This window comes from Hyperolius riggenbachi, chromosome 4 (genome assembly GCF_040937935.1).
Source record: "Hyperolius riggenbachi isolate aHypRig1 chromosome 4, aHypRig1.pri, whole genome shotgun sequence".
Classification (NCBI taxonomy): Eukaryota; Metazoa; Chordata; class Amphibia; order Anura; family Hyperoliidae; genus Hyperolius; species Hyperolius riggenbachi.
This window is the reverse complement of record NC_090649.1, coordinates 247,956,430-248,028,518: the sequence shown is the minus strand read 5'-3', so window position 1 is coordinate 248,028,518 and position 72,089 is coordinate 247,956,430. Positions and strand designations below refer to the sequence as shown.

The 72,089-nt window shown below is 45.4% G+C and overlaps 1 protein-coding gene across 1 annotated transcript; it reads right to left on the bottom strand.

Moving 5' to 3' along the window:
- Nucleotides 1–24,012: 24,012 nt before the first annotated feature.
- On the bottom strand, nt 24,013–39,565 carry RIPPLY2 (ripply transcriptional repressor 2). Its single transcript, XM_068279383.1, has 4 exons — nt 39,453–39,565; nt 32,671–32,752; nt 28,484–28,554; nt 24,013–24,563 (listed from the first exon to the last, which is right to left on the bottom strand). Exons 2-4 carry the CDS (start codon nt 32,740–32,742, stop codon nt 24,413–24,415), a joined length of 294 nt encoding a protein of 97 aa, XP_068135484.1. The 5' UTR covers nt 32,743–32,752; nt 39,453–39,565; the 3' UTR covers nt 24,013–24,412.
- Nucleotides 39,566–72,089: the final 32,524 nt, after the last annotated feature.

Genomic DNA, 72,089 nt, shown 5'->3' with positions numbered 1-72,089 from the left:
ATAGCGACACAAGACTGAGCAGGACAGAGCACAAGGGTAGTAAAGGCACAGCAAATCATACAAAGAGAAAGATAAAGAAAATAACAAACGCTAGCTGAACGCGAACACCGCACTCATTCGCAAGTGCACACGTTCGTGCGCGGTCTCCGCGTGTTACGCACAACAGAGACAAGCACGCCTAACTAACCAAAGACAGACAAACACGAAACAGAGAACGCGAGCGCTTGCTTAACGGTTACCTCACCGAGCCTACAGCAAGCGTTTCGAATCAGTCAAGACAAACAAACGTGAAACAGGAACTAGGCAGAAAGGATCCACCGCTCTTCCGTCAGAGCAAGTTTGATCCAAGCAGAAACACAGATCAGAACGATCCACAGCCGCTACCGCTAGCGGTTAGTGCGATTCAGGAAGACAGATCAGAAGGATCCACAGCACTAGAGAAAAGTGGCTAGCGTGATCCAGGTACAGAGTAGCAGAACAGAAGGATCCCCAGCGCTAGCGAAAAGTAGCTAGCGCGATCCCAGGAGACAGAACAGAAGGATCCCCAGCGCTAGCGAAAAGTGGCTAGCGCGATCCCAGAAGACAGAACAGAAGGATCCCCAGCACTAGCGCAAAGAGACTAGTGCGATCCAGAGAAGATAATAACAGAACAGAAGGGCCTACCAGTAGCAACCGCTGCTCTGGTTAGCACCCCACAGACAGACAGAACAGGCAATACAAATAATACAATCCTAACTAGACTAGGGAATCTGCCTAGCGCAGTCCCACGAATAACTCTAAACTAATCTTCAACGAGAAGTAGCATGGCTGACACTCACTAGGAGTGTATACTACATAGCAACGGCTGACACTCCAGCAGTGTCCATCAGGAACAGACCATGGAAGGGAAATGTCCAGCCAAGCATTCTGGGAGCAGAATGCTTTTATAGTGCCAGTCATCAAAAGAAGGCAGGTAAGGGATTTGCATGACTAATGTATGCAAAGCCCTCAGCAACACAAGCTGCACAACTGACAGAAGGTCTCCTTTCCAGAGTCCTGCAGCAAGCAAACCTAAACAATGGTCAAAAGGCTGCCTGCCTGCGCAGGCAGCTGAGCGGATTCTCACAGTACCCCCCCTCCTAGGGTCGAATTCCAGACAACCCTCAAAACTGATATCTCCAAACCACTTTAACAGAAGACTCATGAAGGTCGTGCCAGCCCGACAAGGTCCAATTCCAGAGTCAGTCCACCCGAAACCGACCTCATCGGAAACAGAAGCCACCGAAACATGCCCGTCAGCACTACAAGTCTCAGCGTAACACCCATCAGGACTGTGGATACCAGAGAAGAAGCCATCGACACCCTCCAGACAATACCCACCACCTTCCAAGAAGCGTCCGAAAATACCAAATCTGCCACAAAACCTGTTCGAAGTGTCTCTTTCAAAACAAAAGCCGCTGTTGATCGTATTCAGGGTACCAAGCAAAACTTCTCTCGGAATCTCCCAGAACGCCTTGAAGCTCCGCAGAGATTCTAAGAAGCCAGAACACTCACCAGGCTCACATGGAGAGCTACCAAGCACCCCCATGGAACCTATGACAGTTCCAGATTCAGAATTAGCAGGACACCCATCAAGATCAGGACTTTCAGGGACCACTTCTGGGCATGCAAGCAGGCAGGCTAAATCAGAACATGTCTCCACCGAGGAAGCATCTGAGTACGCTGGTAACCGAGGCACACTTGGGCTTTCTGGGTCACAGAGCACACTGGGGTACACCAGCACAGGAGAAACCTCAGGACATGTCGGGGAACTGCCAACCTCAGAGTCCGGCACGACAAGACCAAAACCAGGACCGGGCAGAAAATCGTCACGAGTAGAGGTCACAGGTACTGGTCTTTCAAAAGAAGACTCGGTCTCAGGCTTAAAAATCTCAATGACTGTAATGATATCTGACAGAAATTCATCATTGACTACACATGACTGAAGCTCCACCAGAGCTGAAAAGGTAACCAGCAAGGCAGCAATGCCTACTGAAGTGGGCAACACCTCAGAAGGACTTGGGGGGCAGGAGACGTCTCCTACAAGTTCTGCACCCTTTAGGAGGAACTCGGAGATCTCCAGGAGGTCAGACAGGACCTCAGGAACATCCTTTTTCAAGTTTCCTAAGAAGGATTCTGAACTATCCATGTTACAGGGCAAAGCTTGAACTTTATTTTGTGAACCGGGCAGATGTCCCAGGGAAGGTTCCACCATAAACTGAGACTGAATTTCATCAGGACAGGGATACACAGAAATATCTAGAGAAACTAACTCTGGCCTTCTGAGTTTCGTTTCACTGCAGGGAAATTCCTCCATAGCAGTCAAACCAGACTGCAATTCCAAAATAGCAGAGAAACAGGTAACAATGGTTGCAATACCTAGACGAGCCTCTAGGGACACTGCAGGAGATTTTATACAAGGAAATATTGACTCATCCAGATTACTGGGTGGAGAGTCAGTACTTACTTCAGAATCAGACTCGCAAATGTCAATGCGAGTGGACATAATGTCTTTATTCATGATACAGGGCAGGCTCAGAGACATCTTCTCTGGACAGAGCAAAGGTGCTTCAGTATCAGGTTCACAAAACCAAAGTGCTGTCTTACTCTTAGACTCGGCTAACGATGTCGAATCCGAGGAGACAGAACGCAAAATTTGCGAATCCACAATCGCTTTAGGTTGCGAAACCAAACACTCCAAAGACAGGGATTCTGAGGTCTCCAGGCTGGATTGCTGGATCTCAGAAACGCCAGCTGACAATGTACCTTTACAAACGTCACCTGAATGACGTACACGTAATTCATTCAGAATCATTTTCCACATACAAATCAGCGGACTCACAAAGTCAAATTCACACCCCTTTTTTTCTCTTAAGGCGGAAGCATAACTTATACATGCTCTCAAGACAGATTCCCTTCTGGCAATGTAGTACTCACAAAACGACTCTGAATCGTTCTCCAATTCATACGACAACGCTTCGAGCTGTTTTTTCTGGAACGGGGGCTCCCATTCACACCTGACTAGGTCTGAGCATTCATACTGAACAATGTTAGGGGAAGTTGTGACAACAACATGAGGAATCATATTAATTGTACTCTTGAAACTGCATAGTTTGGGAATTTTCCCCATAGCAAGATCATAGATGGAGGATCTTAAAGTAGTACTGAGAGAAGAAGATCTGTTTTTACATGACAAGGGATCCCACAAATCATTGACAAAACTGACACACTCACGCCGATCACAATCGACAGGAACATCTGAGAAACAGGCATCAGATCACACAGATTTAACCTCTAAACAAACGGGAGAAACTCCATCAGAATTCACACAGGTGTCCACAGTCGAGGCACACCCATTCATTTCAGGTCGCACAGTGTCCAAACTCACTTGCTTTACCCCAGAAAGACAGGAATAATCATGTGACAATGGTGTCTCTTTATTGGAAATAATTGGTTGGTGTGTGTGCAATTCGTCCAAAATAGTCTGCCACACATAAATCACCAGATCCACATCACACTCATCACATTCATCAGAATCGATCAAAAGGTACATAGAGTCGAGACAATCATTCAGGTCATCCGCGCTCTTTGCGATATAAAAATCGCAAAAGGCTTTCCAATCGAAATCAAACTCTTCCACAGAGCCGGGACAAGGTCCTCCAGCACCCAAGGCTGAGACACCAAAGTGCGCCCCTCCAACCCTGCCACCCCAGCCATCACACACTGATTGCTATTAGACTAAGAGGCGCCACAGGGCCCACAACCTCCCCAACACCTTAATATCTAGTTACAGTATATGGCTTGCAGTCACTGCCATGTATCCTCTTTTCTTATTTCTTTCTGCTTCAAACACAATTAGGAATGACAGCTGAATGAATTCTGCGCCCCCTCCTACTCTGCGCCCTGAGGCTGGAGCCTCTCCAGCCTATGCCTCGGCCCGGCCCTGCTCTTCCAACAAGGCCCCAATCTCCCATGAGACAAATGGCGGTTCAAACAACCCAGTATCTAGGTAATCTCCATATGGGTTGGGGTCAGGAACGAGGACAGACTTTTTAACTGCTTTAATGTGAGCAAAGGGACAGAACCAATGTGTGCCCACCAAATTAGTCGCCACCCAGCGACGGCGAACACACAACGGCGGAAACGAAGTAGGAAACGCAATCGCAAGAATGGCGATTGCCAATAGCGACACAAGACTGAGCAGGACAGAGCACAAGGGTAGCAAAGGCACAGCAAATCATACAAAGAGAAAGATAAAGAAAATAACAAACGCTAGCTGAACACGAATGTGTGCACTGTTGCGAATGAGTGCGGTGTTCGCGTTCAGCTAGCGTTTGTTATTTTTTTTTGGAAGGGAAATGTCCAGCCAAGCATTCTGGGAGCAGAATGCTTTTATAGTGCCAGTCATCAAAAGAAGGCAGGTAAGGGATTTGCATGACTAATGTATGCAAATCCCTCAGCAACACAAGCTGCACAACTGACAGAAGGTCTCCTTTCCAGAGTCCTGCAGCAAGCAAACCTAAACAATGGTCAAAAGGCAGCCTGCCTGCGCAGGCAGCTGAGCGGATTCTCACAATTATATTAAAAAAAATTGATTAGATTGTACTCAATAACATGGGTGGGTTATCGGTTTACAGGCGCCCTCAGTAATCTATTTCGTCTCAAATTTCTAGATATACTATGGGAATAACCCTACACCATGGCAAATTTACACTGAGATTGCTTTCTTACATGAATAAAACTAATCCCCCACCAAAAACCAACATGTTTCAAATCCTTTACATGGAGTTGTCGTCAGGGCTAAATATAAAATGCTTAGGGTGCTAAGTGCATTATAGAAAGAAATACAGCCTTATGAATACATATCAAGAAAAATAACAAACATGAGAGCTGTGCTCTCTAGCAAGATCAGCAGTGCACTGGCTCTTGTAATGGTAATCCGGGCCTGGTACCTGAACAGAACGGCTGGAGGAAGCTCCAGGTAAGTAAATCTGATTTTATTTGCCTCATGTATCCTTTAATAAAGCAATCTTATGCTTGGAGCTAGCCTGAAAGGCAAGGGTAAAGCTGGACTATTACAACGACCACATTCTCATGAATGTAACAAACGTCTTCTGGGATTGATAGTTTGTGAAGTCAGGATTCCTACACTCTCCTACACACAAGATAAACACAGGGTAGTAAGAGGAAATGCAATATGTCTAGTCTTGCTTTAAGTATTTCCACTGTTCATATGCAGATATATAATTAACCACTTAACAACCTCTGCCACGCTTATCTACGCCCCTTTAAAATTCACCTGAGTCACAGGGGCGTAGATAGGCAAAAACCCAGTGGTAGAGAAGTGGTTAATAATAGATATATTTTCTGTCATAATGCTATCAGTGGCATAACTACAAATCATGCCCCTCCCAGCAAAACTTTAATCGGTCCCCCAATTCATAAAAAATGATCTTATCAGAAGGACAGACCCCTATATCAGAGAGAGTGAGAGAAGTGGGATTTGGGGCCCCCTTAAAGCTCTGACCCCCCCCTTTCCCTGGGGTCGCAGGAGCTGCTCCGCTGTAGTTACGCCCCGATCCATACCTGCAAAACTTTCTCCTTCGGAAGAAAGAATGCTTTACCTACTTTGACCAGAAGAGGGCAGTCTTACACACCCACTGAAACAGCATAATACTGAAAAATGTCAATAGTGCACATATCTGTATATCAATCCTGAAAGAGGGACAAAGGGATTTGATTCTCAAAGAGGGACTGTTCTTAAAAAAGTAACCTCTAGATTGTAAGCCTTTGGGCAGGGTCCTCCTCCTTTTGTGTTCTACCTGATCATGCACCTCCATTACTGTGAACCCATGCTATGCATCTGAGTGAACCTAACTTGCCTAATCTCCATGCTCCATCCAGTGACTGACTGAGCATTACCTGGTACTCATACTGTGCTGCATGATCTGGTCTTTCTTGTATTCAGGTATTGTCATTTTGCTGTATGTCACCCCTAAATATTGTATGTATAACTATTTATTGTCCAGCGCTGTGTAATATGTTGGCGCTTACAATAAATAAATAACTTTCAGCATCTCTGGTACCTTTTTACGCAGCGATCTTCTATATTAATAGCTTAATAAAAAAACAATGCTAGCTAGCAACATGCTTAGATTGTACACAGTTATCTTAAATGGATAATTATAAAGTAGTTGTAAAAGAATTTAAAGCTAGTGTTTGAATGTCCTAATGTGACATATTCAATTCTATTTGATTCTTTTGATATAAAATCACATTTGATCAACAATTATCATAATTAATCATTATTGACTTCCTGTTTTGAGCTAGTATTGCATTATCAAATCAAAAGAGACATTGAAATGTAGTGATTAAATGTAATTAATTTAATTTAATGATTAAATGATCACCACTGGAATATATGGGGTCAACATAAGGGTGTGTTCACACTATGTGCTTTGTTAGTGTTATATTATTGCATGTGAGCTCACTGCCCATATAGATTGTATGGACATGTTCACATCTCTGTTGGCAGCACGGTGGCATAGTGGATAGCACTCTTGCAGCGCTAGGATCCCCAGTTCAAATCTGCGCCAGGACACTATCTGCATGGTGTTTGTTCTCCCTGTGTTTGTGTGAGTTTCCAATGGCTACTCTGTTTTATAGGTTATTCGGTCCACTCCAAAAAATGACCTTAGTTTGCAATAGCAACATAAGACAATAACTGACTGAGGTAGGGATTAGATTGTGACCTTCTCTGGAGGGCAGTTAGTGATATGACTCTATGCAAAAGCATGGTGGAAGATGTCAGTCGCTGTATGCAGTGCTTTTCTGGATAATGCTTGCAAATTCTGTTTGTGCACATTGCATTGACATTGACCAGGCTTTGAAATAACATGTGTGTTGTAAAGCACGCAGTGTGTGTTGCAGTACGCATACATTATAACATTCATGTGTCGCAAGCGTTCATGCAGGCTAAGGTCGCATTCACAATGGGACGTTATAATTGCGTGTTATAAAGTCTTATAGCGCAGCTTACCGCACTGCAATGCTAATCCTATCTGCCGTTCACAGTGCGACGTTAAAGTCGCGTTAAAAAAACTGCTTGCAGTGCATTACCTCTTAACGCAGACATGTTGCGACTTTAATGTTGCATTAAACCACAATGTCCCACTGTGAATGCGACTTAACAGTCAGTGCATCAGGAGATATAGGGCCTGATCCACCAACTAGCCACAAGATTGCCATGCAGAAGCAGTGCCCAATGACTTTACCATTACCAGCAAGGAGCACTGCTCGTTAACCCATTAATTCCACGGGTGATGCTCTTCCGCTGTTAGTAATGGTAAAACTGCCATTTGCATGGCAATCTTACCGCTAATTGGTGCATTAGTCCCATAAAAGATTTGGTGGCCACACTTAAAATCAGTGCCTACATAATGACTATATCCTCATTTATTGGAATTTATACGGCCAGCATAAAAGTTGGTGCATTGAAAGACATACTAAATCTGTATGGCGTTGGATGTATAGCAATGCATAATAATACCACATCCATTCTCTAAAAGACAGAAAATGGCAAGAATTAGTTCAGTGAATTCTGTAAAATTCTATTAAACATGTCAGCATTATATAAATAGATAGCAATGATAGTTGCATGATTAATCACAGTAGCAGGAATTGCACTCCTTGCAATCAGTGAGGGAGAGAAGGCTGTATTTTCCCCTTGATGGGTCTCTGTCATGTCAGAGCTGGAGTTGTGCTTCTCCAGCCATTATGGGTGTGGAGGTGACAGAGCTGTCAGTGTACACATGGCCAGGTGTGAATGGGCACACTTCACACTACAGAGAGACACGTGCTGGGCAAATGGCTGCTGGAGAGCTCAGCTCTGCTCATCTGCCCCTTTTGTTCCTTTTGCTGCCACAATGGCAGGACTCTGCTTTTTCTCAGCCTAAGGTCATCTGAATAGAACTCAAGAAAGAAACAAGCCTCATAGTTTAAGAAAAATTCCGTAAGAGGGGGAAAAATAGTGACCCTGAGCTATGCCTATCTTACAGCCATTCTGCTATTGAAATTGTCTGTTCTGGAACCTGATCACCATGTACCCCTTAATTCATCAGTTGCCCAACCTTTATGCTGGGAATACACAATGTGATTTTTCACCAGATTTACTGTCTGATTGATTTTCTGACGATTTTCCAATCGTTTTTTTCTTATCAATTTCCATTTACTTCTATGAGAAATCGATCAGAAAAACGACCAAAAATAAGATCAGACCTGTTGGAAATTATCTATCGAACCATCTATCTGCCAAAATATCTGATGGTGTATTCCCAGCATTAGGGTGTGGTCACACTAGGGCCCATATACAATTAACTTTTTCACCTAAAAGATCATTTTTCATCTCTTTAAAATAATGTTTCAGCATTTTGTAATTGAAAAAGTAGGTGAAAAGGTACTATTAAAATAGTTTTTAGTATTTTCTTGCTTGCTGGTGGTTTGCGTTGCCCTGTGTATCCACATTGTATTTTGCATGTTTAAATCTGTGTGTTATGGATCATGTTAACCTGAGGCTAGGTTTACAGTGGTCAGTTGCATAACACACGTTGTAATGTGTGTGCTGCAATGGAGTCTGGACATAGGCTTTAATACGAAGCCTGCATGCACCTAGTTAAAGCTCTGTGAATTAGCCCTAATGCATTTTTACAGTGCATAAAATGTGCAACTAACATGCGCGTCTAAATGTCTGTGTAGCTATAGCTGCGATGTAGCATGAGCATTATCCAATGCAAATAGTCTAAACTTAGCCTTAAGACAAGAGAAAAAGCATAACATTTATATTGTGCTTTTCTCCTAGCAGATTTAATACGCCAGAGATGCAGCCACTAGGGCACGTTCAGTAGGCAGTAGCAGTGGTAGGGAGTCTTGCCCAAGATCTCCTTACTGAATAGGTGCTGGCTTACTGAACAGGGAGAGCCCAGATTCTGACCCTGGTCTCCTATGTCAGGTGCCCATGCACGCATAGATTTCCATCCAATGTGCCTTACAGGTCGATCAAATTCATCCATACACTGCACACAGATTTTAATCAGTTTGAAAATTAAATGATGTATATTGAAAATCTATTGAACTGCAATATTGCACTGTTTGATACTGTACAACGCTATAGACTGTCAATGTGATGGCATTCCCCTGCTACGTCTGATTGACCAACATTTTCTGTCTGGTTTGATTGTAATTTTAATACTTTTGTTTTTACTGAAAATGTATTTAAATTACAATTGATACAGCATGTTGGGCTATAGATTTCCGGAAGATTCGACCAGAATGATCGAATCTGGTGGGGAACATCACGCGTGTGTGTGTGGGCTGCTATAGAGCCATTCACAAATATATATAAATAAATCTTTATTTACAAAAAAAAATTATTATGCTAAAATCTATGCAGGGTTGCCTATTGTCCATAAATGTATGAACAGTCTAAAAAATTGCCCCTTTTTGTAACAGAAGGATAAGGAGAACGCTAATAGAGGCATTAAAAGAAAAAGGAGGCAGATGGTATTATGGAGGCAAAATTGTGAGATGTTACAATAAAAAAAGTAGGCTCACAACCCTAAATCTGTGTCCAGACCGTACATTGCTGTATCATTTTAATTTTCTCTCCATTCCCTGCCACATGCCCATTCTGTTTTGTCCACTGTTTGCAGTTTCTGTGCTTACTGATCCCATCCCCCATTCTGGTCATCATCACACCTTTTAAAAAAATCTTGTAACTTCAAACAAGAAAACAATGCAAGAAACACAATTTATTTGATTGGTACTTTTGGCAATCCTCAATGAACTTTAATCCTAAAGCCCCCATAGAGATGCTTGATGCACCATATCAGGCAGGGGCAGCTACGGGATTTTTTTAGTGGATGAACATTATTATTCAAGGACCTATTTTAACCACTTGAGGACCACAGTCTTTTCGCCCCTTAAGGACCAGAGCCTTTTTCTCCATTCAGACCACTGCAGCTTTCACGGTTTATTGCTCGGTCAACCTACCACCTAAATGAATTTTACCTCCTTTTCTTGTCACTAATACAGCTTTCTTTTGGTGCTATTTGATTGCTGCTGCAAGTTTTAGTTTTTATTATATTCATCAAAAAATACATGAATTTTGTCAAAAAAATGACTTTTTTAACTTTCTGTGCTGACATTTTTCAAATAAAGTAAAATTTCTGTATACATTTTTGTACAAATTTATTGTGCTACATGTCTTTGATAAAAAAAAAATCCATTCAGTGTATATTTATTGGTTTGGGTAAAAGTTATAGCGTTTACAAACTATGGTGCCAAAAGTGAATTTTTCCATTTTGAAGCATCTTTGACTTTTCTGACCACCTTTCATGTTTCATGAGGTGCTAAAATTACAGGATAGTATAAATACCCCCCAAATGACCCCATTTTGGAAAGAAGACATCCCAAAGTATTCACTGAGAGGCATGGTGAGTTCGTAGAAGATTTTATTTTTTGTCACAAGTTAGCGGAAAATGACACTTTGTGACAAAAAAAAAAAGTTTCGATTTCTTCTAACTTGCGACAAAAAAAAATGAAATCTGCCATGGACTCACTATGCTCCTCTCTGAATACCTTGAAGTGTCTACTTTCCAAAATGGGGTCATTTGTGGGGTGTGTTCACTGTCTTGGCATTTTGGGGGGTGCCTAATTGTAAGCACCCCTGTAAAGCCTAAAGGTGCTCATTGGACTTTGGGCCCCTTAGCGCAGTTAGGCTGCAAAAAAGTGCTACACATGTGGTATTGCCGTACTCAGGAGAAGTAGTATAATGTGTTTTGTGGTGTATTTTTACACATACCCATGCTGGGTGGGAGAAATATCTCTGTAAATGACAATTTTTTATTTTTGTTTACACACAATTGTCCATTTACAGAGATATTTCTCCCACTCAGCATGGGAATGTGTAAAAATACACCCCAAAACACATTATACTACTTCTCCTGAATACGGCGATACCAGCGATACCACATGTGTGGCACTTTTTTGCAGCCTAACTGCGCTAAGGGGCCCAAAGTCCAATGGGTACCTTTAGGATTTCACAGGTCATTTTGCGACATTTGGTTTCAAGACTACCCCTCACGGTTTAGGGCCCCTAAAATGCCAGGGCAGTATAGGAACCCCACAAATGACCCTATTTTAGAAAGAAGACACCCCAAGGTATTCCAGAGTATGGTGAGTTCGTAGAAGATTTTTTTTTTGTCACAAGTTAGCGGAAATTGATTTTAATTGTTTTTTTTCACAAAGTGTAATTTTCTGCTAACTTGTGACAAAAAATAAAATCTTCTATGAACTCACCATACTCCTAACTGAATACCTTTGTGTGTCTTCTTTCTAAAATGGGGTCATTTGTAGGGTTCCTATACTGCCCTGGCATTTTAGGGGCCCTAAACCGTGAGGAGTAGTCTTGAAATCAAATGTCGCAAAATGACCTGTGAAATCCTAAAGGTACTCATTGGACTTTGGGCCCCTTAGCGCACATAGGGTGCAAAAAAGTGCCACACGTGGTACCGCCGTACTCAGGAGAAGTAGTATAATGTGTTTTGTGGTGTATTTTTACAGATACCCATGCTGGGTGGGAGAAATATCTCTGTAAATGACAATTTTTTGATTTTTTTTTACACACAATTGTCCATTTACAGAGAGATTTCTCCCACCCAGCATGGGTATGTGTAAAAATACACCCCAAAACCCATTATACTACTTCTCCTGAGTACGGCGATACCACATGTGTGACACTTTTTTGCAGCCTAGGTGCGCTAAGGCAGAGGTTCTCAACGTGTGGTACACGTACCCCAGGGGGTACTTCTGATGGTTCCAGGGGGTACTCGGGCTTGATATACCGTATTTCGCGCCGTATAAGACGCTCCGGAATATAAGACGCACCCAGGTTTAGAGGGCAAAAACCAGGGGAAAAAAAAATACTAAACCTGGTGCGTCCATATTTCAGGAGCGTCTTGTACATGTCCTTCTGTGTGTCCTCATGTGTGCTCCTGTGCCCCCCATATCCCTATGTGTCCTTCTGTGTGTCCCCCTGTGCCCCCATGTGTCCTCCTGTGCCCCCATGTGTCCTCCTGTGCCCCCATGTGTCCTTCTGTGCCTCCCATGTGTCCTCCTGTGCCCCCCATGTGTTCTCCTGTGTCCTTCTGTGCCCCCCATGTGTCCTCCTGTGCCCCCCATGTGTTCTCCTGTGTGTCCTTCTGTGCCCCCCATGTGTCCTCCTGTGCCCCCCATGTGTCCTCCTGTGCCCCCCATGTGTTCTCCTGTGTGTCCTCCTGTGCCCCATGTGTCCTCCTGTGCCCCCCATGTGTTCTCCTGTGTCCTCATGTGCCCTTATGTGCCCCCCATGGGTTCTCCTGTGTGTCCTCATCTGCCCCCATGTGTCCTGTGCCCCCCATGTGACCTGTGCCCCCATGTGTCCTCCTGTGCCCCCCATGTGTGCGCCTGTGCCCCCCCCATGTGTCCTCCTGTGCCCCCATGTGTTTTTCTGGTGCCTCCTCATGTGTGCTCCGGTGCCCCCATGTGCCCTCATTTGCCCCCCTGCCTTCCTCCCTCCCACCTGCCCGAGTCTCCTGGCCCCCAGATTGAGTGTTAATAGCGGCAACAACTTACCTTTGCCAGGCTCCCGCGCTGATCCTAGATCATTGCGCTGCCCCCCGCTAGCCTCCTCTGCCTCCCCCCTCTGTATCTGGCCCCCCCGGGTGTAGGAATAAGTATCGGCAGCTTACCTCCGCAGTGCGCCCGCGATGACTGCAGACGTCCATCTTCCAGGCACTTCTCGCTCTAGTGGCCGGCTTGAACTGATGACGCGCAGTTCAAAGCCGGCCACTAGAGCGAGAAGTGCCTGGAAGACGGACGTCTGCAGTCATCGCGGGCGCACTGCGGAGGTAAGCTGCCGATACTTATTCCTTCACCCGGGGGGGCCAGATACAGAGGGGGGAGGCAGAGGAAGCTAGCGGGGGGCAGCGCAATGATCTAGGATCAGCGCGGGAGCCTGGCAAAGGTAAGTTGCCGCCACTATTAACACTCAATCTGGGGGCCAGGAGACGCAGGCGGGCACAGAAAGGCAGGCACAGAAAGGCAGGGAATCCCCAACGTGGCGGCGGGTCGGCGGTTCGGATCGGCGGGCGTTATTAAGTTGGGGATTCCCTGCCTTTGCCGTATAAGACGCAGGGACTTTTTCTCCCCATTTTTGGGGGAGAAAAAGTGCGTCTTATACGGCGACAAATACGGTACTTAACCAAGAATAACAAATTTAGAGTTTTAGAAAATAATTAATCTTATTTAACCTCCTTGGTGGTAACCCCGTGTGTGACACGGGGTAAGCCGCCGGAGGGTGCCGCTCAGGCCCTGCTGGGCCGATTTTCATAATTTTTTTTTTGCTGGACGCAGCTAGCACTTTGCTAGCTGCGCCAGCACTCTGATCGCCGCCGGCCCCTGCCCGATCGCTGCTATCTGCTGCGGCGCGGCCCCCCCCCCCCCAGACCCCAGCGCTGCCTGGCCAATCAGTGCCAGGCAGCGCCGAGGGGTGGCCCGGGACTCCCAATGACGTCCCGACGTCAGTGACGTCGGTGACGTCATCCCGCCCCGTCGCCATGGCGACGGGGGAAGCCCTCCAGGAAATCCCGTTCTATGAACGGGATTTCCTGATCGGAGATCGCCGAAGGCGATCGAAGCGGGCGGGGGGATGCCGCTCAGCAGCGGCTATCATGTAGCGAGCCCTCGGCTCGCTACATGATTAAAAAAAAAAATTTAAAAAAAAAAACTGCTGCGCTCCCTCCTGGCGGTATTTTTCATACCGCCAAGGAGGTTAAACAACACTAAATTAGCATTTTAGTTAATTAAAAGCAGTAGTAAATGCTTGGAAATAGTTTCAAACCAATTATCATGTATTATGATTAAATATATATTTGTCAAGGGGTACTTGTGATAATGTTTATTATGCTAGGGGTACTTGGTGAGTTCAGGGTTTTAAAAGGGGTACATACCAATAAGATGTTGAGAAACACTGCGCTAAGGGACCCAACGTCCTATTCACAGGTCATTTTGAGGCATTTGGTTTCTAGACTACTCCTCACGGTTTAGGGCCCCAAAAATGCCAGGGCAGTATAGGAACCCCACAAGTGACCCCATTTTAGAAAGAAGACACCCCAAGGTATTCCGTTAGGTGTATGGTGAGTTCATAGAAGATTTTATTTTTTTGTCACAAGTTAGCGGAAAATGACACGTTGTGAAAAAAACAATAAAAATCAATTTCCGCTAACTTTTGACAAAAAATAAAATCTTCTATGAACTCGTCATACACCTAACAGAATACCTTGGGGTGTCTTTTTTCTAAAATGGGGTCACTTGTAGGGTTCCTATACTGCCCTAGCATTTTTACAGGCCCAAAACCGTGAGTAGTCTGGAAACCAAATGTCTCAAAATGACTGTTTAGGGGTATAAGCATCTGCAAATTTTGATGACAGGTGGTCTATGAGGGGGCGAATTTTGTGGAACCGGTCATAAGCAGGGTGGCGTCTTAGATGACAGGTTGTATTGAGCCTGATCTGATGGATAGGAGTGCTAGGGGGGTGACAGGAGGTGATTGATGGGTGTCCCAGGGGGTGGTTAGAGGGGAAAATAGATGCAATCAATGCACTGGGGAGGTGATCGGAAGGGGGTCTGAGGGGGATCTGAGGGTTTGGCCGAGTGATCAGGAGCCCACACGGGGGAAAATTAGGGCCTGATCTGATGGGTAGGTGTGCTAGGGGGTGACAGGAGGTGATTGATGGGTGTCTCAGGAGTAATTAGAGGGGGGAAATAGATGCAAGCAATGCACTGGCGAGGTGATCAGGGCTGGGGTCTGAGGGCGTTCTGAGGGTGTGGGTGGGTGATTGGGTGCCCTAGGGGCAGATAGGGGTCTAATCTGATGGGTAGCAGTGACAGGGGCTGATTGATGGGTGATTGATGGGTGATCAGTGGGTGATTAGATGGCAGAACAGATGTAAACAATGCACTTTGGAGGTGATCTGAGGGTAGGTCTGGGGCAATCTGATGGTGTGGGAGGGTGATCAGATGCCCGTAAGAGGCAGGTTAGGGTCTGATCTGATAAGTGGCAGTGACAGGTGATGATTGACGGGTGAATGACAGGTGATTACAGGGGAGAATAGATGTACACAGGGGGGAGGTCTGGGGTGGTGGTCTGAGGTTGTTCTGAGAGTGTGGGTGGGTGATTGGGTGCCCTAGGGGCAGATAGGGGTCTAATCTGATGGGTAGCAGTGACAGGTGGTAACAGGGGGTGATTGATGGGTGATTGATGGGTAATTAGTGGGTGTTTAGAGGAGAGAACAGATGTAAACAGTGCACTTGGGAGGTGATCTGACGGCGGGTCTGCAGGCGATCTGATGGTGTGGGTGGGTGATCAGATTGCCTGCAAGGGGCAGGTTAGGGGCTGATTGATGGGTGGCAGTGACAGGGGGTGATTGATGGGTGGCAGTGACAGGGGGTGATTGATAGGTGATTGACAGGTGATCAGTGGGTTATTACAGAGAAGAACAGATGTAAATAATGCACTAGCGATTTGATAAGGGGGGGGGGGTCTGAGGGCAATCTGAGCGTGTGGGCGGGTGATTGGGTGCCCGCAAGGGGCAGATTAGGGTCTAACCTGATGGGTAACAGTGACAGGTGCTGATAGGGTGTGATTGATGGGTAATTAGTGGGTGTTTAGAGGAGAGAACAGATGTAAACAATGCACTTGGGAGGTGATCTGACGTCGGGTCTGTGGGCGATCTGATGGTGTGGGTGGGTGATCAGATTGCCCGCAAGGGGCAGGTTAGGGGCTGATTGATGGGTGGCAGTGACAGGGGGTGATTGACAGGTGATCAGTGGGTTATTACAGGGAAGAACAGATGTAAATAATGCACTGGCGAATTGATAAGGGGGGGTCTGAGGGCAATCTGAGCGTGTGGGTGGGTGATTGGGTGCCCACAAGGGGCAGATTACGGTCTAATTTGATGGGTAACAGTGACAGGTGGTAATAGGGTGTGATTGATGGGTAATTAGTGGGTGTTTAGAGGAGAGAATAGATGTAAACAATGCACTTGGGAGGTGATCTGACGTTGGATCTGCGGGCGATCTTATGGTGTGGGTGGGTGATCAGATTGCCCGCAAGGGGCAGGTTAGGGGCTGATTGATGGGTGGCAGTGACAGGGGGTGATTGATGGGTGATTGACAGGTGATCAGTGGGTTATTACAGGGGGGATAGAGGCAAACAGTACACAGGGGGGGGGGGGGGGGGTCTGGGGTGAATCTGAGGGGTGGGGGGGGGGGGGTGATCAGGGGGCAGTTTAGGGTTAAAAAAAAATAGCGTTGACAGATAGTGGCAGGGAGTGATTGATGGGTGATTAGGGGGGTGATTGGGTGTAAACAGTGGTCTGGGGGGTGGGCAGGGGGGGGGGTCTGAGGGGTACTGTGGGCGATCAGGGGGCAGGGGGGGGGAGATCAGTGTGCTTGGGTGCAGACTAGGGTGGCTGCAGCCTGCCCTGGTGGTCCCTCGGACACTGGGACCACCAGGGCAGGAGGCAGCCTGTATAATAGGCTTTGTATACATTACAAAGCCTATTATGCCTATTACATGCGGCGATCCGGGTGCTAGTAACCCGCCTGCGCTTCCGAACGGCCGGTAGGTTACAGCGCGAGGGGGCGGAGCCTGTCATCGGCGGCTGACCGTGTTACGAATGATGCGATCGCCGCATAACCACACCCGCCGCTGCCACCGCCGATGGGCGTATTGCGGTCGTTTGGGCCCAGCCCTTGCCGCCGCCCATCGGCTTAAAGAGAACCCGAGGTGGGTTTGAAGAATATTATCTGCATACAGAGGCTGGATCTGCCTATACAGCCCAGCCTCTGTTGCTATCCCAAACCTCCCTAAGGTCCCCCTGCACTGTGCAATCCCTCATAAATCACAGCCACGCTGCTGACAAACAGCTTCTCAGAGCTGGCTGTGTTTATCTCTATAGTGTCAGTCTGCTGCTCTCCCCGCCTCCTGCAGAACTCCTGTCCCCGCCTGCATCCCTTCCCTCCCTGCTGATTGGAGGGAAGGGACTGGGGCAGGGACCGGAGCTATGCAGGAGGCGGGGGAGCAGCTGAGACTGACACTACAGATGTAAACGCAGCCTCACAGCACGGCTGTGATTTATGAGGGATTGCAGAGTGCAGGGGGACCTTAGTGGGGTTTGGGAAAGTGGGGTTTGGGATAGCAACAGAGGCTGGGCTGTATAGGCAGATCCAGCCTCTGTATGCAGATAACATTCTTTAAACACACCTCGGGTTCTCTTTAAGGCGGTCGGAAAGTGGTTAAGACACTGTAAGCATACACATAAAAAAGTAATACTTTACCTACCTTATTTTTTCATTAGACTGCCAGGATAGGTAACCATAGAGTGACCCCCCCAGTATAGGTCACAGAGCCCCTCTCCCCTTTTTGGGTACCCAGAGAGTGCCCCCCCTCCCCGGTGTAGGTAGGCAGAGAATGCATCCCATAATAGGTAGCAGCGTATCAGCCTTCAGTAGCAATAGACAAGGCGCCCCCATGCAAATTGCGCAGCAAAGGAGTATACAATTCACCTCTCCAGGATCAGGCAGGCACATGCTACCCATCTTCATTGTCTCCTTAGGCACTCCGTCTCTATGGTGCGAGCGCCATTCATCAATATGTGACAGATGGCGCTCTAACCATAGAGGTGGAGCCCCTTGGAGAAGACGATATAGATGAGCTGTATGTGGCCACAACCTAGGTAGGCGAGTTGCATACCACTCCGCTGCGCTCTGTGGGTATGCCCCCCCCCCCCCCCCTGCTATTGTCTCCAAATGTGGCTCTGGCCTGGGATACACTAGCAGTGCTTTTCTAAGTGCTTGTGATTTGAAAAGCTCTTGCCTTATATAAGGCATTGCGGGATTTTTAAAAAATCACATCACTCAAGTGGGATCACACCCGTAGCATTACATTAGCAAGAGCTTTTCAAATCATAAGAGTTTAGAAAAGTGCTGCTAGTGGGTCCCAGGCCTTAGAGCCCTTTCACACTGAGGTGGTGCGCCAGAAGTGCCCTCTCTAACAGGCTTAAATACCTACGTTACTGCGCGGCTCCTGCGGCGTTCTGCAGCGATATGCGTCGGATCGGAATTCATGTAAGTCTATGGTAACGTGCACACTTTTAAGAAAAGCGCTGCAATTATCTGCGTTGCACATGCGCAGAAGTATTTTTCCAAAATACATTTCCACACACATCATCGTTTGCTGAACAGGAAGTGAATGTCACTTCCTGCTAACCCGGACGGGGAATACCGCATAGTAAAGCGGTATTTCCCGAAGGACTGTTTCTGTTGGTGCAGTGCAGCCACACCGCTAATATGCAGTGTGAAGTCAGCCTTAAGGTGGCCACACACCATACAATTTTTTAAATATCTGTTCAATTTAAGAATTGCAATAAATTTTTCTGACTGATTGTAACATTTCAAAAATATGACCAATGTACCACACACCTATGTTCAATATTTTCCTCAATTATGATAAAAATGATTGGAAACTCAGAGAAAATTGCTAGGGTGTGTCTATTAATAAATTAACAATCCAACACACACCATACAATCTTTAGTAGAGATTGAAGAAAAATATCTGGCATTCCGGATCGATTTAAATCGAAAAAAACGGGAAATCCGATTGAATTTTTCAGTCGAATGAAAAAAAGCTTTCGATTTTTTCGAGAGATACGATCGTTTTTATCGAATTACTGTAAAATCGGATCATTTTATTGTATAGTGTGTGTGGCCACCTTTAGGATTACTGCTTCAAGAACTGAAAAATACCTCGTGCCTCACTCGAGAATAACACTAGGGGGATTTAAAGAGAGTCTGAAGCGAGAATAGATCTCGCTTCAGACCTCATAGCTAGCAGAGGCATGCGTGCCCCTGCTAAAACGCCGCTATAGCGCGGCTTAACGGGGGTCCCTGTCCCCCCAAACCCCCTCCGTGCAGCGGGGGAGCGCTTCCTGGTTGGGGCAGGGCTAACCGCCGCAGCCCTGCCCCATGCGCGTCTGTCAGACGCGTATCTCCGCCTCTCCCCCGCCCTTCTCAGTCTTCCTTCACTGAGAGGGGCGGGGGAGAGGCGGCGAGGCAGGGCTGCAGCTGTTAGCCCTACCTCCAGGAAGAGTTTTCCCTACGACCATTTTACGACCAACTTTTGCGGGGGGTGGGTTGGGGGTGAAGGGACCCCCGTTAAGCCGCGGGATAGCGGCGTTTTAGCAGGGGCACACGTGCCCCTGCTATATATAAGACCTGAAGCGAGATTTAGTCTCGCTTCAGTGTCTCTTTAAGTCCACTTCCAGCCAAAAAATATTTACTTATGTTTTGTATCCTGTGGGAAAAGGTTAAGACAAGCTCTTAGAATTTTTTGCTGTTTGTGTAATAAGCTTGTTTGAAAGCGCTACTTCTCCAAAAATCAATACCAGCAATGTTTTTTTTTTTTTAATGACTCTAGTAGCACACAGGGCTTGGCAGTAAGTAGCATATCAGGAATACCTCAGTAGCCTTTTATTTACAGACCCCCACTGGTAATAGGGAGGAGCACAAGCTTTAACTTCCCCTCACTGGTCTTGGAACACTCAAATAAATGGAGTAAAATAGCACCACACATGGCTAGGGGAGGTCTTCAAAGACACTCCCAGTAAAATGATCCACAAGCTTTTTGGAAACTGGCTCACAAAGGCATTTGACCAGAATTTTGGAGCCTTCAATTAACCAATGTGGGCACACCATATTTCTTCAAATAAGCTCCATTCAACTTGAGTGGGTGGTGGGATGAGCGCTGAGCAGACATGCATACAACTTTGGGACTTGTCTATACACTTTAACTGTGCAGAAAGTGATTGGTCAGAGTAAGACAGGTGATCTGTCATGTGCTATTATGGGACAGAAGCTAACAAAGGCTGAACAACAGCAGGAGGGTGTATGAAGAAGAATGTTTGGCTTTTAAACCTGACCATACACTATACAATATTTTTGAACTATGAAAAACATCTTTTTGTACAAACACAACTGTGCAAAAATTGAGTTTTTTTCACCACCCTGCACTCATCCCATGACAATTACATGATCGTGAATGGAGGTTGTTTGGTCAATCACGGACCGTTTGGCAGTGTGTTGTAAGGTGTATGGCCAGCTTAACAGCAGCATATATTTTTACTACATCTCTGCATAGAGTCTAGTATATGTAGTATATGTATTTCAGAAAAATAAATGTTCGATTCAATAAATACAAGCAGTGAGTGTAGGGTATGCAAGGGTTTTACCTGAGTATAAAGCTGACTCTCCATGGAGTATCGTAGAGGTTGATGACACAAACCTTAGGTACCCATATAATGATGTGACAGCTCCCCAGTGGATGCCACTGAGAGGTGAACAATAAAGCTCAGTTCACATCAGAGATACCCTTGTGTCATTTGGACAGAGACCCTCCTATTACGAGGTCACAGACAGTGAAAAAGAGCCAGCAGGACATCCAGACCTGTGTAATATGACAATTTTGGTAGCATTCCTTAAAAACAATGTATAGCTATGATATTCTGCATTTTAAACTCCACTTAGCACATTAAAAACAGGTCAATAGGCAGGGATAGAACGCAAATACTTATCAGGAAGGTTTCCTTTGATCCATACTAATGCTATCCTACTGTCTGGGTCTTGTATATCCCTGCACACCAGTGATGTCACTAGTAAAGATGGCCCGAACAGTTCGCCGGCGAGCATTCTGCGAACAACGGCTGTTCCAGTGAACATTTGGAGTGTTCGATTTGCCCCCCCCCCCCCTATACATCATCATTGGGCTAAACTTTGGCCCCTTACCTCACAGTCAGCAGACACATGGTAGCCAATCAGCTAGCACCCCTTCCTGGACCCCCCACCCACCTATCAAAAAGCAGTTGCGGTGGCCATGTTGGATCAATTCGCTGCTGGCTGTTAGTGAGAGCAGGGTCAGACTTGCTGCAGATAGGTAGGGAAAGTATTAGACCTGTGTTCTTGTTCCTCACTTGCTGTGAAAGCACTCCAAACAGCCCTTTTGAGGGCTAGCACATCGGTCTCCTTTGTGTGTTTTTTTTTTTTTTTTTGCGTGTGACACTCCACAGCCCACTGACACCCAGTGTATAAACACTACTGCTGTTGCCTCATTAAGTTGCTGGCACAGAACCACTCCAATGCAGTACTATTGTATCTCTCTGTGTGAGACACTCCACAGCCCACTGACAACCAGAGCTGTGCATAATTTGATTTCTGCCCATTAGGGTTTGAAACCCGACTTTGCATCAACTCTGTAATTTTTGGTGAGACTTTTGGCATGGATCCCCCTCTGGCATGCCCCTATTTGGTTCCTGCCTGCTCTGCCCATACAGCTCACAGCGCTGGTAGGTGGGTAGTGACCCTGTCATGCTAATGTAAACCTGGCAGAGACGGCACTGACCAGCCGCCTCTACTGAAATTTTACCTTGTGTAAAACCACCCCGATGCCTCGCCAAAAGATCCAGACTGCCGGATAATCTGCTAGTGTTGGTGTTCCAATCAGGGAGAATGAATTCGGAATTCTCCTGCACACCACACTTCCGCACCCAAAGCACAGCGTGAACCAATAGTGAACTCTCCATGACCCTGTCCACTGCATTGGGTGCTGAAGTGGTGTGCGGGAGAATTCAAGATTCCGTATTTATTCTCACAAATTTGAACACCAAAAATAATCTTGGCCAAATGTATTGTACCCATTCTTACCTCCCCCACCAGCAGCCACTCTACCATGCACAGTGCTGTCGTCCCTCCTCTCCCTCCATAACAACAGAACAGCAGCCTATAAGCTAGCATTACATCTGTACAGTGCCTGGATCCAAACTGTCACCCTGCAGGTGAACAATCATTGTGCCTATGTACGCACCCTGAGCCACCACCTTTACTGCTGTCTACAGCTGCATCAGCGGAGAAGGGAGATCACTGAGGTACAGATCATAGCTGTAAATTAAATGAACACAGTGAAGGAATTAACTTGAAAATCTCTTTTTTTCCCCCCTCCAAGTTCCAAAGTCTGTCTTTTTCCCTTTAATACCAGGTATTTGATGGAATAAGTAAGACAAAGAAATTAACATATTGACATTTAATTATAAATACAACATATAAAAGTAGAAATACAATAAATAAGTATGTACATTTACATTCAAGGCAGAAAGTGCTTGCAGTGGCACAGCTGCACAAAGTGTGATGGATCCTGAAAGGCCTTAGGTGAAGATGTATTGGAATAAGTACACCATGTAGGGCATATAACATGTAAGAAGCGGATGCACCTACACACCTGTAGCACTCACATAGTACAATTACTGGCAGAGAAACACACAGAGTCCAGTGTTATAGTAAGGCCTCTTTTCCACAGGCAGCTGAAAGCAGTAAATTTGTGCTAGCAATCGTCACGGGTGATGGACAAGCGTCCCACCTATGGACTTGCATCTGAGCATGGCGATTGCCATCCTCAGACTTGATATGAGATGGTTTTTGTCCATCAGGTAACACCACATGTCAAATGAGACACGCATGGTATTACCAAACGCTACCATTCAGCTGCATGTGATTGCAGCAAGATGGCGCTTGTGGCTCTCAGTGAGGAGGCTGAACTGCCCAACAAGCAAGCAGTTCACCCACCTGCATAAAAGAGGCCTAACACTCATTGACAGCTCCTGTGTGATATTCACCAATTCCGTGCTTTACATTTCCCGTGTCCCCCAGGGGTGACTTTAGCAATATGGAAAACCAAACACAAAGGATATTGAATTTTACAGATCATTATTCCAGTGAACAGCAGTTCAGACTTGGATGTTTACATGCATTTCGTAGAGCATTCATTTAAATTAGTTGTGCATAGAGATCTCCCCTCCCTCACACAAGCATGCAGAGAAGAGTGAGGGCTCTTTCACGCGTTACACGATGCATTGTGATAACATTACAATGCAATGGTGGTGAAAAGTTAGGAGTGTGATGCATCGCATACAGTACAATAAAAGTGTGCTTTACTGCCACTGTAAATGTGCTTGTTGTCCGGAACACACCCGATGTGAATGTAATATCCTACTTAAAGTGACCCAGAGACGACAGCTTTTAAAGATTTTTACTTACTAGGGGCTTCCTCCAGCCCCATAAGTATGGATGCATCCCTCGCCGTCCTCCCGCAGTCCTCTGTTAAGCCGCGATCCGCTCTCGTCGGGCCCAGTCTGACTCAGTGATGTCAGCCAGGGTCTTCTGCACTTGCACAGAAGTTCCGCGCATGCGCAGAAGGAGCTGATCAGAGGCACTCAGGAGGACAGCGAGGGACGCATCCGTGCTTATGGGGCTGGAGGAGGCCCCATGTAAGTAAAAAATCTTTAAAATCTGTCATTTCTGGTACACTTTAATAGAATCACAGGTGTCTGTTTCCACCTACATCTGGGTGTGCTGCCACCCTTACTGCGCAGGTGCTGAGCCGCGACCCCAACCTAGTGCCCGATAACTAACAAACAGCCTGTTTGTTAGTTATACTCACTATTAGAAATATAATTGCATCTCGTTGGGATGTGATGATATTGTCTGTTGCAATGGAATGCAGTGCACACAGTGTGAAAGGGCCCTGATTGCTCTGTCAGTTGCAGCCAGGCCAATAGCCCACTGCGGCTGTCAGTCTCTAGTAGGTACTACATATGGTCAATGTAATGCTAATAATTCCAGCTTGCATATGCAGGCAGTGGAGTTTGCGGTGGATGACGTGGATATATAGGAACTGAAGCATCTATCATTTTCCTGCATTTATTTTGCAAAAAAAAGCTTTTTTTTTTAAACAAAATGCATAATGCATAATTAATTAACTAATTTAAATGAATTTCCTATTGAATGTGTTAACTTAGTCTTGCATTTTATCATCTTTCTCATAACACATTTTGTTTTCATCCGATAAATCTGATGTCAGCATATTTGATATGAGATAAGGCCAATGCTGCCCCCTTTTAGTCCTCTCATCAAATGGTAACGAAATGGATTGATTACCATGGCTGCTCTCAGTGTCTGCTTCATGGGCACACATCAGTGAGCACCTGGAGATCAGATATAAAAAAAGATGCATGTAATGCTATCCAGAGGACAACATCAGCTGTAGCTGCAATGTCTTCATACACCTCATTTACACACAGTACTCTGCTACTGGCAGATCTTCAGTGAAGCTTGTGGAGACTAGCCTGCATGGAGCAGAACTCTACATCCCGCATTATGGCATGTTTTACAGTCTGTAATACACTGGGTGCATTTAATTGTCAGTGCTCTCTTCATCCTCAGAGCCACTGCTACTGTCAGACTCCTCATATAGGACAATAGTAGCTTGGACAGGAAAGTTCTTCAGCAATTCTTCCGCATCCTGATACAGAAAGTCATAATACTTGGACTTGGGCCAAAATAACCTGAGACGGAAAAGAAAAAGACTATGTTATTCAGCATACTATATGACAGAGCATTTACCGGTATGTGATGAGCAAACCCTGATAACATAAAAGAGTTCCACTTTTATTTGACAACGATTAGTCAGTTATTCCATGTAGTTCAGCCTGTGTCTACCTCTATGACTAGTGGTCTGTGTTCTGTCCAAATCCTTTCTCCTATCCAATTATCACTCACATGAAGTAGTCAGGGAGGAGTCAGGAGGAATTTTTAGCCAGTCATTTCCTCTGAGCGCAGAGCGGACACTGCCCACAGGAGGGAGCAGAGGACAGGGCCGGTGCCGGGAGCAGAGGACAGGGCCGGTGTCAGGAGCAGAGGACAGGGCCACGGTCAGCGCTTCCATAGGCCCAAAAGGGGCAATTGCCCAGGGCCCCCGAGCTGGCTGTCACAGCTCCCCAGGTCTTCCCCTAAGTGTATAGTGGTTCCTGCAGTCCCTGCATATTACTCAGCAGCAGAGCGGCTTTCCTGTCTGGCCGGCGCACGCCTCCATCAGTCTCCGTTCTCCCCACCTGCATTCACTCTGGCTGAATCTTTTCAGTCACATAAGTGACATGCGCCGTATCAGTGATATGAGGCACTGGCAGGGTTAAAGATGGGGAGTGCACAGACTGATGGAGGAGCATGATAGCCGGACAAGTGAGTCGCTCCACTGCCGAATACTCTGCACGGTACCTTGTGGTCCACTATACACTGGGGGAGGTTGGAGTGGGGGGACTTTGGGTGTCCCCTAATGACACTTAAAGAGACTCTGTAACAAAAATTGCATCTTGTTTGTTATCATCCTACAAGTTCAAAAACCTATTATAATGTGCTCTGGCTTACTGCAGCACTTTCTAATATCACCATCTCTGTAATAAATCAGCTTATCTCTCCCCTGTCGGACTTGTCGTCCTGTGTCTGGAAGGCTGCCAAGTTCTTCAGTGTTGTGGTTCTGCTATGCACGCCCCCCTCCTGGCCCCTCTATGCACACTGCCTGTGTGTTATTTAGATTAGGGCAACTTCTCTCTTCTCTTTTACAAACTGGATAAATCGTCCTCTGAGCTGGCTGGGCTTTCACATACTGAGGAATTACAGACAAGGGCAAAGCTGTCTGCACTCTGCAGGAAGAAACGAGCAGCCTGACACTTCAGTGCATGAGAGCTGCAGGGGGAAAGAAACACACAAATGATCTCTTGAGATTCAAAAGGAAGGCTGTATACAGCCTGCTTGTGTATGGATGTATTTTCTATGTGTGGACATACTGTACATCAACCTACTTCCTGTTTTGGTGGCCATTTTGTTCGTTTATAAACAAACTATTTAAAACTGTTTTTAACCACTTTTAATGCGTTGGGGAGCGGCGAAATTGTGACAGAGGGGAATAGGAGATGTCCCCTAACGCACTGGTTAGTTTACTTTTGTGCGATTTTAACAATACAGATTCTCTTTAAGGGAAGGGGGAAGCCCCATGTCGTTGCCCAGGGCCCCATTAAGCCTAGCTCCGGCCCTGGCAGAGGGAGGAGGTGGTGGCTCTGTGACTCACTTTCCAAAAGAGAATTTCTCTGGAACACCTGTATCAAATATGAAAACTGTAAGTAATGATCTACCCTTTGTTTCTCCTTTACCAAGGATGACAAATCTGGGAGGGTGAACCTGAGCTTCCAATGCTCTTCTTCTGGCACATGCTTTAAAGGATAAATGAATTTCTGGACACAAATCTAACTTTCTGGCTCCCTGAGTCTAACCAAAGTGTGACTTGCACAATGGTTCCATAGGAAGATCAGGGGGCAATGGCATATGGTCCCATTCCCTATGTAATGGCCCATACTCACGGGCGGTAAAAGTGGCCTGTCGCCAGCACACGTGAGCGTGTGGGCGACAGGCCGGCGACAGCTCCTCGCCAGGTCCCTCCGCGTACACACGCGGAAGAGGGACCAGCTGTCGCCGACGTTCCTCCTCCCGCCGCCGGAAGCTCGCCGGAAGCTCTGCGTACCTCAATGGAGGTTGCTGTCGCTAGTCCGCGTACTCACGCGGACTAGCGACAGCTGCAGCGGAGTTGCGCGGCGATTGTCGCCAGGCGATTGAACATTTCAATCGCCTGGCGACTTCAGCGACGGGCGACAGTTCGGGGTGCGCGCCCGTTCCGGGCGACAGTTCGGTGTGCGCGCGGCCCATACTCACGGGCGACCTGTCGCCGCAACACGCGCGCCCCGCGTGTTGCGGCGACAATTGTCCCTCGTGAGTATGGGCCATTAGCTGCTCTAGCAAGAAATCTCCCCATGACCTTCTGGTACCACAGCCTGATTACTAATGTGATATGGGAGGAGGAGTTTGCAATGATCTCACATATAAAAATGCTGGGATATAATTCAGAACCTCACCTCTATCAGACAATTGCAATTTTATTTCATTTTTATGTGAAAATGTACACATCTGCAAACATATGGGACACTGCAGCTCCCCAGCAAGGCCATCTGTACAACTATTTCACAATGAAAAAAAAACAAAACTGTGACATGCATTGCAGCAGATAAACATTGAGAACAGCGTTTGCTGGTCACCTCCCTCTGGCTGCACTAAATAACCAATCACAGCTTACCTGAAATCATCTCTTGTGATAACTTTAGGTGACAGTTTACTCCCAATCATTATATAAATAAGATGCGTATCCTTCTGCTGGTCAGCCCGTTCTATCATATGAATAGGGGACAGAAGGACAGACAACTCAGTGGATTGCTGAAGGGGAAACCAGTGATTTTAGGCGAGTGTGTATGTAGCTTTGCTACAGGGCCTAGTAATTGCCATGTCAGCAGAATAGGCATACCTATATATTGCAGCCATAGGGAGGAGAATGGCAGCCTCAGTGCAACTCTGCTCTTACATTTCTTTTACACTATATCAATTACATAGTGCATCCAGAAAAAAAGGATGGAAAGTCACATTGCACGGTTTCTATGCGATGCAACAAATACAGTGCAGCCTACAATTCATAGACTTATGATTGCGCAGCACCCAGAACTATGTGTGTTGCCCAGTAACACACAGCATGAAGTGTGTTACCCTGACGGAATTCATCGCACTGCACAGCAAATGTGGTAGTGTGAAAGGGCCATTGAGATAAAATTGCATTCCAATGTGGATATATATTGTCCATTGTACCACGTTGCAACGGATAAGGGGCTTGACAGGCAGCTTATCTGGCCAATCAAAGCGCCAGGATCATGTCCTACAACGAGGGGGGATGAGTGCGGCGGCCATTATTACCGAGGAGTGAGAGTAAGATACCAGCGCACGCTACACTGCACTACCGCATGTAGCGTGCGCACTGCTCACGCTCCTCACATTAACCTGCTCAGTTGCATTGCAGAATAATTCTGTATGTAAACTCATTGCCCATACAATTATATGGACCTGTTTGCAGTACTATGTCCAGTCTGCTTTGCAGTTCACACTCGTTATAACGTGTGTTATGCAACTGACCACTGTGAATCCAGCTTCAATGTATATCTGCTGCCAAATAGTTTCCTTTGCACAGACAGGGTGAGGCTATGTGCAGAGTAGGAAATGTGTGACCTGCTGGTACACCATGTATTAACAGATTCTCGGGTAAACAGAAATTTGAAGATCCTTGCAGGTACATAATGTACAAGGTGTAGGCTCAATGTAAACACATTGGCACTTGTGGACTTGTTCAATTTAAACAGACAGGCCTTGTAGACATTTTCAGGGGGCATTATACATATACCGTATATTTAAATGATTCCGGGTTCAAATCTATAAAATGACCCAGAGCATGTAAAATATGTATAAAGTACTGTAATACAGTAGTATGTTGTATGTGTCACCTCTTGTTATCTCTTATCTAAAAGCAGTGACATAGATACATGCAGCACATACTACTTACTTAACAGGATGCTGAAAGCTTGGCAGCTTCACTTGGTCACTGCTGGTTACCAGATCTGACCCACATGGACACTGAGGACAAAAGACAAATGATACATCAGACTCACCAAGACATGAAATGTCAAACAAAATATACTCGGCATTAGTAACGTAATCAATTCAATCAGGAAACAATAAGTATACAGGTAGTCCCTGACTTAGCAAAGCCCGACTTACAAATGACCCGCCGATACGAACGGCATGGATTCTCCATTTCCATGGGAACAAGTAAAAAAAAAATTTTTTAAATTGGACTTGTAGTTTTTGAGAAAATCGATTTAAAAAAAATCTAAGAAAAAATGGCTTTTTAACTTGTATAAGCAGGTACAAATGGCAGAGGTGACACAGAGGGGGACGCTGGAGGCACAGGGGGCTCAGAGGAGGTACAGGAGACAGATATCGCACAATATTCTGACTTAAGAGCAGATTTAGGTTAGGAACGAACCTGCAGTCCCTATCTCGTTCGTTAACCGGGGACTACCTGTGTTACAGCTTTGGATATTAGGGTTGGATCCACTTATTCCTGCTCCTGGGATATCCACACACCTGATGACACTGGGAAAAGGAAATGAGGGACAGTAATATAATGACAAAGGGTTTAACTATTCCCCATAATACAAAAATGTTCTTGCTGCCATCTTTTCCCTATTGGTGAGACTCACCTCCTCTCTGTCAAGTCAGGAAGTGCAGGTAATTCCCACATGTAGACAAAGACAGTTGTAAAACCTCAAAAGAGGTTTGAATAAATAGTAGCCAAATAACATAGTAGCCAAAATAACTTTTTTTTTTAATTTAAAACTGTAAGGGAACCTGAAGGCTATGCTCACACCAGGGTGTTGTGGTGCAATACGAAGGGAACCTGAAGACTGCTCACATCACGGCGTTGTGGTGGCTTACGAAGGGAACATGAAGAGAACATGAAGGCTATGCTCACATCAGGGTGTTGCGGTGCATTACGAAGGGAACCTGAAGGCAATGCTCACATCAGGGTGTTGCGGTGCATTACGAAGGTAACCTGAAGGCTATGCTCACATCAGGGCATTGTGGTGCATTATAAAGGGAACATGAAGGCTATGCTCGCATCAGGGTGTTGCGGTGCATTATAAAGGGAACATGAAGGCTATGCTTGCATCAGGGTGTTGCGGTGCATTACGAAGGGAACCTGAAGGCTATGCTCACACCAGGGTGTTGCGGTGCATTACGAAGGTAACCTGAAGGCTATGCTCACATCAGGGCATTGTGGTGCATTATAAAGGGAACATGAAGGCTATGCTCGCATCAGGGTGTTGCGGTGCATTACGAAGGTAACCTGAAGGCTATGCTCACATCAGGGCATTGTGGTGCATTATAAAGGGAACATGAAGGCTATGCTCACATCAGGGTGTTGCGGTGCATTATAAAGGGAACATGAAGGCTATGCTCGCATCAGGGTGTTGCGGTGCATTACGAAGGGAACCTGAAGGCTATGCTCACACCAGGGTGTTGTGGAGCAATACGAAGGGAACCTGAAGACTGCTCATATCACGGCGTTGTGTCGGCCTACGAAGGGAACCTGAAGGATATGCTCACGTCAGGGTGTTGTGGTGCATTATAAAGGGAACATGAAGGCTATGCTCACATCAGGGTGTTGTGATGTAGTGCGTCAGCCAATATACTCACATTTCTAACATGTTTTGTGATGGTACATTAACACTGAAGAGTTAGCATTACCACAATGCTAACTATTCAGTTGGCACAACGGAGGCATGCTGTTCGATAATGGATGTATGTATGTACAGTTGCAGAGATGCATGCTTTTCATTAACTGTATGCGTCGGATTGCATGTGTAATGCACAATGTGATTTTTCCCCTCTGTTGCAATCTTGTTTTTACAGCATACGCAATGAAACGCCCCAGTGTGAACCGAGCCAAAATGAAAGGAATATGCAGGCTGCCATCTTCATTCCCTTATAAACTATGCCTTTAGAAAAAAAAAGTTACTCACCTGGCTCTGGATCCCTTAGAACCTTCCCGTTCCTCTTTGCTTTTCCTAGTTCTACTGCTGGACAAACCGTCCCAGTCTTTGACTTTAATGTTGAGGAGGCCTTCAGGTCTCCTCAGAAGGCCACAGAAGTACTTAGGTCTCTGAGTACTTCCAAAGACAAGCGGCTCTGTACTCACACGTGCGCAGTATGGAGCCGTACGTATTCAGAAGTCCTCCGAGACCCGAGTACTTCCGTAGAGACCCAAAGACACAGTCGGCGGGAGATTGGAACAGAGGTCCATGGAATTAAGGGATCCAGAGCCTTCCCTCCTCTTAGGTGAGTATACGAGCGGCTCCGTGCTACAGCGCATGTGTGGCTACTGTACGGCCATGCTGATGGAAGAAGAGGTGCACGGCCCAGATGTGGTGGAGAGACTGCGCTGAGTAAGGGGGGACATTGGAGCATGGAGGAAAGTGTCAGTAGGATCCTGGGGCTTCCCTCTCTTCAGGTAAATACCTCTTTTTTGAACCATTTGGCGCAGGTTCCCTTTAAAGAGAACCAGAGAAGAAACACATAATAGATGTATACATACCTGGGGCTTCCTCCAGCCCCATCAGCATGGATCGCTCCCACGCCACCGTCCTCCGCCACCTCTATCGCCGGTACCGGGTACCCTCACTTCGGCCAGTCAGAGCCAGTTGGCGCAAGCGCAGTGCGCTCCCTCCGTACTGCGCAGGCGCATGTGTAAAGCAGGTGCAGGCAAGATGGGGGGAGTCCCTACGGATGCGTACAACTGACCGCATCCAGCGAAAGTGATATGACCCTGTACCGCCGATAGAGGCGGCGGAGGACGGCGGCGTGGGAACGATCCAGGCTGGAGGAAGCCCCAGGTATGTATAAATGTAATATGTGTTTTCGTCTTTGGTTCTCTTTAAGTATATTGCACTCATTCTAAACACACAAGTATATCACTTTCACTTTAAAGTTAACCTGAGATTAAGTAATAGGGTATATTTATACTCACCTGGTGCTTCCTCCAGCCCCATGAGGTGTGTCCTCCCCCACCACTCCGTTATCTTCTAATCAGCTCTGGTAATCTGGTCATCCATGCTCTTCTGCGCATGCACACTAGCTACGACTGACCAGATCACCGGGGGTGGTTGGAAGACAAGGGAGCAGTCGGAGAGGGGATAGAGCGCACCTCATGGGGCTGGAGGAAGCCCAGGTAAGTATAAATATACCCTATTTCTTAATTTCAGGTACCCTTTAAATGTCACCTGAAGCGAGAGGGATATGGAAGCTGACATATTTATTTCCTTTTAAACAATACCAGCTCCCTGGCGTCCTGCTGATCTTTCAGGCATCAGTAGTGTCTGAATCACACAACAAACAAGCATGCAGTTAATTCAGTCAGACTTCAGTCAGAAACATCTGATCTGCATGCTTGTTTGGGGTCTATGGCTAAACATATTAGAGGCAGTGAATCAATAGGACACCCTGGCAATTTGCATTGTTTAAAAGGAACTAAATGTGGCAGCCTCTATATCAGGTGGCGTAGTAGTTAGCGCTCTCGCCTTGCAATGCTGGGTCCCAGTTCAAATCCCAGCCAGGGCAACATCTTCAAGGAGTTTGTATGTTCTCACTGTATCTGTGTGGGTTTCCTCCGGGCACTCTGGCTTCCTCCCACATCCCAAAAACATACAGATAAGTTAATTGGCTTCCGTGCTATATAAATTATAATAACAACAATATCCCTCTCAGTTCATGTTTGCTTTAAGCCTATGAAATCATGGTCAACACCACTGGCAGCTTCCTAAAAGTTCAACTGTCAAGTGTCCAGTCCCCCTGTAGTTCAAGACACACTTCCTTCCATAAGACACCCTGGGGGCATGTGCCAATAAGTCTGGCTACTGTGTTTCCTCCTTGCAATATGACCCTGATTCTGTAGGCTTATGAAACATACAGTTACACTGTTGCCTGCTATTATGGCAAAGTGACAAGCTCTAATATATTTTTAAGTTTACTGCCAGAAATTCAGTATTAACTGTAATAAGATGTAGAAAATAATAATGATTGCACCTATAAAACAGTTCAGGTATTGATCCAGCCATAACACAACTTAAATGTACTACAATAAAAAAATAAATAAAATAAAATAAAAAAAAAACACTTCACAGACGTTACCTGCTGTAAAGTGATAGGCAGGTGCTGTGCAGCCATTGATGTCACTGCTGTATTATGCCAAGGTCTCCACATTCTCTCACACCTGGAAAACAGGGGAAATGGGTCTTTAGACTGGCTACAGGTAGTATGTGGTTAGTGGCTAGACAATGCATGTGGACCAGTGGCCCATAAGGGTAGGCACACTCGGAATGGCTAAGCTGCATGGTCATTCCTATACAGACAAAGGGGTTATTGAGCTATTGGTCCTCCTGTTGCCAGGACTACAGTGGGCTCAATACCCCCTTCCCCCCTTGCTTCAACACCAAGGTTGATAGCAGGGCCAGATTACCGACCAGGCAACAAAAGCAGTCACTTGGGGCCCCATGTAGAGTCAAAGGGGCCCCATCAGCACATAAACCAGCCCTCGTCATCCTGTCAGCGGTAGCTGGATGGTATAATGGTTAAAGGGACTCTGAGCACTGCAGTAACTATGGAAAGATGCATATCATTTTAAAGCTCTCTTTCTCCTCTTTCCAATGATATATAAACCGCCACCCTATGCCTTTTAGTTTTCACTATTTTCGCTATCGAAATCATGGCCACGGCTATTTCGAAAAAATTGCGAAAATAGCGAAAACTAAAAGGCGTAGGGTTGCAGTTTATCTATCATTGGAAAGAGGAGAAAGAGAGCTTCAAAATGATATGCATCTTTCCATAGTTAGTGTATTACACAGGATGACTTTTCTCCAAAGTCGGCAGCTCGATTCAGCACAATAGAATGAAATATAAGGAACCCAGGGAGATATAATTACAAACATCATGCTGGTAGGCGTGAGGATGTAATTAATTAGTTGTGGGTATGCTTAAAGGCATTCCCACAGGCACTGCTCAGAGTCCCTTTAAGGGCTCTGACACAAGAGACCAGGGTTTGAATCTCGGCTCTGCCTGTTCAGTAAGCCAGCACCTATTCAGTAGAAGACCTTAGGCAAGTCTCTCTAACACTGCTACTGCCTATAGGGTGCATCCTAGTGGCTGCAGCTCTGGCGCCTTGAGTCCGCCAGGAGAAAAGCGCGATATAAATGTTATTTGTCTTGTCAAATGATGCCGTGCGCTGCTGATTGTCTTCAGAGCCAGGCTCTCCTCCTAGGTCTCCCTCCTGCTACTATGCGCTGCAGCAAGAATGATAGCAGCAGATGGCAAACGCTCACTCACCTATCCATGATCCAAGCGATAGAGATCCCCTCATTTGAAACCCATCTGTCTCTTCTACAGTGCAGCCGCTCGCTCTGAACTTCCTGATTTTCAGATCAGACAGGAAGTAGGAAGTAGTAATAGTAGTAGTAACAGAGCGGCAGCACTCTAGAGGAGACAGTTGGGCTCCGGATGACGGGACCTCTATTGCTTGGATCGCAATAGGTGAATGTGAGTCATCTGGTGCTGTCATTCTCCCCCGCTGCGGCTGCCTTCTCTGCTGGACTATCGTATTCACTGGGATAGAGGCTGCATGGTGGCTGTCTAGTTTGGGAGGAAATCGGTTATTCGGTGGTGGGGGTGGTTATGTAATTCGGTCTGGGGAACGGCTTCCGGTTTGGCAGTGTCCAGAGCTTTCTGCTATTGCTAGGCTGGAGATGCAGGGGGAGAAAGTGCTGCTGCTGCGATATCTGGCGCCCTCTTCACAGGGGTTCCCCAGCCCCTGAGTGCAAATGCCCCAGCCATTCATCTCTCACTCTGCATTTTGCTTCTGCTATTCCCTGCATTGTGCACCCACAGAGGAAAGCGGGCTGTTGCCCATAGCAACCAGTAGCTCGGCTGCCCCGGTGTGTGCAACATATTGCTGTGCAGCTGCATCTTCTAATTTTATTACGACATGATGGGGGGGCCCAAATCAGTTACTTTGCTTAGGGCCTCATTTAGCCTTAATCCGGCTCTGGTTGATAGGCAGATTCGACAAAGACACATGTCTCTTTCTGAGATCCATTGGCTGCTCATACAGTGCAGGCCGATTCCTGATCGATTTCAGCATGAAATATCTTCGTAATTGGTCTTGTTATGCCACCTTGCTGCATCCACTGCTGCCCCTGTAATATACATGTGCCCCCATGCATTAGTATACTTTACCTGTTTGCTGTCGCCTGCTGCGGTGCCCCATGCGCTATAGCGCCCCGTGTGCTATAAGCCAGTAGCCGGCGGCAATGCAAAAGCAGAGGATAGATGGGCACTGCAGCAGGGATAGCAGACAGGTAAAGTATTTTAATGCGTGGGAACAGGGAGCACTTTTACATTTGGGGAGAGAACACCGGGGTTCTGTCGCTCCTCCAAATATTTCACACCGCTACTGCTGCACACCCAATCGACCATTTCGGCCCAACATTTCCCAACATGCACGATCGATACATTGGAGCAATTTCGGGCATGCTTGTGGATGCACCAGTTTGCATCCGATTTGAGAATAATTATGGAAACGGATATTTGATCGGCCGCCAAATTGCTAGATGTATGGACACTTTAAGACTATGGGATTCAGAGACAGCCCTGTTTAGGATTAGGACTGTAGATACAATTGTCTATCTCATCAGTTTATTTTCACTTTAGATCTGCTTTAAAGTTGTGAATCTTGCAGCCGACCGACTCTTATGCCTGGTACACACCATGCAATTTTACGTCAGATCAACGGGTCAAGTCGATAATTTCCAACAGGTCCGATCCAATCGGTTTTCCATTCTAGTTTCTGATCACTTCTGTACAAAATCATTTGGAAAATCGATCAGAAACCTAATTGGACTTGTCAACTGAACTTGATCTGACGGGATCTAATGGGAAATTGCATGGTGTGTACTAGGCATTACAGTGGACATGAGACCTTTTCTGTAGGAGACCTAAATGAGCTCCTACAGAAATGACAGTTCTACTATTGCCAAATAAATAAGTAAATCATAAATTAAGGCGATTATATTAACGAACATAGCATAATAACTTGAACATCAGTGTTTCAGCACCGTTTAAGCCTAATGCACCATGTCATAGTTTGCTGCATTTGGAAATCTGAACACATACACATTACAAATGCAATGCATGCTCACATCGCTTTCCCTATAGGTATTGTTTTTCGTACAGTAAGATGCTGAAACAACGCTGCTCTGATAATATCCTATCAGAATCAGATGATATGTAAAGGCTGTTTCTCGGTTCTGTATTTGGTTGAATAGTGAAGCAATATGACAGTAAAGCAGGCTACATTACATACATATGAATATGACAGACCTGGCAGCGTTAGCCACAGTAGTCTCGGCGCTCCTCCTCCGCTCTCCCGACTGGCGATGAGCTTCCATTGTATCCTGTCCTCCATCCCCTGAATATCTGTGCTATGGGCATTTATCCTACTTGTGTCTGATGCAGCTCCTCCCTCCACAGCGGGGGAGGCACAGAGGTGGCGGACTGTCCTCAGCCTACACATGGCCAGGTGTGAATAGACACACCATGGGGAATCAGGACACGTGCTGGGGCAGATGGTGCCGAGAGAGAGCGCTTCCCGCTGACTGCACCACTGACTGAACTGACAGTGATTCGCCCTATTCTATCAGTATTTCAGTTATACTGCAGGACACTTTCATGGCTCCCAACTGTACCTTTGGCTTTATCAGAGGGAAAGCCCCTATTCGGGAGCCAAATCCCTCTGTCTTCCTCATGTGTCCTTCTTTCAGGACTGATGTGCAGATTTATGTAAATATATGTATTTTTGCTACTGAAAAATGTGTTTAATCAAATTTATACTTTATCCTGATTCTTTAAATTGATTTATTTCTCACTTTCAGATGTTAATATGAAGGCCCCCCCTTCTCCCTTTCATTGCAGAATTAGGTAGCCTCTGGCTTTCCGTTTTAAGTGGCATTGTTTCAGTTCAAGTTGCCATAACCGCTACAAGGACATAACACTTTGGTGGTGAGCAGTTTAAATAAATGAGAGGTTCTGCCAGTGGCGTAGAAAAAGGGGTTGCAGAGGTCCCCCAAGCTACTTTTGTCCATGGGCCCCATTGTAGCTAGAACCATCCCTGTCCTCCAGTATACGTTGCCAGAAGGAGTGTAAAGGAGTATATTGAAAAGCTGATGGTAAAGTTACTGACAGTGAAAAAAGAACAGTAAACAGAATTACTGACTGATGGTGGTTACTTTTCTTTCTACATGTAATATAAGGGACTTCCTAAATTATCCATTCCATAGTCACTGAGGGCGCATTCACAGTCACATAACGCACTGTAATGTTAAGCCCAGGGCCGGCCCTAGACTTTTTGCCGCCTGAGGCAAAATTAGAAAAAATCGCCCCCCCCCCCCCCCAGCCGTGGGGGGGGGGGGGGGCTGAGCTGGAGGGGTAGCTGGCAGAAAGGGGGTATTGGGCCTAGCGGCGGGGTGGGTGGTTGGACCCCCCCTCCCTCGCCTGGGTCCCCCGATCTGCGCTCCTCCTCCAGCGTAAAGTACCAGCCAGCGCAGAGGAGTCACTAGGGTTGGCGTCACCCGGTGCGGAAATACATGGCGTCACACCACCCCCCCTCCCCCCCCCAAAAAAAACCACATCCAATACCAGACCAAATGAGCATGGCTATATTGTGCAGGCGCACGTTTGGCCATGCATAGTAGCACACTATGAAGATTTACACTGGCAGACTTTCTCCTGACATACCCAACAGGTAGATTCCTCTCTGATCATCATCTGATCAGAGATGGATCTATCACTGACACACACTATACATTGCTTTTCAATAAATAGCATGAAGTCTATTAAAGATCCACTGCCACCGCTCCCCCAGGTGTCTCTCCTGCTAATGCTGCACACCCAGGGGCCCTATGCAGAGTATTAGTGCAGCAAAGGACTCTAACTCACCTCTTCAGCCAGCGTGCTCCCTCCTCTGTGCTGCTGTCATCTCCTGATGCCTGTAGTGACCCGCTGAGAGCATTTACACACAACATCAGTTCACGGGTCACTATGGGCACCGGGAGATGACAGCAACGAGAAGGAAGCACCCTGGGAGGAGGGGTGAGTGAAAACGCTTTGCTGCACTAATACTCTGCATACCAAAAATGCTAAAAGTCGATGTGCAGTGTGTGGCAGTAATAGATCCATCTCTGATCAGATGTCGATCAGAGAAGAATCTGTTGGGCACATCGGGAGAATGTCTGCCAGTGTATGGGGCAGGGTTTAGAGACTGTCATAAAGGCAGGAGGAACAGAAAGGTCTAAGTGGTAGTGTGCTGTTTCTTTGCAGCATTATATTACTAGAGGTGCTGCATTGCTCTGTGTTAGGTTTAGCTTCAAACCTGGCCTGCAACACAATTCAGTGCAGGGGAGGACTGGGACCTTTTGGCCTGGGGGGACAACACAAACTAGAGGCCCGTTTCACAGCATCCCCAGCCCAAAGCCATATCTTTCTTGTGTGCAAATCTTCAAATTGTGATGACTAACAGCCACACACACACACACACACACACACACACACACACACACACACACACACACACACTCTGTACCTGATGCCTAACCCCATTTCTCCGCACAATCTACCTGTCTGTGTCTGATGCCTAACCTTAAAGGAGTTATCAGGCTTTTTTTTTTTAATGAAAATAAGTGCTACTTACACCATACAAACTACTTGTCTGACACCTACCCCCCCCCCTCCAACTACCTATTTGACAGTGCCTAACTGCCTGCCTCCCCCCTCCCCTGCCGCCAATCACACCACAAGAAGAAAAAACCGTTCCCCCTCAGGCCAGGGTCAGAATGGAGATGATATCACACACAAAAAAAACTCAGAGGGCACTGGCCTGGGCAGAGAGTTGAATTTGACAGCAGTAGCAGGCAGGCAGCAAAGTGTGAGTAACTCAGTGACAAGAAGGGAGAAGAAGTACAGAAACAAAATTTATAAAAAACACCTTCTCCTCTGGCAACCTGGACCCGACCTCCTCTATCCTCCTGTCTCCTCAGTCCTACACCTCCTTCACAGCAGCAAGCAGCTATAGGTGGCATCTCCGTCTCCCAGCCCCAGAGTGTCCGACTCCTCCAGCCAGGACAGCCAGCCAGCCACTCGTAGCCGCAGCTCCAGGCCACCAGCCCCCTCAGCACAGAAAGCTGAAGAGTGAGACAGCTCACTCCGACGACACCTTAGGCACAGCAGCATAGGGGAGGACTGTGTCCGACTCCTCCAGCCAGCCACTTGTAGCCACAGCTCCAGGCCCCCAGCCCCCCCCAGCACAGAAAGCTGAAGAGTGAGACAGCTCACTCCGATGACACCGCAGGCACAGCAGCAAGTTGCGGGCGGCAATGGCTCCAGGCGGGGGGCGGAGTCAAGCAGGGTCAACCCACCGGGCCGGAGAGGACCTAAGCTATTTGTGTCCTTGTGCCGCTCACATCCACCGCAGGCGCAGCCACGCACAAGGGCACACCACGGCCGGCCGCCTCAGCCCCTTCTTTGATTGGATACTTCAACTTGCCGGGAAATATCGCGCGAGGTTGCGATCCCCATTGCGAACCTGTCACCTGTGGTATGTCTGCGGCCGCTGCGTATAGCAGCGGCCGGCCCTAATTACTTAAGATTCGGGAGGCCCGGGGGGCAATTGCCCCCCGTCCCCCTGGGCCAGTCCTCCCCTGATTCAGTGCACATAGTATAATGGGGGAGAGGGTGGACTGGCTGCCTCTGCAGAGTGTTTCTGGCTGGGGGAGAGAGGCTGTGATTGCAGGGGGTGGACTGGATGTTTCTATTTACTGCTGTGTTCAGAGACCCTGCGTTTCCTATCCCTTCCACTCTGCAGTGCTCACCCGCTCAGATCCAGCTTCAGAAGCTGCTGCGTTCCCCAAACTTCATCAATCAATCGGGACAGGAGCAGAGTTAACACGGAACAGCTTCACTTGTTGCATAGCAATGCAGACGCTACCCATTAGCCCCAGTCACGTGCTCAGGTCAGAGCAGCTCAATACAGCTGTCTGCAGGGGGAAGTAAACACAGATCTGCTGTAAGGTACATGAGCTGGCAACTGCAGAACTAGCTGGGGAGTGCAGATTTTACCTCTCCCAGCAGTAATAAAAGTACAAAGCCATAATTTTCAGGGGAGTGTCAAAACACAGCTCTGCTGCAACAGAACCTGGTGTCACCCCCTCTGATAGTGGAATGGTGGAACCCTGGTGCGGATCGCACCCCACGCACCTGGCTAGCTACGCTAGTGAGCCAGCGTGCATATGTTGAAGAGGCAACGGGCGGTGGAATCACTCACCTTTTCCGCGTTCCATCGTGCGCTCCACTGACGTCACTTCCTGCAAGGCCGTCCACTTACAATACAGTGGGCGGCGTTGCCGGAAGTGACGTCAGTGGAGCACGCGATGGAACGCGGAAGAGGTGAGTGATTCCCCCGCCCGTTGCCTCTTCGTTCGTCATATGCACGCTGGCTGGTACTTTACGCTGGAGGAGGAACGCAGATCGGGGGACCCAGGCGAGGGAGGGGGGGGTCCGACCCCCCTCCCTGCCACTAGACCCAATACCCCCTTTCTGCCCGCTACCCCTCCAGCTCGGCGGGCGGCCCCAGCGTCCATGGAGAGGCGGGTGCCGCCCCCCCAGATTTGCCGCCTGAGGCAAATGTTTCACCCCGCCTCATGAGCGGGCCGGCCCTGGTTAAGCCTATGCCACATTCACAGTGCGACGTTAACGTTGCTTTGTAAATGTTGCGTTATGGTAACTCACTGCTTGCATTGCGTTACCTCTAAATGCAGACATTAAACAGATACAGAGAGGCATACTTTTCATTGACTGTATGCTTCACTTAATCTACTCTACTTTTTTTTGCGTTGCGTTGTAATGCTGCATTGCGACTTTAACGTCACATTACAATGCAACCTCCCACTGTGAATATGCCCTCCATTTGCTCTTATACTACATAGATTTGGTAAAATTGTGTGAAAAAGATTGGATCATTAGTGGCTATCTTAAAGTGTACCTGAGACATATACATACCTCCTCCCCCCCCCCCCCCCCTCAACGCAGATTGCTCCCTCGCTGCCATCCAAAGCCTCCTGGATCGTCCCGTAGAAGCCTCTTTATCTTAGGCCAGTCGGAGCCAGTTGGCGCAGGTGCAGTCCACCCGCACACGCTCTGCTGTCGAGTTTCCCCCTAGTGCTCCCGTGGCTGTCGACAAGAGGGTGACGGGAAGGCGCGCGCACGCAGCCAGTCTGTGCATGCGCAGTACGTCCGACTAGCTAAAGATTACGCAGCCTCTACTGGAGGATACGGAGGGCGGTGGTGAGGGAGCGGTCTGCTTGGAGGGGGCTGGAGGAAGCTCCCTCCTTTCGTCTCAGGTTTACTTTAAGGCCCTTATTCCATTTCCTTTTTCTCTTGAGTTTTCTCCTAGTAGATAATCTTTCATCTTCTGTTTAAAATAACTTTTCAGCACTCTGCAACACTGAAAAAGTAACAAAAAGTAGGTGAAAAAGAGTATTTTCTTGCTTGCTTAAAAGGCATTTTATATAAAAGGTTTCAAACTATTACACATGAGAATACTCTTTTACACTTATCAGTTAGGCTCAGTTAAAAATGAGAGAAAACTGATTTTGTAATCCCCATGTTTTCCTATGGCAGTAATGCCCATGTTTTCTTATGGCACAGTTCCCACTATACACGTTTTAACTGAAATCTTTCTTACAATACACTACTATAGAAAAAACGTGTACCAGCGCATACTAATGCACTCTAATGCATACCAACCCATTCAGTGTAAAAGGGCAGGCCCTTATCCAATTAACTTTTTCTTCTGTGTTTTCTCTCAGGAGATAATATTTAATCTTACAAAATATACATTTTGAGCACAATTGTTATATCTCCTTGGAGAAAACTCAGAAGAAAAAGTTAATAGAATATGGGTCGAAGTCTTATTTCTTTGCTTTATTTAGTAACAGTGACAGAAAACTAACTTACTACAGTAATAGAATAAATGGAAGATGCTTTCTGTGTTACCAAATTCTATATTTGCTATGAAAACTGAAATTCTGCACAGTTAAATTATTCGGTGACTATGATGATTTAGTGATAAGGTGCGTGGAGTACAGATTGGTGGGTAGGGCATTTGCAAGCAAGCTTGAAGAACAGAGGTGTCACTGACTTGATTGATGGACACATTGCTGGACGCCATGATTGACATGGATAACAGGGCTGAATGACTTGATTGATGGTTACATAACTAGATTACATAACTTATGTGGATTTACTTCGAGGAACATAAATAAAACTTTATTGAAAAGCTGGTTGGTATGTGTGTTAATTTTAACTAAATGAAAATTGACACTGCATTGTTTAGGATTTTTTTTTACTTTTGTTGTTTAAAATAATCTTTATTAAGAGCATAAGGAGAAAAAGAAAACACAACAACACAAACTGGTTCAGAGTATGCTCTGATAAATGAGAAGGTGATATAGATAAATTTACATAGCATTCAAATAATTAGATTTGCCAACTAATACATAAAAAATTTAACATTGAATAGAATAGGATAGGAATACCATCCAACTAGAATAACCAACAAAAGAACGAGGGTCATATTAGTTTGGATAGACACAGAATAAATGAAGATAGGGTCTGGTGAGGATCAATGAGATTAGGATTAGGCATATGTAGTAGGCACAAGGGCAAGATGTGGTAAGGAGATTACCGTAAATGTCATAGGGAGGTTCCTCATTGGGGACATTGCAGGCTTCCTCTACACTACAGTCTAGCCATGGTTGCCAAACCATTTTTTTTTTACTTTTAACTCTTTGTTGAAATGGGTAAGGTTGCTCATATGCCCACTGCACCTTTTCTGTGGATAGTGCAGATATCTGGGGCTGTCCAAATTTCACCTCACCTTCTTTTTGGGGAAACAGGGATGGGGAAGGGCCAACTGTCCCTCAACATTGGGACAACAACATTGGGACAAGGGTGCTTTGTGTATGGCCAAATCGGTCTCCCATATTTCAAGTATTGCCATTGCCCCCCTTATAAAAAGTATTGGGCCTGACCCACTACACTGCGGTACAGTTGTTTTATGCAGGGAGCGTCTGGCAATTTTACAGTTACTAATGCCGGGAAAGCAACGCACATTAACCCTTTAGCAAGCACGATAATGGGTTAACATGCAGTTCTCCCCCGGTGTTAATAATGGTAAAATTACTGTGCGCTCCCTGTGCACAGCAACTTTACCACAGTGTAGTGAATCAGGGCCATAATCCTATACTCTTCCCTCCCCTCCATGAAATTGATGCAGGGAAACACATTGGAATGACATCACAGACCCACACACTCACTCACATCTATATTCATCTAGGTGAGTCTCTCCATATGTCTGTATCCATCAGCCGGGGGCTCTCATGGAGATAGATGCAAAAGAGGGAATTGGGGTCCACAATGTAACAGGTCCCAATGTTTTCAAAGGCTCAGTTATAAATCAATCCCCGACTTTCTATATTAACCAGTTAAGGTAAACCTTAGATGTAGAGAAAATATACTGGTATATATACATACCTAGGGCTTTCTGCAGCCCTGTTCAGGCTCATCGATCCCTCGCCATCCTCCTGGACTGCCTTGATTCTCTACTAGGCGGCCTGGTAATTCATCCAGTCAGGGGGAACGGTACATGCACGCCTCGGCCATGCGCGCACCCCCTATTGCTGCGCAGGTGCAAAATGCTCCCAGCGACGGGAGAGCAACAGGAGAGTGCGTGCAGCAGGACTGTGGCTGCGCCGACTAGCTCCAACTGGCTGAATTATTGGGCCGCCTAGTGGAGGATCCAGGCAGCCTGGGAGGACGGCAAGGGACTGATGAGCCTGAACAGGGCTGGAGGAAGCCCCAGGTTTTTCTACATCTCACTTACACTTTAACATTCTTTGACGTAACTCTTGCATCCAAATTTGTCCTCCTAAAGATTTCAGGATGTGAAAGTCACATCCTGCACTGTAAGCTGCTGCTTCATACGCATGCATGATTGCTCCCACACCATCACCACTTGTGCACATGCGCGTGCTGTAATAGCAATCATTCATTGAAAGTTAAAGAAAAAAAAGTTAAAGTGGCAGTGTCAAACTAAAAAATAAAGTGTTTTTTTTTTCATGGTTAAGTTTTAACCCCTACTTAACTAATTAACCCCTTGTATTACCTATACTAGGCCTTAAGATTCTTGGACACCTGTAATGGTTGTCTCCCATAGTGATCCCAGTTCGGGGATCCAACCCTGTATAATTGCATCGCTATGCTTTTGCCTAGCAATATATCTGTACAGCACTGGGGTATCATGATTGCATCCAGTTGCTACAGATGCACAAGCTGGCAATAATGGTACGTTACATGCTCAACTAGTGATGAAATATGGTATCATTTTAGGCTATTTACACACCAGGACGTTGCGTTTGGGGGACGTTATAGGGCACATAACGTGCCCCTAACGCAACGCCTGGTGCTCTCTAATGTGGACGTCAGAGTGAGCCGCGTTGTGCAGCTCACTCTGGCATCCGTGATGCCGTGATGCGTACTCTTGGACGCATGCAGCATCACGTGGTCCCGCCCGGCCAATTGCCGCACAGAGCAGCCGCTCCTGGAAGTAAACACTGCACGTCACACAGTGCAGTGAATATTAATTAGCCATGTGCCTGGCCGCTTTCCACTCCTCCCCAACACTACTGAGCATGTGCAAGCAGTCTGCCGCGCATAACGCACAGCATGCAGCACTCTAAACAGATGTGCTGCGTTACAATGTAACGCAACGTGGGCACTGTGAACAGCCCATTGATTTTTCATTACTGTGCGGTGGGGCTGCGTTACAGGCTGCACTAACGTGCGCCTGTAACGTCTTACTGTGAAAGCAGCCTTAATTGGGACAAGACAAATCATATACTGTATTTTGAGGTGTTTAGAGCTGTGGCACTGCCATGCAAAAATTAGGAAGGGAAAGCGTGAAAAAAAAGTGAAAAAATTAGTATTTTCTCAATTTATGGCTAACTTTCCACTGTAAAATACCTATAAAATTAAACAATTCTTGGAAATAAAATATTGTCCCAAGAAAGCTTGTCTTGAAAAAACAAACAAAAAACAGTATATGTATCGCTGTGACAGCATAAGTAGTAAAACATTTTTATTGCTGTGCTCAATAGTGTACGTTCCGTAATTTTACCAATGACACGCACGTACATGCAAAATTTAAGGACAATTGTGTTTTTAATGTAAGTTGATTAACACAATTAAATAAGCTGAATGAGTTATATTTAATTATTATTTTTACTTATAGTGCCATCTTATTTTGTGGGGCTATATGGGTTGTACAAATACACAGACGAGTAGTACAGAATAAATACAGTTTTGACAAAATGTTTACAATGATGTCAAGGCTGTTTTCAAATTATAATATTATAAGCTACAAAGCCTGTTTAATAACGGGCTGTGAGTGACTCTGCCACCAGTGCACACCTATCGGCACATACCCCGTGCTTGTCCCAACCACTGCCCAAAGCCCGTCCGCGTGCCGCGCAAAAAAAAAAATCCATTGTGTTGTGTTTTCACATATCATGACCCGTTAGTCTTAGAGAGAAATTCTGCAGCATACCCAAATGCCAATAATCTGCTTCTATTGTGGAATCCAGTACATCAGTGAAGGGAAGGCTTATTATGATCCTTTACATGTAACCAGCTTTTTACACTACTACATATGTCCAGCATAAGGTGCCACTTCTGTAGGTCCCATAACTGTCCTATTGGCATTCCCTGTGATGTTGAACAGACAGACAGTCTACAGGATGGGGCCAGCCTTGGTATCAAGTTACTAAAAAGGATCTACGCTATGCACATTTGCAATGAAAAGGCCTTTGAAGGCCTTTGATGGGCCACTAAATGGCTCTTCATATAGGAACACTGAAGTTTTTGACACTTCTTTGAAGATTTCACTTCTGTCAAGATTTCTCAAACCTGGCATTGTTAGCGAAATATTTCACAGATCTACCTAGAAAGGAGACTCCATGGAAGTTCTAGTTAACTCAAGGCAGAAAGCTAAAGACTAAAGCTACGTACACACATGCGAAAACGATCGTTCGTTATGAACGACGAACGAACTTTTAATTGAAGAAAAAACGACCTAAGTAAAGTTAGTTTTAAAACGTGTGTAACGGGGGGCGCATGCGCGGCGCTGACGAGACTACATGTGAGTTCCCGTCGTTCCGCTCCTCGGCGAGTTTCCACCCGCAATAACAGCGATCTTTAGCGCACCCACAACCCTCATATCTTCTGACCTCGCGCCCGAACATGTCAGGAAAGGGAAAGGAGAAAAACGGGCAGAAAATCTCCACCTCCACGCCCGCCACCAAGCTTTCTTCTCAGGCTGCCTCCCGCTCTCCCCAATCCAAGATGGCCGACGGAGCAAGTCAGGCAGCGAGGAGCGGCCCCTCCACCCCAGACAGATCAGAAACACCTCCGGCTTTCAATCCGGATCTGGACATGACACCACAATTACCACCAAACCATGAGGATCTCCTCACACACATTCAACGTGTCTTTAGGCTTGAATTGAAAGAGGCGGTCAAAAGCATTACAGACCAAATCAAGGATCTTGGCTACCGAGTGGACGCTATTGAGAAACAGGTTGATGAGATAGCAGAAGCACAAGATGAGGACAAACAGCAAATAGATCAGCAAGCTGAAAAAAATCGATATGCTGGAACTCAGACTGGAAGATGCCGAAAATCGCAGCAGGAGAGCGAACGTGCGCATAAGAGGCCTACCAGAGACATTTACAGATCTGAAGCCTACAGCCTTAAACCTTTTTAGCGCTCTCCTACCTCAGGTAGACCAAGGCTCCTTCCGCATGGTTCGCATCCACCGAGCGCTAGCGAAACCCCGCAACCCAGATCTGCCTCGGGATGTTGTCCTGAAATTCCAGTTCAAAGAAATTCGCGATCTAGTCCTCAATGCTGCTAGAAACCTCACCGCCCTCCCTGGAGTACCCAGCTCGGTGCAGCTCTACGCAGATCTGGCGCCATCCACCATTCAGCGCCGCCGAAACCTCCGACCCGTGACCGCCTCTCTCCAAAAGGCCGCGGTGAGATACAAATGGGGCTTCCCCTTTTCCCTATCCTTTACACACAATGGCACTGTTTATTCCTGCCGCTCGCTTGAAGAAGGCCGCAGGCAATTAGAACAAGCGGGGATACGGATGGAATCCATGCCGTCTACATCTCTCCCACAGAGATCTTCGCGCCCAGCTAAAGTTTGGTCCTCCAGGAGAAGTCGCCAGCGCCTTTCCCAGCTAACGTGAGCTCCCACTGGGTGCACGAGATTCAACCTGAGGCCATGTTTGGCCAATCTTCCTACCCACACCTACATCGACCCTGGGACTACCTGCCACCGACCCACCCCTCCTCTTCATAAGAGGACATGTGAGTACCATATATACTGCTATAACTTGAGCCCATGTTCCAGCCAAATTTATAACTCCCCAGCTAAAGCAGACCTTTCACCTACTTCTAAGCAAGCTGTGAATAATACCCTTCGATTGGAACTGCTGGACATTTAAGTCTCTATAAGTGAGAACCACACTGGCGAAGACGAGGTAAAATCTGCAATCATAAGTCACTTATGTTTCACCTCTGTCCTATCTTTGACATTTGGTGCTCCCCCCTGATCAAGCTGATGTCTCATCGGCCAGGATATTATTTCTCATTATGCCTCCTTATGCCCACTTTTCACACCCCAACACAGGGCTAATAGGCTTGTACTGATCCCAGGATCTACCTTGCTACAACCCATCCTAAGTGGGGACAATATAACTTTTACAAGAAGATCCCATACCAGCTAAAATATGATTCCCTGATCTATTTTCTATGTTCTTTTAGATTACAAACACTAGCCATTAGAGGGTGTTGTAGGGTCATACTATCAATAATTGTAATATTGCTAATACTGATTTTTTATTAAGCTCTGGGAACTTGCCGAGGACTTTAATGCTGTCCCTCGCGCAATGAGCAGAGCTGAGGGCGTACTAATATTGCTCTCAGCCCTCCTCATGCATATGAGGAATTTATCCTCTACCTTTATGAGTAACCAAGTTACCACTCATTTTTGGCCACGTTGGCCAGTTGTATTGTTTTATGTATGTTCTTATTTACAGGTCCATGGAAGTATGCACAACTATTACCATATTCCAAATGTACTAGCTGAGGAGAGAGACGCTGTGTCGCCTAGCATACTAACTTTAGTGACAAAAGCGCCCATTAATCAACAATCAATATGACTCAAATCAATATTATTTCCCATAACGCTAAAGGCTTAAATTCGCCATTTAAACGTAGAAAAGCCTTTATGGACTATCAGAAATGCTCACCGGATGTTATATGTATCCAGGAAACGCATTTCTCCAAATCCTCATTTCCTAAATACTTTCATACTCAGTACCAGCGACACTTTGTCTCCTCCGCCGCTACCAAACATAGAGGTGTCCTTACTTTACTCAGAAACTCCTTACCTTTTGTCTTGGAGAACTGCATCACTGACGACGAGGGTTGTTACACGATTTTGGTGGGCTCACTTCAATCACACAAAATTTGCATAGTCAATTTGTATGCTCCTCCTGAATCTCCAATGACCCCCATTAACGCTATTTGTAAACAGTTAGAGAACTATTCAGCATATCAAACCATTTGGGCGGGCGACTTCAATATCGCCCCGAACCCAAATTTAGATAGATCACAACAGCCATCCTCCTCCAGACAACGCCAACTATCCACATCCCTACGTAAAATTATCTCGGAACATCATTTAGTGGACACATGGAGGGAACATAATCCAACCTCCCGCAACTACACCTTTTTCTCCTCTGCACACCACACTTATTCGAGAATTGATGCTATTCACGTATCCTCTGCCCTAATACCCAATCTCACCTTTGCAAGACATATGATTAGCACATGGTCAGATCATGATATTGTATGGATGGCATGCTCATCCCTAACAACCCCTATCGCTCGGCCCCCATGGAGACTAAACGAAAGCCTTTTAACAGATGGGGAAACAGTCCTGGAGATGGAGGAACATATAGCTAACTACTTCCAACTAAATGATACATGACATATTAAACCAGATATCCTCTGGTTGGCCCACAAACCAACCATCAGGGGCCAACTTATAAAAATTGCCACGCAAAAGAAAAGGGCTAAAACTGAGAAGCAACTCAACCTAGAACACAAGCTATCCCAATTACAGACGGCCCACGCCTCTTCCCCCTCTAGATATCTGTACAAACAAATTCAAGAAACCCAACAACAAATAGACCTCCTCCTCTCGGATCGGACAGAGAAGGCTATTAGGTGGACTAAATCTAAGGCCTACGTACAATATAACAAACCTAACACGTGGCTAGCCCGTAAACTTAAACGTACCCATGCTATCAACAAAGTCCTGCAAATCAAGACTAAAGCAGGTTTGATTACCTCCGACCCACTTAAAATCTACTCAGAGTTTGCTGACTACTACAAGTCACTATATGCCGCCAAGACATCCCCCCCAACCCAAACAGCCACTAATCCATTTTGCCAAAATTCGCCCCACCCGATTCTCTTACCGGACAAAGCAACTGCCCTTAATTCTCCTATTTCTGACCTAGAGATCTTCCTGGCCATCAAAAAACTAAAAAATGGAAAAGCACCTGGACCAGACGGCTTTTCAGCCATATATTATAAAAAATTTAAAAAGCTCCTCATACCATACCTAAAAAAATTATTTAACTCTATCCTAGATGGCAAAATCCCAGCCTCAGAATTCTTGCAATCAATCATAGCAGTTATCCCTAAACCAAAAAGAGACCCCCTAGACATCAAAAACTATAGGCCAATATCGCTATTAAATCTTGATTACAAACTTCTAACAGCCATACTAGTAGCTAGATTAAATAAAGTCCTAGGTTCACTAATTCATAGAGACCAGGTTGGGTTTGTGCCTCTTCGCCAGGCCTCAGATAATGTCAGGAAGGTCATTAATCTGTTACATATAGTAAAATCCACCAAAACCCCTTTTGCATTGCTCTCCCTCGATATGGAGAAAGCATTTGACACGATAGACTGGTCTTTTATGCTTGATACGCTTATCAAAGCAGGTATTGGTGGTCCTTTCCTCCAAGCGGTCAAATGCCTCTACTCCAACCCAATAGCCTACCTTAAACTCCCCACCGACTACCCTACCCCCATCAGTATTCAACGGGGAACAAGACAAGGATGCATATGTGTATCAGCGCCAAGGAAACAAAGTGGCCGCTGCTGAGAGAAGAACGATGTCCAGAGTTCACAAACAGATAAATTATATATGCTCTGCGCTGAGCATATATAATTTAACAAGACAAGGATGCCCACTTTCCCCAGCCATTTTCGCCCTGATAATAGAACCCTTAGCTAATAAAATCCGTGCGTCCCCTGATATTCAAGGTATTAAAGTTAAAAAACGTGAATATAAGGTCAACTTATTCGCTGATGACCTACTATTAACACTCTCTTCACTCCACACCTCTATACCTAACCTACTACAACTAGTAAAACAGTTTGGACAGCTATCCGGACTAACCTTGAATATCAAGTCAGAAATACTTTTCACAAACATCCCCAAACAAAATGCTGAGTCCCTAGCTAATACAACGGGGCTCTCCTTCCAATCAAAATATATTACCTATCTAGGTATTAAAATTTCAACAAACCCAGGGGACCTTTTCTCACTAAATTATGGGCCGATGCTGTCCGAGCTGAGACGAGATCTAGTCAAATGGAATTCTCCCTCAATTTCATGGTCAGGGCGTATACATTCTGTTCGAATGAATTTACTCCCGCGTCTCCTCTATCTTTTCAGGACACTGCCTATCCCTGTAACCAAAGCCTCACTCAAAGATCTGCAGACCTCCATTTTTAAATTTATAGCTAGCAACAAGAAAAGCAGAATAAGACAGAATATTATGCATCTAAATAGGGAGAGAGGAGGATTAGGTGTCCCTGATCTGTTTAGCTACTATAGAGCAGCCCAAATCGCTCAATTGGCACAAATTCACTCCATCTGGAATCGCCCTCTCTGGGCGGACATTGAAGATGACCTACTGACACCAATTAGTCTGGCTGCCCTCCAGTGGTCTCCCCACCTTACCCCAGCTAAGCACAAAACACAGTCTCCTCTATCAGCCCACTCGCTCACTATCTGGAAAAAGCTCAGATATATCAAAAAACTACAATCTGATGTTCCATTACAACTTCCAATCTTTGGCAACCCCAACTTTCCACCGGGTTGGGAATTACGACCCTTCCAGTGGTGGATCTCACACAACTTTACAACTATTTCTAACCTACTGGTTGATAACCGGTTTCCAAATTGGACAGAATTTTGCACTCACACATCATTCCCCCCTACAGAATACTTTAGGGCCCTACAAATCTACCACTTTCTGAGCACATTGACTCAAGCCACACTCCCCACTCCGCCACGTACTACCTATGAACACTGGTGTGACCAGAGACCTCTGGAGGGCGGACTTATCTCCTACCTCTATTCAGTCATATCACAACCCCTGGAAAATGATAAAATTCCACCAATGATAAAATGGGAAGATGATCTAGGTACGACTCTTACACTCAAACAATGGAACAACTGCTGTCTCACCTTAGCTAAAGGAAGTAGCTACTTCTCACATATAGAAACCAACTTTAAAATCCTTCACCGTACATATATTACTCCGCAAAAATTGCATGCTATGTCCAGTGATAAACCTTCTTCCTGCTTCAGACAATGTGGACAGCTGGGTGACATGGCACATACATGGTGGTTTTGCCCGGTGGCCCAGAAATACTGGGCCAAGGTAACATCCGTCATAAGCACTGCCCTCGAAATACCCCTCTCACCAGACCCATTCCAGCTGCTCTTGGGACATAAACCAAAAGGGTGGAAATACCCACAGCACAGGTTAGCACAACACATAGCCAAAGCAGCTAGACTTCACATTGCTCGGCAATGGCTAAAATCAACTCTATCACTGGAAATGACGGATTCCATCATAATGGATATTTTGATATCTGAAAGGCTACTAGCTATAATCAATGATGCTACCCTATCCTTTATGCGTACCTGGCAACCATGGCTCTCAGCCTCACCAGCTCTAGGCTTACGATCCAGCGCTCTCTCCTTCTAGGAATAATACACTATCTTGATAGGATGTGCATAAAAAACCCTGTTTACTTGTCTTTATAAGCAATCAATCGACCTGTTTGTTTGTTAAAACCTTTTTTATGTTTGTTAATGTCAAAAAGTGATTTCTATTGAAACAATGCCCTTTGCTAAGGGTGTATTCAAATGCTGTTATCATCAATCATAATCCTTAATAAAACTATTTGAAACTAAAACGTGTGTAACGATCAGATCGTTAGAACGAACGTTACATCACGTAAAATCAACTATTGCGCCTGCGCATAAAAATGAAACGTTCCATGGAGAAATAGTGAAATGCGCATGTCAAGCCTAGTACGAACGACCGTTTCCAACGATGTACTACTTTTGCAAACGATCGTCGTTGGAAAAAATCCGCCAAGCTAGATCGTTCGTTTTTAACGATCTAGCTCGTCCGTCGTTAGACTTAATGGTCATTGGCTGCTTTTTTTTAAACGACCGTTGTTTGAAATGATCGGGGAACGATCGTTTCAAACGACTATAGTCGCATGTGTGTACGCACCTTAAGTAATGAATGGCAATAAGGTAAAAAGGTACATGCTATTACACGGCCAATGTGCTATTAGGCAAAACGTACAGGTCTGGTGACCCAGAAAACTAGGATGATACATGGGGCTTATACATACCAAAATATCTTACTAAAAAATATATACAATGGGTTGCAAAAAGTATTCGGCCCCCTTGAAGTTTTCCACATTTTGTCATTTTACTGCCACAAACATGAATCAATTTTATTGGAATTCCACATGAAAGACCAACACAAAGTGGTGTACACATGAGAAGTGGAACGAAAATCATACATGATTCCAATTTTTTTTTACAAATAAATAACTGCAAAGTGGTGTGTGCGTAATTATTCGGCCCCCTTTGATCTGAGTGCAGTTAGTTGCCTATAGACATTGCCTGATGAGTGCTAATGACTAAATAGAGTGCACCTATGTGTAATCTAATGTCAGTACAAATACAGCTGCTCTGTGACGGCCTCAGAGGTTGTCTAAGAGAATATTGGGAGCAACAACACCGTGAAGTCCAAAGAACAAACAAGACAGGTCCAAGACAGGTCAGGGATCAAGTTATTGAGAAATTTAAAGCAGGCTTAGGCTACAAAAAGATTTCCAAAGCCTTGAACATCCCAAGGAGCACTGTTCAAGCGATCATTCAGAAATGGAAGGAGTATGGCACAACTGTAAACCTACCAAGACAAGGCCATCCACCTAAACTCACAGGCCGAACAAGGAGAGCGCTGATCAGAAATGCAGTCAAGAGGCCCATGGTGACTCTGGACGAGCTGCAGAGAGCTACAGCTCAGGTTGGAGACTCTGTCTATAGGACAACTATTAGTCATGCACTGTACAAAGTTGGCCATTATGGAAGAGTGGCAAGAAGAAAGGCATTGTTAACAGAAAGCATAAGAAGTCCCATTTGCAGTTTTCCACAAGCCATGTGGGGGACACAGCAACCATGTGGAAGAAGGTGCTCTGGTCAGATGAGACCAAAATGGAACTTTTTGGCCAAAATGCAAAACGCTATGTGTGGCAGAAAACTAAAACTGCACATCACTCTGAACACACTATCCCCACTGTCAAATATAGTAGTGGCAGCATCATACTCTGGGGTGCATCTCTTCGACAGGAAAGCTGGTCAGAGTTGATGGGAAGATGGATGGAGCTAAATACAGGGCAAACTTGGAAGAAAACCTCTTGGAGACTGTAAAAGACTTGAGACTGAGTCGGAGGTTCACCTTCCAGCAGGACAATGACCCTAAACATAAAGCCAGGGCAACAATGGAATGGTTTAAAACAAAACATATCTATGTCTTAGAATGGCCCAGTCAAAGTCCAGATCTAAATCCAATCGAGAATCTGTGGCAAGATCTGAAAACTGCTGTTCACAAACGCTGTCCATCTAATCTGACTGAGCTGGAGCTGTTTTGCAAAGAAGAATTTTTGCAACCCACTGTATATGCTAAATATAAATCTGCCTTAAAGCACTTGCAATTATTCTGTTTTATGTGAACAATAGGGGTGGAATTTGCCAAAGCATGGGTTCATCAGTGATGAACTTCCATCCCATAATGCTGAGGTCAACCGGCCATTGAGGTCAACCGGCCATTGAGGTCAACCGGCCATCTCGCACCAGCATGTCCTGACATGTCCCGACAAGCAACCGTTCAAGAATCCATTCACAACAGTGAGCTCCATCCCTACCCCTACTGGCCAGCTAAACTCAGGTCAGGTAATGCTGGGCATTGTGAAATGGAAGATCACCAGTGGAATTCCATCCCTAGTGCCATCCCTAGTGAGCAAGAAAGATTTATTTTTATTATTAATGCTTTGGAATAGAACTCAAATTTAAACTGATGCACACCATGACAGGGAGGAGTTACCTCACCCTTGTCACCGCCTCTGTGCGCTACTCTCCACGTTGCGATTCAGCTCTCCAGGTACTTCCTCCCGGCTGTGAAAAAGGATGTATATGACAGCTGAAACGCAATGTGGAGGGCAGCGCACAGAGGTGGTGACAAGGGTGAGTTAACTCCCCCTGCCATGGTGTGCATCACTTTAACTTGGAGTTCTGTTTCAATGCATTCAGAACAGCGGTACAAATTGGAACCATACTCATCCATACTTATATATTGTCCCATGCCCCTTGTTACCTCCCTATTTCTTCAGATTGGAAGCTCACAAGGGCTGAGTAGAGAACCCTTTTGTGTCTTAAAAGTTGCTGTACGTTTTGTTAATTACACTATATTTTTCACTGTAACACTAATATTGTCTGCCAACTCTGTATAAGGTATTTATGTCTGTGTTTTTATTTACCTACGCTTTTTTCTTACCCTGTACAGTGCCTTGACAGAGGATGGCTTTATATAAATTATTAATAATAGATAATAATAATTGTGTTATGTCACTTACTGAGAATGTATAATGTTTTACAGCTGCATTTAATCACTAAATAAAAAAAAAATATTTATTTATTGGAACATTTGCAATTATTTCTTTAATTTTTGTGATATTTTCAAGTAAAAACTTGTTTGTTTGTTTTTGAAGTAAAGAGGTATGCTAAATAATGATTTTAATGGTGTTAAAGTATAAGATAAGACTTATGGAATCAAATGTTTTACTGAAGAGAATGACACATTTTCACATAAATTTACACCAAAGTAAATATTTTTAGTTAAAATTGAGATGCAGAAATGAGGAAAAAGAAGTAATACTTTATTTCGCCCACTACCAGACGTTAAGAGAACCTCTGCACAGTCTCTGATTGTAGTGGCTGCAATCACCTAACAATATCAAATTACCTTAGCCTTTTTGGGGCATAGTAAGTCTATCTCTTTTTAGAGTTGGTATGAGTTCACAACCTTTTTAAAATTCCAAGTACATATCTTGTGACTGTTGTTACTGTGCCATGTGTATACTCCATCTTTATAACTGACAAATTTCATGGGAAACCATTTTGCAAGTGTTGCATTTGCGGTTTCTGTGCTTACATTTGGCTACTTGTCAGGTAGTAGTGTGAAAAGTCCTGAGAACCACAATGAAGAAAATTAAGTATATTAGAGTCCATTGGCCAGATTTGGTAAACATTCACACTCTGGTCAGGTCTCTAAGCAAATAATATGCTGGGAATGTGGGTCAGACTCAGGACCAAGCCTCCGGGTGTTAATGTAAATAGCACAGCTTAATCTGTTCTTGCTAGCACTCCCCAGTGACAAACATAGGAGTGTTAATGTCACCCTAAGCATGAGAATAAGCACCAGCTCTAATGCTCTCTGAGATGCCTAGTGCAAAGCACACTTTGTCACTTCACAATGTGTGCATTATGAAAACTGTCTGGAGGGAAGAGACCAACATTTTTTTTTCAACTGCCTGAGTATTAGTGAAGCAAAAATCAACTTTGGTGATTACTTTTTTTCAGTATTGTTTTGTATTGCACAGTTCCAAAATATTACACAGTTGGCATCAGTACGCAGTTTACTCACTAACAAAGCTACGGATCCTCAGACATAAGCTCGGTACACATGTATGAGGCATGTCACTTGGCGGAGATTGGAACCCGATCCCTGAACAACATTGCAGGGCCGACAATGTACAGACGCGTCGCTAACCTACAGGATGAGGGTAATTGTGTGTTTTGTTGCAATGGAGCGTTGCAGGAGTGACGTCACGCGGGGAAGTGGGGCAAACAATGTTCTTGGACATCACCCGGCCGAATCGATCCTCCTGGCGGATCGCTGGCCGAGAGGCCAAGGGGGTGGGGGGCTGCTGTACACATGCTGGATTCTCAACAGAGGTGGTTGTTATTTGGCTGCCTCGTCTGAGTTTCACCTAGCATGTGTACGGGAATTTACTCCAAGTGTTTAACAGTGGAGATAATCAATGAATAGCAAATTACCTGGAGTTGGTGCAAATTTTGTTGCAATTCATATGTTTCTTGAAATTGGGTCAATCAAACGCAACAAGCAAGTGAAAGACATTTTCAGAATTTTTTCGTGTGTGTCTGATATATTCTCCACAGTGTAGAAAACAATGATAATTTGGCAGATGTTCTATCCCGTTCCCTAAACATTTTTTGGGATGGAATCAAGCTTTTAAACTTTTCCCCTTTTTTAATCAGTTATTGGTCTTTTTCTGCGGCTGCTTCCTGGGCTGTGCACAGGCTGCTATTCTTTTTTGTCTGTACATCAGCTTGTGCTTTGCATACAAGAGTGCAGCTCTGCCTGTGTGTGGCTGTGTTTTCTGAACATCCTTGGAATGGAATCAACATGCTAAATGCTATTCTCTGTAATTATAATGCTTTATTTGCTTGCATTGGTGAATATCAAACCGCAGGATTATCATTTTACATTGCGGTCGAAGATTGAATGTATATTCACTTTGACTATTAAAACATCTTCCGCACTAGATCAGTTATGGGTGCATGTTATTATGGCGCCGGGCAGGCCGAATGATGGCTCACCCTGCTACCACTAAACTCCCCGGCGGCGTTAAATACTATTCCGCCTCTGAGTTGTAGCAACTCGGAGGGAGATGTAATTCAGGGTCTGGCAACCACCAGAGCCCCAAATTACTGTTATGTGGGGCGCACAGCATAGCACTGATGTTATGACGGCGCCCCAGCTTTGGCGCTCGGCGTTGGGTGCCAAAATGAACTGCTCCAAAGTATTATATGGAACTGTGTTATCCCAACGTACCCATTTGTTCTCTGGATCTGACCATGTAATGCCTTGGGGTAGCTCCTCTGTAGGACAAGGCAAGTGAAAGCGATTAGTGCATAGGATACAGCTGACTGCATCATAGGATATGAGGTGGTGATGTGGCGGGCTGTGGTAATGCTATATTCTCCCTACATCCCAAAATCATAATGGTAACTTAGTTTCACCAAACATGGGCATGAAACTAAGGTTATGGTAAGGATTAGATTGTGAACTTCTTTAAGTACAGTAAGTTACATGACTATGTACTCTGTAAAGTGCTGCAGAAGATGTCCCTGTTATCCAGAACTCAGGTAACTGGAAGTCTCAACTAACTGGCATGCCTGAGGGGATAATGGGGACTGTGTGCAGGGAGATTTACAGGACATTAAATGCTTACCAAGCCCTAAGTGCCATCTTCTAACCTTCCTCCTTACACGAGTCAGATGACAGGCCAGGAGCCGCATACGGAAAATGCCAGAAAGCCGCTAGGAGTGATGGAAAGGTTAGAATACATTGCTGGAGGTACGGTGAGTAATGCTGGATGGAGGTGGGTTGGCGGTTTATACTTTTATGGCTGGTTGCTGAAGCCACCAGTAAGCACATGTATCCGGCTTTAGGCGATCCCCGCTCATTGCCGGATACTGGGGACTGCTGTAATAATAATATAGTAGGACATTTGACTATGACTATGGAGGGGATTCTGAGCTCCTCTGAGTGCAGGTAACACGGAAAGTAGCCTTTTAGCAACAAGAAAAAAAGCCAGGCTTCAATCAATGTGGCTAATGAAAACGGGGACCCAGAGAACTCCCAAAAGCTGCCCAGCAATTATACTATCTGAATAGTCCTATCTTACCACTTCTATGTTATATGAGCAACTACCTATTCATACAAAGTACATATTCACTTGGTTTACCCTTCTATTACACAGATTTGGTTAGATTGTACAATAAATATTGTGTCATTTTTGGCCACCTGACGACTTCTAGTAAGTTACAGATAAAATAAAAAACACCACAAGCTTTACTTTTATTGACTCTACATTTTTGGGCAAACCTTACTTCTTTTCACCTTAATTGTAAGAAGAGCTAATGCATGAGCTAAACAGATGAGAACCCTTATTCAATTCACTTTTTTTTCTCCTAGGTACACTTTAAGTAATTAAAAGCAGATCTTTACTGTTTTTTTCCTAAGTGCCATGCCAACCTGAAACTTTCCACTGTGCACGGCATGGGTCTTGTGCCATGCACGACTATAGGGATTTTAATGCTTTCTCGTTTTGTTTTGTTTTGCTGCATGCTTGTTAATTTTTATCAAACAAAAAATGTCCATTCCTCGCTCAAGTGGGAACACAGCCTAAGGCCTCGTTCACATCTGCTGCGCTGAAAAACGTGTTAAAGCGCATGGTAAAAAACGCATGCGCTTGTGCGCGCTTTAGTCCGCGTTTCTGTGCGTTGCGCTGCGCTTCTTTAAAGCACGTTTTGCTTACTGTAGCAGCAGCAGTTGTCAATAAAACTTTGTTTTTGTATGTAAATGTATTTTTTTCTCCAATTAGGGGTAAAAAACGCATGCGCTTCTATGCGCTTGTACGCGCTTCTATGCGCTAAAAAAGCGGACCCATTCACTTGCATTGCTGTGCGCTTTCCAGCTCAACGCACAGAAATGCCTGCAACACTACGTTTCTGTAACGCTGCTCAGCGCAGCGCATAGATGTGAACCAGCTACATTTAGTTACATGGAAAAATCAATACCTTGCTGAACGCACAGGGCAGTGCGCTGTGGAAAGCGCACAGAAACGGCCCTGATGTGAACGAGGCCTTAGGCTTCTTTCAGACTGGTGCTTTGCATTGCATTGGACAATGCATTCACATCAGCAGGGAGTTGCAACGGATCTTCTGTATTGGCATAGCGCAAGGCATGCAGTGCGTATTAACAGTGGCAGTGAAGCATACTTTCGATGTACTGTATGCATCCCAGTTTGCATCACACCACATGTAAAATGTGCAATGTGGCGTTCCCCCTCTGTTGCATTGCGAACCTGTTTTTACAGGGAACGTAGAACAACACACCAGAGTGGAAGTGGCCTAACACTTAACCATCAGGCTTCAGCTCCACTGCTGCATCAATTTCCAGATTGGATAACAACAGATCAACAGACATCCAGAACAGACCCATGCTTTTCTATGGGCCCATTCGCATTTTAACATGCTGGGACCTTCAACAGACCACCAGAGCAAGTATATGGTATCAGGTTTGAAACCTGCACTGGCTGGTCCATTGTAGTGTGAGCTGAGCCTTATAGCAAAGTGAATTGTGTAGCAAGCAGCTGGCAACCCACAAAGCGGGAAAACCTCCAACGCCACTTACTTTATTCTTTCTGTGCGTGTGTGCCTATGCGTGTGTTGGGGAGGAAAGGGGCAGAATCAGTCAGTAAATAATATAGTTACATAGTTACATAGTTATTTGGGTTGAAAAAAGACATAATACGTCCATCGAGTTCAACCAGAGAACAAAGTAATATGAATGAATTATTTTAGAAACCATAAAATATTACTACCAGTTGTGTAATACATTACTGTAGGTTCACTGGTAGTGCTGAAAATTTTTAGTATAAGGCTGTGTTCCCACTTGAGCTGAGAACGGATATTTTTTTGTAAATTCTTTGCTAATGGCAAAACTGACAGTGAACGGCTTCTATTTTAAAAAATTCACACTTGTCACTCTGCAACTGGTCCATGGCGTCCGTTGCGGTAAGTGGGCCACACTTTTGTGCAGTCCGTGATAATCCAAGGCAGGCAGATGTGTTCACCATATAGCCTATGGGAGTAACACATCTGCCCCGGGCTACAGCCAGACCACAGCAGGCCATTGGAGCAGACGCTACACTGTCCACTCCAGCTGGCTGCATGTGTTCTGGCGCAAGTGGGAACTGAACTTTAGGCTCAGTGCACACTAAAACTGCTAGCAGATCCTCAAAACGCTAGTGGTTTTTGGAGCAGATTTCAGAGCGATTCTAGGCATGTTTAGAGACGTTTTCTAAACATGCCTAGCATTTTTGGGAGTGTTTTTGTGTAGCAGATTACAAATATTGTTACAGTAAAAGCTGTTACTGAACAGCTTCTGTAACAAAAACGCCTGGAAAACCGCTCTGATGTAGCGTTTTCCAGAGCGGTTTGCATTTTTCCTATACTTTACATTGAGGCAGAAACGCTTCTGCAAACCGGAAACGTGCAGCAGGAGGCACGTTTGCGGTTTGCTAAAAACCTCAAACCGCTGGTGTGCACCATCTCATTGAAATACATTAGCCAAGCGTTTTCACTGGCGTATCGCTACTAAAACCGCTCGGTGTGCACTGGGCCTGTGTGGAGCTTTTATTGGAGGTAATGCGGTTCAGTGATAATGAGGGCCTTGAGTGTGAATGCTGATGGATCCTTATAATGCTGGGCATACACGGGTCGATCCGACGGCCGATTAGCCGTCGGATCGACCCCTGCCGCGTCCCCGCCGCATCCCCGCTCGTCCGTGCAGATCGATTCCCGCTCGTCCCCGCCGGCGCTTCATATCACCGCTCGATTCACCGCTATTGTTTGCCTGCGGGGATCGAGTGCGTAATCGATCCCCGCGGTGATCGGACACATCGGATATTATCAATCGAGCCATCCTCCCCTCGATGCCGTGTATGCCCAGCATAACAGATTTCTACCACTGGCTCCTACATAGTCCTTTGACCATTGCAGACACCAAGCCACTAATGACACTAATGTACTTGATTATGTTTGCTCATTTTACTTGTTTCTATTTATCTTGGGTTTGACTCTTAATTAAGATGTGTGAACACACAGCACTAAACTCTGATTAGGGCTAATCTGTGTTTGCTCAAAGAATTGAACCTGCTGTTTCCAAACTTGAAGGAATGTGCATCCCTGGTGGAGGTGAGAATTGGTCCTAATAGAGTGCTAAACCCACAACAAATATATTAGCTCATGATCTGAAATAAATTAAAACTACAGCAAAGTAGGTGGTGACAAGCCATAGTAAAGGATGGGATAGGTGACCATTCATCTGTACTAGTCTATAGGTGCCCATACACTCGTCAGATTGGCAGCAGATAGATAAGAAATGCATCTGATGATCTATCTGATGCGTTTTTAGAACATTTTTTACCAGGATAGAATTCCAATAGATTTCAGTTTGAAATCTATTGAAATTTGATCTGATGGCATTTTTTTGCCATCAGATTTCCATTAAGGCCAATGCAAACTGATAAGCAATCTCATCAGATCGACCTAAATTTTCCACCCTGCAAGTTCGATGGAAATCCATCGAAATCGATCGAAATCGGCCGTCGATCGGTCGATTGGCCAACCGATTTGCAATCGATTGATCGATCGATCGGGATCGATTGGTCGGCCAGAAAATCGGCTGAGTGTATGGGCTGCTTATTCAATGAAAGCTGCATGCAAGGACTGGGTAACCAGCTTACATTGGGATACTAAAAAGAGAGAATGTTTAATTCATCTGTTTTCACTTCATAAAACCAATCAACTTCATGCAAAGTTCTTTTTTTAATCCTCTTGAACTGATTGGCTATGTTGTGAGGTGAATAAAAAATCTAGTCACGGGTCTAACAATAGCCCCTGCAACCTTTACTGTTGTGTGTATGTGTGTGGGTGTGTGTGTGTGTGTGGGGGGGGGGGGGGGTTGAAATGTTCCTGCGGTGAGGTGCAGAGTCGCAGTTGTGGCACATCATAGTTTACCCCCCTCCAGCAGTGGGGGAAGGTTCTCTTCACTCATTTTGTAGCTGCCCATTGCACAGTCTGTCAGGTGAAGCATCCCACAGAGCTGAGGTGCAAGCTTGGGGGGTTGTTTTTCAGGGGCAGCACATACCTGTGCTTTTGGAGGTTCAGTGCACACAGGCTATCTGTGCTTTCTTGCAGAGGCTGAGTCAGCGCACACAGGCGTGGGGGGGGGGGGGTAGGAGTGCCAGGCCTGCAGGATTTTGCTGTGGGGCCCGGCGTGTTTAAGTTGCACCACTGCAACTAGTTGCATTATATGCATTGATTGCCTCAGTGCCAATATTTTAGTGTATATTATTTGTTACATATATGGTGTGGTTTGCTTTTCTGCACAGTCATTACGCACCTGATATAGAATGTGCAAAAATGATACTTCATTGGTTAGCTGTACAGCAGCTTTTACTGTTTCTCATGTCATGAAAATAAATCAACAAATACCGGTAGTTCTTCCAAGTCAAATATGGTTTATTTGTTAATTGCCTAAGCAAGAGAGTTACAATAAAGTGACACAGGGAATGTGTCACTTCACATATGAAGTAAATGTCAAAATTCCACCTGATACCATTAGACTGAAACATTTGGCAAATTTCAATTATTACTAGGCACAATGATAACAATCACTGATTCAGGCACAAAGTTTGCTCTGAATACATAGTTACATACAGTAGTTAGGCCTCTTTTCCTTGGATGACTGAACTGTTTGTTGAGCAGTTCAGTCTCTCGGCTGCTGGCCGCAAGTGCCTTTAGACTGCAGTTACATGCAGCCGAATGGCAGCACTTGGTCACTGTGCTCAGATGCAACTCAATGGGGGAGGCATCTGTCCACTGCCTGTGCTGAGCGCTAGCAAGCATCCAGCCAGAACGATCTGTCTCATCATGGCAGCCCTCCTTATTATACAGTGGGGCTGGCCAGTGTTCCTTTCTGTGATTGGTTGCTAGGGCTTCTGCTGGGAGCCCTCTGATTGGCTCCAGGACGTCATCACCTTAGTTACAGTATTTCAGATTCGGATATCCGCGGATATCCGGGTCATGCTTCAAACTATCCGCAGATAGTTATGCGGATTTCTATAGCTATCCGAGATCCGGAATCTGATCCGGATAGCGTAAAAATGGTCGGATATCCGAGTTAACCCGGATATCCGGATGAGCATCACTAATTGTAACCGTAGCAGCAGTTGACTTGAAATGTTATCTGTTAAGGTTTTTTGTACCATTGAGAGAACAGAAACCTTTATTGTGTATGGCACATAATAAAACAGAGTTTATGATTGTAGTGCTAATGGCTTAATAGCCAGTAATCCCCCTGTGTTAGTAATGGTAAAATTTCTGTGCTCTCCCTGCTCATTGTAAATTTACCGGAGATTAGTGGATCAGGCCCCTTGGCCCTTATTCAAATCAATATTTCAAGTTTTCTCTTAGGAGACAATATTTAATCGTCTGCTTATAATACATTTTCAGCACTCTGCAATTGAAAAAGTACCAAAAAATAGGTGACAAGGTACTGTCAATATTATTCTGAGTATTTTCTTGTGTGCTGGTGGCTTAAAAGGCATATTATTGATTAGTTGGAAAATATATATCCTAAGAGAAAACTTGGGAAACAAGTGAATTGAATTAGGGCCCTTATCTGTGTAGCTCATGCATTAGGGCCCTCATCTGTTCAGCTCATGCATTAGGGCCCTTATCTGTTTAGCTCATGCATTAGGGCCCTTATCTGTTCAGCGCATGCATTAGGGCCCTTATCTGTTTAGCTCATGCATTAGGGCCCTTATCTGTTTAGCTCATGCTTTAGGGCCCTCATCTGTTTAGCTCATGCATTAGGGCCCTTATCTGTTCAGCGCATTCATTAGGGCCCTCATCTGTTTAGCTCATGCATTAGCATACATTTAAGGTAAAAAAAATAAGTAAGGTTAGATAATTAATGAGAAAAGCTTTATGAATCAACTCCATGGTCCCATATAGGAGTTTTTCAATTATCCACGAAGAACATACAAACCCTGAAATGGGCCATTACTGTAAACAGACATACAGCAGTCATTGGGCAGACTCCTGTATTTTGGTCACTGAAATAATAGAATAATTTACAGTATCTTTACTTTCTAAAGATTACAGTATTCAACCAAAACGTCTAAATACATACAATCAGTGGCGGCTCCAGGAAATTTTTTTAGGGGGTGCTATGCAGGTGCTGGACCAATTTCCGGGGGAGCTGACGACCTGCGGCGCGCGAAGCGCGCCGCGGCAAAAAATGGGTGTGGCTACAACCTGCGGCGCGCGAAGCGCGCCGCGGCGAAAAAATGGGCGTGGTCATGACCGGATGAGGGCGGGGCTAACTGTAATTTAAAGTGAACCCAGGGTGAGAGTGATATGGTGGCTGCCATATTTATTTCCTTTTAAACAATACTAGTTGCCTGGCAGCCCTGCTGATCTATTTGGCTGTAGTAGTGAACTGAATTACACCAGAAACAAGCCATGCAGCTAATCTTGTCAGTTCTGACAATATTGTCAGAAACCCCTGACCTGCTGCATGCTTGTTCAGGGTCTATGGTTGAAAGAATAAGAGGCAGAGGACCAGCACGGCAGCCAGGCAACTGGTATTGCTTAAAGGGAGATAAATATGGCAGCCTCAATATTATTCTCACCTCGGGTTCCCTTTAAAAGTGCAACGCAAAGACAGAGGGCCCAAGTTTTGGTGACCCTTTTCCCAGAAAATTCACATAATTGTGCAGGTTTTCTCAAGAAAATACACGTAATGTGAGCAGATTTTAACAAAAAACACGTCCAATGACCCCAATATGCACAATCGGTGGCAGATATGGCCCCAATATGCACAATCGGTGGCAGATATGGCCCCAATATGCACAATCGGTGGCAGATATGGCCCCAATATGCACAATCGGTGGCAGATATGGCCCCAATATGCACAATCGGTGGCAGATATGGCCCCAATATGCACAATCGGTGGCAGATATGGCCCCAATATGCACAATCGGTGGCAGATATGGCCCCAATATGCACAATCGGTGGCAGATATGGCCCCAATATGCACAATCGGTGGCAGATATGGCCCCAATATGCACAATCGGTGGCAGATATGGCCCCAATATGCACAATCGGTGGCAGATATGGCCCCAATATGCACAATCGGTGGCAGATATGGCCCCAATATGCACAATCGGTGGCAGATATGGCCCCAATATGCACAATCGGTGGCAGATATGGCCCCAATATGCACAATCGGTGGCAGATATGGCCCCAATATGCACAATCGGTGGCAGATATGGCCCCAATATGCACAATCGGTGGCAGATATGGCCCCAATATGCACAATCGGTGGCAGATATGGCCCCAATATGCACAATCGGTGGCAGATATGGCCCCAATATGCACAATCGGTGGCAGATATGGCCCCAATATGCACAATCGGTGGCAGATATGGCCCCAATATGCACAATCGGTAGCAGATATGGCCCCAATATGCACAATCGGTAGCAGATATGACCCCAATATGCACAATCGGTAGCAGATATGACCCCAATATGCACAATCGGTAGCAGATATGACCCCAATATGCACAATCGGTAGCAGATATGACCCCAATATGCACAATCGGTAGCAGATATGACCCCAATATGCACAATCGGTAGCAGATATGACCCCAATATGCACAATCGGTAGCAGATATGACCCCAATATGCACTATCGGTAGCAGATATGACTCCAATATACACAATCGGTAGCAGATATGACCCCAATATGCACAATCGGTAGCAGATATGACCCCAATATGCACAATCGGTAGCAGAAATGACCCCAATATGCACAATCCGTAGCAGATATGACCCCAATATGCACAATCAGCATCAACTGAAAAAGAAAAGAAAAACCCATTTACTCACCTACAGCCAGAAGACCTTCTTTCCCGACCTCCAGCCCGAGTCCCGACCTCCTTGTGGCGCGCAGCGCCCGCGATCCTCTTCCTTCCCGACGTCACGACGAGACTTCCTGCCTGCAGAGAGCAGGGCTACGGGAAAATGGCCGCCCGAAGCCATGCACTGCAGACTCGAAGTCTGCAGAACAGGGCTCCGGGCGGCCATCTTACCGTAGCCCTGCTGCTGCTCCGTGCTGCCGCTGTGTGAACTGACTTGGCGTCTTTTAGACGCCTGAAGTCCGTTCACTCCAGGGGGTGCTTGGACAATTCTAGGGGGTGCTCGAGCACCCCCAAGCACCCCCCTGGCGCCGCCCCTGCATACAATAGTGCTAAATGTAAAACTGCAGTCTGTCCTTCAGTTACTGATGGAAACAAGGGTCTTGCAGATCCTGATGGAGACAAGGGTCCTGCAGCTCCTGATGATGGAGACAAGGGTCCTGCAGCTCCTGATGGACACAAGGGTCCTGCAGCTCCTGATGGAGACAAGGGTCCTGCAGTTCCTGATGGGAAAGAGTGTATCCTGAGCTACCAGAGTTGCTTGAACATATTTGGCAGTCAGGGATAATGTAAAAGCATTCTACATTGACAGGGGCGCCTTAACCAACAGACCACCCAGGCAGCGGCTTGGAGCGCTTTGATGGGGAAAGGCGCAATAAATTACTGTCAGCCAAAGGGGGAAAAAATCCTGTCCTGAAAGGCCGTTAAGGGACTGGAGAGAAATAGCCTTCTGCTATGTCCCTAATAAAGAATCATTCAGTTCAGATTTATAGACACTCCCTAAGAAGAAGGTGTCTGGTTTATAGCAGTTCTCTGCCCCTCCACCCTGAGCCTGAGTGACTGACATTTAAGGGTATGTAGAAAAAGCTTTCTACTCTCACAAGTGTTCTAAAAGAATGCATGTGATAAGGATTCATTGTTTGCTTTCTTAAAACAAAAAGAATTTGCGATAATTCAGGTTGGAGTGAGCTTGAGATGTCTCCCAGTGCATCACTGCTGAATATATGCAAATTAACCATTGTTAGGATTCATAGAAAGATTTGAGAGAGTCCCTCACTATTCAGTGTACAGAGGCAACAGCGCCCTACCCCCAAATGTTGAGACAAACAAACAGTAAACTTTGCAGACAGCTCTGTGCTCTGCTAGAATGTCCGGTGTTGTGTCTGATTACGCTGCCTGTGGATTTGTGCTGCCCCGCATGCGCAGTAGGAGACTGTGCGGCCACAGTTCCTATTTAATTATGGTGCTGATGGTAAAATACTAAATATCTCTGCTTCTTCACATCCTACACTCCCCAAATTTTCAGGGTAGGGAGGGGACCCCCCGAACTACCTCTATGCCAAATTGCAGCCCCCGAGACCCACTGGTTCCAGAGATAGGTTTCTCTAATCTATCTCCTGAACCAGCGGGTCTCGGGGGCTGCAATTTGGCATAGAGGTAATTCGGGAGATCCTCTCCCTACCCTGAAAATTTAGTGAGTGTATGATGTGTGGAAGCGGAGATATTTATTATTTTACCATCAGCAGCATAATTCACTTCACACTGAGCATGCGTACTACTCAGTGTGGAAGGGAGCTTCCGGGCAGCGCAATCAGACATTACACCGGCATGTCTAGATGTCAGGACAATAGCCATGACAAGCTATCAAGCGGTAGGATCATCTGATCCTCTTCTCTCTCTGGGACAGAAAGGCTGCACTTCTCCCTGAATACAGAAGGACAGTGTTTGAAGTGTGAAATGGACACAGTGGGGGATGCAGGTTTTGTCTTTCATTGTGAGTGTCATAAATAGGAGGGCAGCATCTAAAGCTCAAACAATGCTAGTGGACATGTAAGCAATATCACTACTTATAATTGAGGCTGGGCTGGCATAATAATGTATTTCCATTAATGCTGTCTGTGTGCTCTCTCTCTAATGCTATGTACCCACCTCACGATTTTTCCAACGATTTTCCTGATGTCCATCAATTTTTTTTTTTTTTGAGCGACGAGTAGTCATTTACACAATCATGTAAACATTGTTCAGTATTTCGTGTTGATAAATGACCGTCACTGAGGATCGGATACTGCAGTCGCTTGACTTCTCGTTCGCATTCGTCGTGTAATATCACGTGACGTCACGCATACCCGCTGGCAAGAAGATGAATCGCTGGACGCTTGTCGTGAGGGGACACCTCGCTGGATCCATCTTCCTGTGTTGTTGCCGTCACTGTGGTGAGGATGTAGCTTATCTTTGCTCACCCTCACCCTCTGCTCATGCTCCCTCTCCCACTGTCTCTCTGACCAATGCTGCTACTTGGGGAACAATGTGCACAACTATGTACTCTACTCTGAGCACTCTTCAGGGGAGCCAGTAGCATTTGGAACTATTATTGTGTAGCACTGACATCTTCAGCACTTTACAGAGTACATAGTCATGTCACTGACTGCTCACTGGTGCTTACAATTTAATCCTACCATAGTCAAAGTGTAATGTCCTACCATATTATTATTATTTATACAGCACTGACATCTCCTGCAGCACTTTACAGAGTACATAGTCATGTCACTGACTGTCCTCAGAGGAGCTCACAATCTAATCCTACCATAGTCATAGTCTAATGTCCTACCATATTATTATTATTATTATTATTATGTATGTCTATAGCACTGACATCCCCTGCAGCACTTTACAGAGTAAATAGTCATGTCACTGAAGGTCCTCAGAGGAGCTCACAATCTAATCCCTACCACAGTTATAGTCTAATATTTTCAATATAGGATTGTTTTGGGGTAAACCAGTTGACTTATTAGTATGTTTTTTAGGATGTAGGAGATATCTATCCCAGCCAGGTCAACATCTGCAAGGAGTTTGTATGTTATCCCCGTGTCTGCGTGGGTTTCCTCCGGAAACTCCGGTTTCCTCCCACACCCCAAAAACATACAGATAAGTTAATTGACTTCACCCTAAAAATTGGCCCTAGACTACAACACATACACTACATGATACATACACATAGGACATAACTATGGTAGGGACTAGATTGTGAGCTCCTCTGAGGGACAGTTAGTGACAAGACAATATATACTATGTACAGCGCTGCGGAAGATGTCAGCGCTATATAAATACTAAATAATAATAATAATGTCTTAAGTGTCTGAAGACAGAAACTCCATGCAGATTTTGCCCTGGCCAATGTTCAAACCTAGGACTCAGCACTAAAATGCAATAGTGCTATCCAGTATGCCTCTATTCTACTCATAGATATCTGCTCATCCATGTCATCAATTCTGACCCTCTACTACCTAAACACACTGTGCTTATCTCCAGAATGGATTATGAATCAAACTATTAAACCACCTTACCATATCAGCCCTTCAAGATCATGATATACCCACTCCAGTCCTATCCTAAGTCCTAACATGTGGTAACATATTTGCATATCTCATAATGTTTGTGAAAAATGATTCTGAAATGAAGAATGTCTTGCTTGATAATCCGATCTTGCAATGTGACTGACATTGGAACTTGTAGTGTGGGTGTTGTATTTATTTGAGGTGCATACTGGCAGCATGTGCTGTATGGCATACAATGCTGATCATCCACAAGGCAAGCCTAGGCAGCTGCCTAGGGTCTAGAGAGAGTCTAGAAGCCTGGAGGATGCTAGCTTCCACCAAATCTAACTAAATAAGCCAGGTGACCATCAGCAGAGGTCAAAAAGTGTCATCTTGCCTAGGGCCCCATTTCATAGTATTCCTCTTCTGGTGGCCTATATCATGTGTGAAGTGTTCTATGTGATTTAAAAAAAAAATTATTGGGGGGGGTTGCCACGGGATTTCTTGCTGGAGTGACAAAAAGGCTAGAGGCGCCCCTTTACATTGATGTGATAAAGCTGGTTGACATCTGAACAGGAAAAAATGTCCTTATGGGTCTTTCTGAGGCTGCTCCTGTCGCCTGCCGCCCACTGTTCCAGCACTGAGACCTCTGCAAACCCATCGACTAGGCCTTTTTCGACTAAGGTTGCGCGCACTGGGCAAGCACAAACAGCTCAGGGAGGCTGATGACTGCAAAACATTGTAAATGTTAGAAATCCTAGAATTAGTTCTTAAACAAAACTAAATACCACAGACTTAAAAAACAAACAAACATTTTTTTCCTGAAGTTTGTTTTTCAACCACCATACAGGAAATTAAGAGTCACAGTTGACTGATAAAGAGTCACAGTTCAGTAATCTACCAACACCAAAGGCTGGATGTTATGAGGAAACATGTTGATGGAATACAAGGAAATAATAAATCAATAAACTCAATCAAAATTCCAATGATGCGTTGTACCATATTGGGCAAAATGAAGAGAAAATTTGTAAGTTTGTCAAATGACCCAGCACAATTAGAAAAAAACTCCACATACCAGCACTGAGCTGCAAGAAGTAGATTCTGTGTCGGAGGACATGGATTAGCAAATGTAATTCCTGCATACAAGTGGAAACTTCAGGACACTAGTTTTTATGGATTCTAGTATATTGTACAGTATATTGTGATTTTGAACAACTTCTTAGAGCGGGTTAAAGTGGCATTATCAAGGTGTAGGTTTTTTATCTGAGATGGATTTTTTTTCTTGGTTTTGAACAGTGACTAAGGAAACTTTTACACTTTATCAGATGTGGTGTAGTGCAACGTAATGCAATTATATTGCAATGGTAAGTCCACATTGGCACATAACCGGCACGGTGAGGATGATTTCATCAGAATAACGTGCAGCATGCTGAGCATTTACTGGATGATGTACTCAATTACAGTTGCAGTGAAGCATGCTTCTGTGCACTGTGTGCTTCACTGTATGCATCCCGTTGCACTCATATTTGAACAGCACAAAAAACGCAGAATAATCCAGGTCACAAGTTCTTACCATGGTCATAGTCTAATATTATAAAGTACCCAGATAGCTCATGGAGACCCAGAACTACTAGGAGAGTAATAGGGGGCTAAAAGAGAATGAAAATCCTTCTTGCGCACAGCTGTTTCTTACTTTCTGATTCTCATCAGTGTATGGCATGGCTTGATGTGGTGTATGGAATAGGGCTTGGACAAGTACTACAGAGTACCCAGGTAGCTCATTGGAACCCAGAAGCACTAGGAAAGTATAAGGACTATGGCCCACCTAAGCGGCTTTAGCTGGCAAAAGCTGAAATGCAGGGCTAACGAAAGTTAATAGAGGTGAGCCCACGGAAGCAGTTGTGATTTACCAAAATCGCAGTCACCTTGCATTTTCTGAGCAATTTAATAGTGGAAAACAGGGTCCAAAATGACTTTCCTATAAATCACTCATGAAATCACTCCTACTATTAAGTTGCAAAACTGCTCTCAGCGATTTGTGAATGCAAGTGGGCACTCTCTTACTAAAAAGCAATGCTAAATATAATGTTGCCATCTTAAACTGTTCCTGAGATAAATACTATTAAATGCTTTATACTTACCTGGGTCTTCCTCCAGCCCCATGCTATGGACTCCCTCGTCATCTCCCATCTCTGATCCTCGGCTGGCCATCCCGGTATATTTGCATAGTTACGCTCTATCGCACATGCGCAGCCTGGCAGGCACAGAACGCTCCCGGCGACAAAGCAAATATACAGAGACTGCCAGCGTAGGATTGGAGCCGCCCAGGGAGATAGCTAGGGAGCCCACGGCCTAAAGGGGACTGGAGGAAGCCCCAGGTATGTATAAATGCTTTAATTTTATTAGTTTCGGGTTTCCTTTGTCACAAATGCTGTAAAACTGAACATATAAATGGAGACTGCTGCCACCTAGTGGTCATTTGCAATATTTACACAACTGTGCTTTTTTTTTGAATCCCAATACACCCCGAGGGCCTTTTTCCACTAAACAACTGAATAGCAAAATCGCAAATCGATAGTGATTTTTAAAATCGCTAGGGTTGCTACTTTATCATAGAAATCGTGAGATGTATTTTCCACTATACTGATTCGATTTGCAAATCGCAATCCCTTTCTGGAGCAATTTAGAGGGATAATGCAATGCAAATGAAAAATAGCAATCACAGCAAAATGCTAGTGATTTTTAAATGGGTTATGCAATTAACATAGGAATCTCGGTAGGTATTTTCCACTACCACGATTCAATTTTGTCCAAATCACAACCGCGTTCTGGATTGATTATTGCTGCGATTAGTCACAATCGCAGCAAAAAATAAGTGACAAAAAGCAATTGCTAGCATTTAGCACTTGTGATTGCGATTGCTAGTGGAAAAGGGCCCATGAAAAATCGCAATTACTGGCGTTTGTGTTTGCTAGTGG

Excerpts from the sequence above, each read along its gene's own strand:
- RIPPLY2 (XM_068279383.1), bottom strand. The coding sequence starts at position 32,742 with ATGTGGAGACCTTGGCATAATACAGCAGTGACATCAATGGCTGCACAG. Across the intron at positions 28,555-32,670 it reads TGCCTATCACTTTACAGCAG|TGTCCATGTGGGTCAGATCT; the intron begins GTAACGTCTGTG and ends TTTTGTCCTCAG. Across the intron at positions 24,564-28,483 it reads AGCTTTCAGCATCCTGTTAA|GTTATTTTGGCCCAAGTCCA; the intron begins GTAAGTAGTATG and ends TTTCCGTCTCAG.